Raw genomic sequence first — 72089 nt, forward strand, 5'->3', positions numbered from 1 at the left:
ATTTAAAAAAAAAACCCATTGCTTTGCATTAAAAAAACATATTATATATATATATAAAGAAAACATAACAAATGAAAACAAATATATAAAAATGAATAAATGTTTACATCAAAACAAATACAATGTATCCAGATACGTGTATTCAATAACATAGGAACAACTGCGATAAAATACAATACAAATTCCATTCAGAAGGTATAATGAGTATCAAAAAGTATTAACAAGTATTAAGAATGGAGTTTTGGCAGTGTGCTAATCACAAGTGTGACATGATGTATAAACATATTGCACATGAAAAAAATGAAAGTCCTTTATAGGTATTATTGGTCACAGTAAGAATAGCAGATAATTAAAGAATGCTGCACTGTAAAACATCATCAGAAGAGAAAGAGGTGAAGAGGAGGAGGGGGAGACAGAAAGTGAGAGAGAGAGAGAGAGAGAGAAACAGAGAGGAGGAAGGAGAGACGAAGGGAGAAAGAGGAAGAGGCAGAGAGAGAGAGAGACAAACAGATAGAGAGCTGAGGGAGAGGGGAGGGAGTGAAATAGAAATAGAAAGGAAAGACTTAAACTGAAGAAGAGAAAAGGAAATTGAAAAGTAGCAAGTTCAAATAGAGAAAAGGGATGGGAGAGTGAGAGGAAGGATAACAGTACATGCAATATCAAAATATCAATGAATGAAACCTGCTGTGCCTATCATCATGACAGTTAATATTGCACATAATTATATTGCTGAAATACATGACATATAACATACTGATAATTACCTGCAATGCACCAATTTTTCTGTGTGTTGTAAAAAACTTCATCCATATTAATTTTCCCCTGATCAGCTGGAAAAGTATGAACTATGTTAGAATCATCGGAAAACAGCCGCAAATCGAAATAATCAGTTACTGATGGTAGATCATTTATTTAGATAAAAACAGAGTTGGCCATAGTACTAATCCTTGTTGAACACCACATCTTATATTATTCCTTATATATAACGTTAGACCACATTGAACAATCTGGGTCTGTTACTAAGATAGTCCTTAAACCATGCAAAAGGTTAAACTCGAATGCCATGATGAGAGAGATTAGAGATAGTAGTATATTAAGATTAATGGTGTCAAAATTACTTTCTTAAAATCGATGAATATGCCTAGAGAGAATCTCACTTCGTTCCTGTAAAAGCAACCAATGTAATAATCCTATTTAAATGCAGCGAATATACAGTGCGTCCCAGAAAAAACGAAACCGAGAATTATCGATGTTTTATCATAACTTAATCACAGTTATAATTAATGTCCCACTTGAGATCGGATTTTAAGTGCACACCCAGTATCTTCTGGGATTCCGTTTTTTCAGAGGCCCATCATTGATATGGAACAGATTGAGCCTGTTCCCTACTAGTAATCACTACTGTCTGTGTCATCATCTTCCATTTGATCCTTCCGAGGACCAGCTGACTTTGTTCCCTCAAACGCATAGTTCTCGCAGAGCTCTTGGCAATCTCCACGATTCATGCGTTCGAACGCCTTGGCCAAGTCCCCAAGATTCTGAATCTTCTTTTGACTCTCAGCAAGTACGAGTAGTTCTTCAGTCGGATTCTTGCACTGCTCGAGTGATTGTATGTAGTCTTGAAGTCCAAGCTGATTGGCAAGACCCCTCCAGTCATCGTAAACTGGGCTTTCTCTGTTCAACCGACAACGCAGTTCATGCTGTAGCCTAGGAGGTACTATGGAAGCCATAGGAACAGGGGTAGGGGCAACAGTATTTCCTTGGGGATTATTTCCTTAAGGATTATGCCCTTGGGGATTGTTGATGACCATCTCTCGGACGTAGATATTGACGTTCCCAGAACGCTGGGGTATTTGGTCTGCTGAAAGTCCTGGAATGAATTCTTGGACAATGTTTGTCACAATTGGTGGTGGGGCTAAGTCTCCCATTGTCCCCTCTGCTGCAGACTCTAATGAACGGACGGGCACTGTCGATGATGTCGATGGAGCTTAAAACAAAATGAACAAAATTATTACATCGTTCATATTTACAAAGAGCATGTAAAGGAAATAAGCGTATATCACAATACATACGCTTCGACAGGACTTTAGATATTATTACCCCGGTTAAGTTCCAGCAACCGTTTAAGGTAGCCTGCCCACGTATTACACATGGATTGAGTGTAGCATAATATATATATATATATATTAATGTTTTGCCAAAGTATTTCGTTCTTTACTATCTGTAACATAAAATTAAATGTCAGTAACTACTCACCTTAAAGTTACGATTGATTGAGGAGATAAGATTATTTTGGGGGGAGATCAAATTGATTTTTTTTTAATGTTACAGAGCCCAGAACACGACTTTATCTCTCAGCTCCTTACCAATTGCTACTGTCTCCGTTACCAAATCATCTATGACTTGGTAGGCATGTTCACATGACGGTGACTCTGTCGATGGTGGAGTCAATGGCCTAGGTATTGTAAGGACATCAGTATGACTTCCGTCTGAAATAAAGCAACGTAAAAAAAAAAAGCTTTTAGAAAATGATTAAACCAAACTCCGACCTGTTCTGTAAAGAATTATGACTGATCCGTTATCTATTGCATGTCGACCGTCGAATTATATTGTATTACTTTGCTTTATTGACATGTTTGAGATAAAATCATGGAACATGTAGCGAAGAGTTGTTAAATATTATACGGTATAAAAAATACATTGATAATACATTACATGATATTTAGAACAAAGGCCAATTACAAGAACATAGTCCGCAGTAGCAGTTCTAGTTCCCCCCCCCCCCTCTCTCTCCTCCTCCCCCCAAAAGCACATTATGTAGAAAACGATTGCTAGAAGACCTCATCACTGCATCGCCCTGCGCCAACCAAAAAATAACACAATATTTATACATGTATTCCTCCAGAACCGCTCCTGATATAGTCTTACCCTTTGTGTCTGCAGGCTCAGGTGATGTTGGAACTATCGTTTCAAGATGATGCTCGCTTCTCGTCAGCTCTTCGGAGAACTGAGATGCTGAAAATGCAATAATCAATGAAAATCAAATCAGAATCAAGTCTCAATTGCACACATATAATGTAAATTTGTTCGACTTTCTTCAAATCGTCACTTTACAATAAGAAAATTGTTTCATATATCAAGCTCGTCGACATCCCATTGAATGCGTGTTAATTTGTACACACGTTTTACATTTGTACCAATGACGGTGATACGATGCCCTGCATACCGAAAGGAAAAATAGTATTAATATATATATTATTTTTAAATCTTACATTTGGATGTTCCTCGTCCAACATCAGTTGGTTCAGCTTTGCCTTTGGACGATGCAGATCCCATCGGCTTTGATTGGGCTATTGGATTCACATGGGGCACATCTTAATTGTGAATATATGATATCAACGTGATGAGAAGTGATTAGCCTAAAATGATAACTTTTCCAAATTTGAGTCACTTGCCATGGTGGTTTTGCTACACTAAATGATTGCACGTAAAAATAATGTGTAGGCCTATATAATATAATATACATGTATGTATATAGGGAACAAATAATTCGTGTTGATAATCCTCCCTCACGGCGATATAGAAATAATAATTAAAACGATTGAAATTAAAGTCTTTAGAGTTCTCTCCTTCACTATGACCGGTTTCATTTTTATCCCAATTGTCTAATTATTATTTATATGTTTATACATAAACAGGGTGGTCAAATGATGTTAGGTCAAATTCACTTGTACCAGCAGTAGTATAATATTTTCACATGAAAAATTATACCAAGATCGTCAACACTAGTAAAAAAAAAAAATTAATTTTGTTTTCGGGAGCATTATGTCCAGAATCATGAAAAAAAGGGGTTTAAAAAGTCGTATAATCTCATGTCTTTATCACACAAGACGTTAAAAACGCCCGAAAAGAAGGAAAGCATGTTTGTGGAAAGTAATTGTTAAATCTGATGTGTAACAGCTTGTCCGAAGCTCAGGCAAATAACCAATCCTGAAACTGCAAAAAATAAGATTTTCTCTGCCACCACTGATAGTGAAAGCCTTTAGGCCACTTTTAACACCCCGTCCCCCAAAGAAATCATGCCCTTGAACTAACCGTTGTATAGTACTTGGAAGGCGATATGCTTTGTGATTTTTTGCTTCAAGATGAGAGTGACAAGAACTCCGGGAACTGTTTTTTCACGTGGCTGAAGAATGAACGGCATCGTGTGGGTGTTCATGTCAAAGAAAGCACATTCTTCAAGTTCCTAGGGAAATCAGAAATACCATCAAATAACAACCTATGAAGTTATAGGAACTACTCCATGATTCATTCTGATCTAAAACTGACACCATGAATTATGGCCCATGCGGGCGCGTACGCAGGGGGTGGTTTGGGGGGGGGGGGGGGGGGGGGGTCGAACCTCCCTCAATTTTTGTTGGTGTGTTTTGAAGAACCCCCCTCCCCCTCATTACCCCCCAAAAGTGACCTTACCCCCCCCCCTCCCCCCCCCCCCCCCCCACCCAACGGAACGAAATATAGATCGGGCAAATTTTAAAATTACGTTATTTTCAGAGGCTCATCATTGAGACGCAAACATGGAGTTTTGATGGAACGTCCCATGAGGTTCACAGTCATGGCATTGCTGTACGCGGTATTGAATTTCATGTCATTGTCTTTACTCCAATTTTCTAATTCGTCACGATGGTCCTGTAGTTTCGGAGATGCCGATTTTGTGCGAATCTCGAGAAGGCTTAGGTCGTAAACATATTTCAAATGATGCTCGATATCATGTGCGGCATTATTCACCAGAGCTAGGAACATCAACGGGCCTAATTCTGTTCCCTGCGGAACACCGCATATTATTTATGCTAAGATTCTTACCAGTGTCGAAACTTCGTCTTTGTTTTCCAGATGTCTGACTAGTAGGGGTCCGTGTCCCCAATATACGCAGTACTGCCCACTTTGAAAGGCTACCTTGAAGTCTGGTATGATATCCTGCAAAAGGTTGAACATATATGAAAAATATTGGCAGAATGATAATAATAATTTCAATAATTGCACTAATGCTGTCTTTTGAGATGGCACTGTTATATACTCCAGCAATTACAAGGTACTCAGATACACATGGGTGGCAAATACGGATTAATGTCTTGCCAAAGAACGTTAGCACCGGGCAAGCATTCGAACCCTCAACCATTGGATTCAGAGTCAAGTGAATGAACGACTATACCACAACACCTCCACAAAAACGGGTGATGATTATTACTTCAAGATGTGAAACGGTTATCAGGGTAGAATTATTAAAGCTGTGATTTTGTTAACTGGTTATGACCCCTCCCCCACACCCCCACCCCCACACCCCTACCCCTCCGTGCACGGACCCCCTACTCATAAAACGGTACACAATCAAGTATTGACATCGTAACCAAATGAAGGCCGGGGACATACACAAGTTATCTCAATAACCATGGTATAACACTTTTCTCCCGATTCCAGTGTTTGCTGAACAAACAAAAATACAGTGTAAGTTGTATGGACTAACTATTATTTAGAATTCCTGTCCATTTTTATATTTATTTAATTCAAGTTCATCTTTGTTACACTTTAAGTTTACCCTTGGAGTCCGTGATCGTGCAAATGTCAAATTTAATTTAGTCATTATGTCATCCAAGTTAGCCAAAGGTCAATCCATATCAACGCTTGTCCATTCCTGAGTCGTCAGATTTCATGAGAATTCGTCTCAAAGTACGGTCTAAATCCACGACACCTCCATGAAAAAGGGTGATGAATATTTTGTGAGTCTCGAACTGATTAGTGCTTGAGTTCAAGATGCGAAACGGTTATCAGGTTTGAATTATTACAGCTGTGATTTCTATGAATTGGTTATGACCCCCCCCCCCTATCCCCTCCGTGCACGGACCCCTCTACTCAGAAAACGTTACACAATCAAGTATTGACATTGGAACCACTGGAAGACCGGGGACATACACAAGTTATCTCAATAACTATGGTATTAAACTTTTTGTCCCAATAACAGTGTTTGATAAACAAACACATATACAGTGTTATTTGTATGAACTTGCTATTATTTAGGATTTCTGTCCATTTTAATATTTATTTAATCCAAATTCGATCAATATCAACGCATGTCCATTTATTATTGTCAGACTTCATTCGAACTCGTCTCACAGTACGGTCTAAATTCGTCTTTGTGTAATCAATTACAAAATAATTTCATTCAAATGTGTCGCATAGACAAGACAAGACCTTATAACAGACGAGGTATGTATTTAAATGATGCTTTGACAAAATCGGTTACAATCAGACAAAATCGATTCATGCAATTGTCCGTTTGCAGCAAAGGATGACGTACGCGATCTGACTCTAGAGAAATGAGAAGGAAAAAAGGTCATTACCCATTACAGGCACCAGAAATTTAACCAACTAATAATTCATAATAAAACTACCTCTTTCACTCCGCAGTAGTCGTCTTTAATGATGAGCAAGATGCTGTTCATGATGTCTCTGGATGTTGACAGGGGAGCGTATGGCGTACAGATGAGCCGCTTACCGATGAACGGGCCGATGAAGTATCTCCTGATCAAGGAGATAATCCACCATTCCGAGAAATGGTCTAAGTACAAAGTGAGGTGATTCTTTCCAACTACACACCGAGCAGCTTTGTCAGGAGCAGGAACTATCCTTGAAAATTCATCAGACCCTTTCGACAAAACACAAACAAAACAGAGGGGACCGTGTTAATTTGTAACGAATTAAGCTGTCAATGCTCTGGGATTTACTTTCATAAAAACAAAAATAAGGTTAAATTTGTTTAATAAGGGGTCATTGTTTATTTGTGAGCAATTTCGTACAAATAAAATGTCAATTGCTTTTTGGTGATTGGCTAGTAACAAACATGTTTAAAGTATTAGACCATGCATAACACTTTTTTCATTCCCAAAATTGCCCACGATCTTTCCACAGGAATCTGGACAGTGGCGGCTGTATGAACTATGCGACTTAGGCCTATACGTTATTTAAACAAGGTTGATACTGACAATGTTTTTATTCTTCTCTCATTTTGTGGAAGAAATTTTAAGGAGATGATGGTTATGATTATGATGATGATCCTGAAATGGCCGGTGATGATGTAAGAACAAAATGTTCTGATCTATAACGTCAAAACTGTATGACTGCCGGTTCGAAAGTGATAATGCAGTCTTATGCAGAATTGAGTAATTGGTGTTAAACTTTGTGATGTTTGTCCGTTGGTAAAGGAAATCAGATTTGAAACTGTTTTTGTCAAAACAATTATTTTCTTATCAAAACAAGATCACAAAGGCCTTCGAGAAATCAACCCAAGGGCAATTTCAAAAATCTATAATATAAGACGGGTTCAAGAATGTAGCCTATGGCAAACCTGTAATCAAGTCACGTGTTTATGATTTAATTTTTTCCACCACGCCCAGCTGTGCTATTTTTGTGCGGCAGCTATATGCAAGTCGTGTGCAGCACTACGCAAGCTCTGTGCAGTATTCTCGATCTACGCATATCTCGTTGTGTTCAATGTTCAGACGCAATGTAATGCACGGAATTACATTTGACGTGATGGTTGGAACGTACCGTGTGGTACATACCTTTGCCGGGTACCCATATAACACGTTGGTGGAGAGTGCAAACTCAGATTTATGTCTTGCTTGAGATATTGGTGCCGCAAACCGTGAATTCTGTGATCCACAGTCCGGTGACGTATCCACAAGACCACCACATCTCAACAGTTTGTATACAAAGAATAAGGCAACTTATAGGATAAGCTTTTCTTGGGTCTTCAATTCAATATGAATCTTAAAGTGAATTACAGAAGATTCGACGAAGAGAGGGAAATAAAAAGGAACGGAAGGGAAAGGAATTTATATGGGAATATGGGATCTATGGTAAAAGGGAGATCTTACCAGTCTTTCGGGTGTATAGCACAATTTCTGCCTTGTCTGGGTTGCTGAAAATAGCGCTATGCAAGACCGTGACTTCCACCGGAGTTTTAAACTGAAGACCAGGAGGAGAAAGCTTAAGCCCAACTGAGATGACAACTTCGTCTTTTTCAAGGTTTAAGTCAGGTGGAATACTTGGCAATGCTTCTGCTGTGATATATGTGGCTTTGTCCAGATCGTCGGGTGACAGTAGAACCTTGATGCTGTACTCGTCGAGATTTATAATCATTGTCTCTTCTTTGATGCTCTTCCTCGAGGAGATAGAGCTGTCTCGTGGACTGGTAAGATATGGATCGTATGGTCGCGAGGATTGGGGCATATAGCTAGGGAAAGCGGCACCACCAAAAGAACTGCGAAGGTAGTCATAGTGGTCCTCGTCAAACCCAATGACTGGCTTAATGATCTGTTTTGCTTCTCTATTTAAAAGATAGTCATGTATACCCAGATGGCCACCATTAAGAGCAAGGTGTGATGGTGTCCAGTAATCATCAGCAAGTCTCAACAGGTCTGCCCCTTTACTAACGAGGTATTTGACAATATCGAGATGACCCTCCCATGATGCTCTGTGAAGAGCTGTAAACCCATCTTCATCACCAATTTCAATGTCCGCTCCTTTGTTCACGATACACTCGACGACTTCCAGATGGCCTTCTTGAGAAGCATAAGACAAGGGTGTCCTGTCGTTTTTGTCACATTTGTCAAGCTGTGCCCCTTTACTAACAAGTAATTTGACAATATCTAGACGATCCTTGAATGATGCTATGTGAAGAGCTGTCAACCCATCTTTATTACCAATATCAATGACTGCTCCTTCGTTCATGAGATACTCGACGACTTCAAGATGGCCTTCTTGAGAAGCATAAGATAAGGGTGTCCTGTCGTTTTTGTCACATTTGTCAAGCTGTGCCCCTTTACTAACAAGTAATTTGACAATATCTAGACGATCCTTGAATGATGCTATGTGAAGAGCTGTCAACCCATCTTTATTACCAATATCAATGCCTGCTCCTTCGTTCATGAGATACTCGACGACTTCAAGATGGCCTTTTTGAGAAGCACAAGATAAGGGTGTCCTGTCGTTTTTGTCACATTTGTCAAGCTTTGCCCCCTTACTAACAAGGTATTTGACAATGTCAAGATGATCCTTCAATGACGCTATGTGAAGAGCTGTCAACCCATCTTTATTACCAATATCAATGCCTGCTTTTTTGTTCACGATATACTTGACGACTTCAAGGTGGCCTTTTTGAGAAGCACAATACAAGGGTGTCCTGTCGGTTTTGTCCCATTTGTCAAGCTGTGCCCCTTTCCTTACAAGGTATTCGACAATGTCAAGATGACCCTTCAATGACGCTTTGTGAAGAGCCGTTAACCCATCTTTATCACCCTTTTCAATGCCTGCCCCTTTGTTCACGATATACTCGACGACTTCAAGATGGCCTCTTTGAGAAGCACAATACAAGGGTGTCCTGTTGGTTTTGTCACATTTGTCAAGCTGTGCTCCTTTCCTAACAAGGTATTTGACAATGTCAAGATGACCCTTCAATGATGCAATGTGAAGAGCTGTAACCCCATCTTTATCACCAATTTCAATGCCTGCTCCTTTGTCCACGATATACTCGACGACTTCAAGATGGCCTCTTTGAGAAGCACAATACAAGGGTGTCCTGTGGTTTTTGTCACATCTGTCAAGCTGTGCCCCTTTCCTAACAAGATAACGAACCATTTTAACGTGTCCATTGGACGATGCAAGGTGGAGTGCTGTTAACCCGTCTCGATTACAGTTATCAATACTTGCTCCTACGTTCAGTAAGACCTCGACAATACCCAGATGGCCTCCTCCTGTTGCAAGACACAAGGGTGTCATCCCGCTCATGGGTGCTTTGTCACCCTCTACCCCTTCGCCCACGAGAACTTTGACAATGTCAAGGTGTCCCCCAAATGAAGCCAAACTAAGTGCGGTCCAACCATCGTCAGTGCTCCTATCCAGCTCTGCTCCTTGACTGGTTAGAAATTTCACTCCATCAATATCACCAGTTTGTGATGCGGCATGTAGTGCTGTACATCCACCTTTACCACAAGTGTTAATGTTGGCTCCTTCTGTCAAAAGGTACTCTGCAATGTCAAGATGGCCACCATCTAAAGCAAGGTGTAGAGGTGTCCCGTACTCATTAGTAAGTCTCCCTAGGTCTGCCCCTTTACTACCAAGGTATTTGACAATATCTAGATGACCCTTCAATGACGCTATGTGAAGAGCTGTAAACCCATCTTTATCACCAATATCAATGCATGCTCCATTGTTCCCGATATACTTGACGACTTTAAGATGGTCTCTTTCTGAAGCACAAGACAAGGGTGTCCTGTAGGTTTTGTCACATTTGTCAAGCTGTGCCCCTTTACTAACTAGGTATTTGACAATATCAAGATGACCCTCCAATGATGCTATGTGAAGAGCCGTTAACCCATCTTTATTATCAATTTCGATGCCTGCTCCTTTGTTTACGATATACTCGACGACTTCAAGATGTCCTTCTTGAGAAGCACAAGACAAGGGTGTCCTGTCGGTATTGTCACATTTGTCAAGCTGTGCCCCTTTCCTAACAAGATATTCGACGATGTCAAGATGACCCGCCAATGATGCTATGTGAAGAGCCGTTAACCCATTTTTATCACCAATTTCAATGCCTGTTCCTTTGTTCACGATATACTCGACGACTTCAAGATGTCCTTCTTGAGAAGCACAAGACAAGGGTGTCCTGTCGGTATTGTCACATTTGTCAAGCTGTGCCCCTTCGTCAACGAGAAATTTGACAATGTCAAGGCGTCCCCCAAATGAAGCCAAACTAAGTGCGGTCCAACCATCGCCAGTGCTCCTATCCAGCTCTGCTCCTTGACTGGTTAGATATTTCACCCCATCAATATTACCAGTTTTTGAAGCAATATGTAGAGCTGTACCTTTACCACACGTGTTAATATTGGCTCCTTCTGTCAAAAGGTACTCTGCAATGTCAAGATGGCCAGCGTCTAAAGCAATGAGTAGAGGTGTCCAATAATCAATAGCAAGTCTTCCCAGGTCTGCCCCTTTACTAACGAGGTATTTGACAATATCAAGACGACCCTCCAATGATGCTATGTGCAGAGCTGTAAACCCATCTTTGTCACCAATATCAATATCTGCTCCTTCGTTCACTAACAGCTCTACCACATGAAGATGGCCTTTCTTTGAGCATAAATGAACCGATGTCTGTAGGTTAGCATCGACCACATTCACTTTTGCTCCATGATTGGTAAGGCATTTAACCGTTTGCAAATGTCCGTTTTCCGAAGCAATGTGGAGGGCCGTCTTGCCGGACGCATCCGAGCAGTTTACATCAACTCCTCCCGAATCCTCTGACTTGTCCTCCAAGTCGATTAATGATTTTATCTTCAGGAAGTCTCCTTTTGCTGCTGCTGAAAGCAGCGCCATGATAAACGCAATTAACACCCTAACGTTTTTCTATTTATGATATTTCCGTGCTCTCCAAACACAATGTTAGTTATTGTAATGTGGCACTGAACTACTGTGTAAATTAGCCCGTACGCTTTAGTAGCGATGATATTTGGTATATCCTGAAGGAGCAATCAAGCGTGATTATATGAAAGCATTCTATAAATTGGACTTTGCATTCATATTCATATTCGTCTTCAAAAGTCTGACTACGTTACTGTATAATGTATTGCAACAATACAGAACTACTTCCTTGTCATTTCTCTGTGGGATTTTTTGGCCTGAAATATACTTGGTTTCAGATTTGCCCGAAAGAAAAAGAACATGGCGGGAAAATATTTCATTAAGCCTCATTCATAACCAGTGTTGTAGCTTTAGGGTAACGTGACCCCCTATGAATGCAAAGTCCAATTTAGTTTCTTAGGAAGGTTGTGTAACTATGTTAATGAGACTGGGTTAAAACTTGTATATAATGCCGCAATAATGCCACATTTTGATTATGGTGACGTGTTATGGCATTCGGGCACTAAGTCTCAAGTAGACATTTTACAAAAATTACAGAACAGGGCAGGTAGAATTATTCTTAAATATAAATTATCTGAACATAAACCAATCAGTGAAATTCATAATATTTTAAATTGGGAAATGTTAGAAAAGAGACAAGTTAGGCACAGTTATACTTTGATGTATAAAATATTTCACGATTTGGCACCTGAAAGAGAAGTTCATTGTTAAGACTACTAACTATGCCCTTAGAAGTACCAATTTAGTTTTGCCTAAACCGAAAACACAGAATTGTAAGCGTATGTTTCTGTATCGCGGAAGTAAATTGTATAATGGATTGCCTACGCACATTCGACAATCAAGAAGTTTGGCTATATTTAATAAAGAAATACAAATTTTAGTTTGAAATGTTATGACAGAGATAATATACACTGGAGGACTTGGAAATGGGTAGCGGGAGGGGTTGGCAGTATCGAGAGGGTGGCGGGGTGGTGAGGTTAGGGAGAACGATAAGGGGGGGGGGGGGTAGTGTATTGGTAAATTACTTTGATTTTTATAAAAAAATTGATATTGTATGTAAATTAATATGATTTTTGCTTTTGGACCCCATGGAAGAACAGGACCATTTTGAAAATGGTTCTGAAATGGGCTATCCAACCGTTTGTCTATACTTTACACATTTACTTACTTTCTTATCGTTTGAAATGTGTTTTATATGTATGTTTTTTTTTAAAACTTGTATGTATATATGGATTTCGGAAATAAAAACAAACAAACAAACAAACAAACAGACAAGCACACGCACACACACACACACATTCACACACACACACACGCACACATGCACATATATCTATACAGTGCGTAAAAGAAAAAACGAAACCGATAATTATCGATATTTTATCATAACTTAGTCACATTTAAAATTAAAATGACACATATTTGGAAAGCTTGGATCCTCCTCTTTCATTTGATGTAGCTCATATGATGCATATTTCACGCATGAGTGAGTAAAAGCAATTTGAAGAGAGGAAACCAAAAAGTTATTTGGCGGGTGGTTTCTGAATTTCAAAGAATTTCAATTATAGGTGTGATTAAGTTATGATAAAAAATCGATAATTCTCGGTTTCGTTTTTTCTTGTACGCACTATACAGTGCGTCCCAGAAAAACGAAACCGAGAATTATCGATGTTTTATCATAACTTAATCACAATTATAATGAATAAATGACACATAATTGTAAAGCTTAGATCCTCTTCGTTCATTTGATGCAACTCATATGATGCATATTTCATGCATAAGTGATTAAAAACAATTTGAAAAGAGGGTACCAAAAATGCATTTGGCGAACGGTATCTGAATTTCGAAGAGAAAATTACATTTCTAGAAAGTTCATTTTCTGCCCTTTCATATCACACCTCAATTAGGAAAAATGAGCCAGGAAAAATTTATGTTTGTTAAAAGTAATGCTTGCATTTTCATACTTTGATTAAAAGAATTCCTTTTCACTGGCTGCCTGCCGTAGCAACAAACAGAGTTGACAAAAGCTAACTCCGTTTCTATGACGATCAAGATTGTATAGTCTTTCGTCTTCTTTTTTCCCTACTTTTGCGTATGTTACTCTTTGCTTTTATCCTTCTATCATTTCCTCTTTTTGTCTTCATTTTTTAATTCCTTGTTTTCCCTTCTAGCTTCTGTTTTTATTTTTTTCTATCGTTTCCTCTTTCTATCTACAGCAGAACTTAAAGAAAGATAGCTAGATTATTTGGCGGCCGCCAGATATTTCTATCTTTCCTTATGTTATTCTTTGTTTTCATTCTTCTATTATTTCATCTTTCTATCCTTATTTACTTATTCTTTATTTTTCCTTCTATCTTCTTCTCCTTCTATTATTCTTTATGTTAGATTATTCTTTGTTTTTATTCATCTTTTATTTGCTGTTTCTATCTACAACATAACATCAGGAATGAAAGAATTATCTTCTTATCATAATTATTTTATGTTCATTCTATCTTCTTTACTTTCTATAGAATTATCTTCTTATCATAATTATTTTATGTTCATTTTATCTTCTTTACTTTCTACCTTTCCTTATGGTAATATTTGTTATTATCCTTTCATCTTCTTCTCGTTCTACTTTTCCGTATGTTACTCTTTGCTTTTATCCAATCCAATCCAAAAGATATTTGATAAAGCGCCTTTTCCTTGCAGTTACAAAGCGTTGCACACACGCTCCACAATGTTTGGGCCACTTAAAAACAAAAGTTAGACACTTCTCAGAGATCAGTCAAGTATATGTAAGCTGGTAATAAAGTAATTTCTAACAGAATATATGTGACTTGAGTAGTTTCTTGAACTGGTCAACAGATGAGGCCGTCTGCACAGCAGTAGGTAGCTGGTTCCACAGTTTTACAGCAACCGATGGGAAAGACAATTTACCAGCACGTTTCTTAGAGAGACACTGAGTGAGTCAGATGGATGATGATGAGCGGGTATTTCGGACTCGAGGACGACGAACCAAGCAATCAGCTATGTACGGGGGATATCGGTGCATAGTTGAGAGACTTGTAGGCCAGTAGGATCTTAAAAGCTGTTGTCTGTCGTACAGGCAGCCAATGGAGTTCAACTTCGAAGAGGTTGTATGTGAGTCCGAAGAGGAGCAGAAATGACAAGCCTTGCCGCTGAGTTTTGGAGTCTCTGAAGGCGATCAAGGTCCCTCTGGCTGAGAACACTGAAGAGACTGTTGCAGTCTATTCTAGTCTGGAAAGGACAAGAGCCCTCACCGCAGCGTGGCATGTTGAATTATTGATAAACCGCCTCACCCTCCACAGGTAACGTAGGTGGTACTTGATGCCTGAGAAGGTTGACATCGACTCCGGAGCCCAGAATCTCAGTCCGCACTGACCTCCCCCAGCCCTCAAGGCCCGGCGCGGTATTCTCACCAACGCTGCTTACAAGCTGAGAAAAGGAAAGGGCCTATCTACACAAATCTTCCTGAAAAATACCACCATGCACCTTAAGTGGAAAGATAAAAAGTCTTCCAAATGGAATGAATACCAGGACTAGAATTCTAAGGCTTGTGATTTCATGATTATACTAGACATTTCACCTTGGTCATTTTATTTCAGTTTCTGATTGACATCACGAAAAGTCAGTTTACATAGAATTGAAGATATATCAGTCGTAATAACGATAAACGATTTATGTCAATGTTTTTTAAAATTTAGATATTTATTAATTTAGTATTTTGAACCTGTGCATTTGTTTCGTTAGATTTCTATACGCCAAATTATTGTCAGTTCGCCATGAGTAATTTTCCATTCCAAGCATTATCTAATGATGAGTTTTTTTTAACTCAGTACCCACTAGAAGTATAAATATGAACCATCAAAACACTTCCTATTTTTACCAGGAAATGACAACTCGCTTGAATTCACAAATGCCGGATTTTAACTTGGTTAATGTCTTAATGATGAGAACGATACTTCATCGCATAATAAATGTTCTGCCTATTTGTTACCTCAACATATATTTACAAACGATAACTTGTCAATAATAGCAAGTCCATACAACTTAAACTGTATATTTGTTTGTTTAGCAAACACTGGAATCGGGACAAAAGTGTTATACCATGGTTATAGAGATAACTTGTGTATATATGACCCCGGTCTGCCAGTGGTTCCGATGTCAATACTTGATTTTGTAACGTTTTCTGAGTAGAGGGGTCCGTGCACGGAGGGGGGAGGGGTGGGTCATAACCAATTAAACAAATCACAGCTATAATAATTCTAACCTGGTAACCGTTTCACATCTTGAAGTAATAATCAGTTCGGAACTCACAAATTATTCATTATCCGTTTTTATTGAGGTGTCGTGAATTTAGACCGTACTTTGAGACGAATTTTAATGAAATCTGACGAGAATAAATGGACAAGCGTTGATATGGATTGACCTTTGGCTAACTTGGATGACATGATGTGACTAAATTAAATTTAACATTTGATCACGGACTCCTAGGGTACAATGATGAATTTGAATTAAATAAATATCAAAATGGACAGGAATGCTAAATAAAAGTTAGTCCATACAACTTACACTGTATTTTTGTTTGTTTAGCAAACACTGGAATCAGGACAAAAGTGTTATACCATAGTTATTCAGATTTGTGTATGTTCCCGGTCTTCAATTGAAGAAATTAATAATCATTTATCTTTTTGCACTTTCAATGCTAACAGTTTAAATGACCAGAAACAGCTGCAGGGTAACGATGATGATCTTAACAATTCGGTCGTGATCATGGAAAATGATTGAAATATTTGAAGTCTTTTTTACCATCCATATATTTTTTGTTTTGCAGGATAATTTGACCGAACGTTACTTTTGGATTCAGCAGCAGTGATGGATCGCGACATGCTTCAAATCTGATGTAAACCAGATATATACTCCACGGCTATACGAAATAGATAACATTGGGAATGGTACATCTTTCAAGGAAAATCATTTGATTAAGAATATATAGGAATACAGCTAGCCTTCTCGATCGCCAGTCTTCTTGACCTATATACAGCTCTTTTGGTTTCATAGCCCTTTATATAACAGAGAGTTTTCAAGACCGATAACCCACGAGACCAAATGATTTGCTCTCGCAAGCCTACTTATTTTCTCAGCATGATTAGGACACTCTTTGGACAAGATCGAAATATTTGATGTACTGTCAGGGCCTACTCTATAAGTGTAATGGTCTGAAGGTTCGTCAGACCGAAATAGTCAGCTAGTTAGTAGTAAATGCTTATTCTGATCACCTTTCTGATTAACCTTTATCTTGCCATTCTGTTGTTTACACTCCTTTGCTACTATGTTGCAGTCCTCTTCCTTCACTGCGTGTCCATCATTTTGTATTCGCTCATTGTCAAAATGCGGCGAACATAGTCGTGATCATGCAGTGATTTCAAACTTGTCTTGCCTAATTCTGAGCAACTACGTGCCTCGCGCTGTGTAGGGTTTGTTGGAAATGTTACCCAAATGGGTTGATAAGAGGTGGTTTGCATGGTTACTAAAACCCTAGCACTAACCCAAACGGTTACCATGTGCGCATTTGCCGGTTCAGTTAGTTAGCTAGACTCTTCTGATTGGCTGTATGCAAATGAGTTCATACTGGGGTCCGGAACTCTCGTGGGAAAAGTAAGTTAGCATCCCGGAGTGCAATTGAAATCGGGACATAAATGTAACATCCGGGAATTCGGGGGTATTGGCGATAGCGAGAAGTATTTGCATTATTTCATTAGATCAAAATGTACGGAAAGGTTCTACTTTTGTTAATTTTTCTCATAATAAAAAGAAAAAGGGAATCCATCAAAAATAGAAAAAGTAGATTCATCCTACCGGACAATTTAAATCATAAATGTTATATCTTTCAAAGGTGATTGATGGCAAATGCATATCGACCTGAAGGTTGACTCAATTAAGTATTAATGTGCTATTGTTTCAGTTTTAAATATTAAATTTGTCTTGTCTATGCTGGCATACATCTCGTAACTCTGTTAGATGGTTGGTATTATACTATTACCATGTATTGAAAAGCGTCTAAAGTCTAATAAGGTCTTTCAATTCTTATTTGATTCGATCCCATTTTTTATCGCACAATTGGAATTTGCTTTCATAATTGAGTATTCCAGACAAATGTCTTTTTGAATTGTTATGTTTTGCTATAAAATTGTAATCTAATGACTGTACAATTCGATGTAATTTAGATTTACCTCGAGTATGAGATATTTCATTTGTTTTATGAAACATTTTTAGAAGAATAAATGTGAATCTACATAGTCATTTCATCGTTAAGTTAGGTAAGTTGTTCGCACGTTCGCATATACTGGATTATCTGGATATATATATACTGTATAGTGCTTAACTCATCGATGATGTCTATAAACGCTCTACATATAATTACCCCGGTCATTTGCTTCATATTCCTACTTCCTGTGGAGAGTTCCAGCCAAGTCCCATTTCACAAACGCTAACAATGCTGATCAAACTACAATGACTTTCGCATCCTACCGGGGTACCCATTTAACACCAGGGTGGAGAGTGTTAAAATTGGATTAATGTCTTTCACAAAGGACGTTAATGCCAGGATGTGATTCGAACCCTCAAGCTTTCGATTGAGAGTCAAGTGAATGAACCACTATAGCACGATACCTGCTATTAGACTTGCCCGCCGCGGCGAGGGTTAAGGGGAACACATCTCATAGCAAGATATTGCCTACCACGGAGTCAATCAAAATGCAACACTTTTACATTGTTCATATTTTACAAACTAGACTGTATGTATAGGTTAGGTCGAGTAACTTTTACTAATTATTTTTGTGGAACATTTTGTAATGGTTCAATAAACAGGGGATCGCACATTTTCCTTTCATTTACATTGTTTTACGGTAATGTAAGCATAATTGTTTTATTAAACAAAGTGAAATGCATTTACTCTGTGTCATTTGTGTGTAATTTGTTACAGTAGTTTGTTGTTTCACCAAGGAAAGCTTGGAAAGTTAAACGAACCTACTGAACATGATACCTATTCTGAGAGGGAACGGTTCGTTAGAACCTAGTACTATTTGGTGTGTATGTTTAATATTCCAGCATTATAAAACATTAATTTATTAAGAATAATTTGGGTTTATTCAGTACCTGATACGGAATACCTTCTCTAAGCACTGTTGTTATAGAATTATTAGTCCAGTCATCGAATCCATTCACGCACACAATGTGCACCATCTCCACTCCCTGAGAAGTATTCTATCATATTGTCACCCTGCGCGCATAATGGCAGGTTGCTGTCATAAAGGCTTTCATCATCGTACCAGCTCCCCATTCTTTTCTGGGTAAGGAGCAGCAATTTTTTTCAAAGGTAATTCCTTCTGGATACTTTCAAAGTTGAATTAATTTCATTTGACTGATTTGAGTTGATGTTAATTTATTTCCATATATATGCACATCAATTTTATAGCTACAATCCTGTTGATGTATAGATTTTGTATTAGAATTGTTTATTTGGTTCAGTTTCATTTATTTCTCCTCAAGAGATCAACAGATAAAAATACATATATAAACAGACAAATGGATGACAATACATGACAAAGGATTATAAAAAGTGAGGAAGGCAGTGGCCAAAAGGAAACAAACCTTGTAAGAGGACAACCCTTTAAGAAAACAAGATATACAATATGTAACATAAAAACACATCAACTTTATTTTATCAACAGAAAATAATAGCCATGCATTTCATACCACCATATTTACATGTTAAGAAGATAAAGTATTGGTTGGTAAAAGGGGCCAGATAATAGCATACAATGTATGTGCTAGTCGATCCTTACGCCTTACAGCTAAATAATGTATTTTGTACAAGTAACCTTCAGGAGAAAAAAAAATTTACCATTACAATCGATATTATAAAATAGACTACAGTTTATCAATGTCTTACAAGATACAAACTTATAATATGAAATATCGTACAAATACAGACTATTTGCATGGATTTTTAATTCATGATTCGTTTAACACATGTGTGGTTACAGACTCTGACATTAATAGGTAATCTATATTACAAAATTCAAAAGACAATCAAAATCGACCTCGTGTCGTTCTACATTATGGGAGACGTAACTGTCCACCTTCAGTTTGCCTTGTAGAGTAGCTATACTCTAGAATGGCACAATAATCTATCAAGGCAATGAGGCAAATGTTTATTAAACAGATCAGACATGAAGTTAGAGATTGATGAATCATCCTAATTATACAAAGTTAGGATTCGCAATCTTTTAAGTATTGGAGCTGTAGGAGTTCTCCCATCTCTAAATGCAAAATAAAAAACACAAACTGCAATTTTCTGTGAATACAATAATTATGCTTCCTTATTATTGCGTCCCCACACCTATATTCCGCAGGTTATGTGTGGTTTTATCCACGTTTTATATGATAATGTCGAGTATGCCTAGGAACAAAATGTCGCAATCTAAACAAAAAAACACTCTATCTTCCTTCCTAACACACTGATTTACATAACGAATATGACTATTACATGACAGATGTCTATCATAAGTGGCAACATCAACCTCTTTGACTTCCTCTCCAACTGTTTCCAGTTTACCATTTAATACTTTTTTGTTACTCCTATTTTTCAACATGAAATAGGTTTTCATTGAATTAGTTGTTAGCAATATTCAATTCAATTCAATTCAAATGAGGTTTTATTCAAGACTTGTCAAAAAGTCCAAAGACTAAAATTGCAAGTTTACATTAAACATACAATCATTTAAAAAAAAAACATTGCATTGCATTAAAAAAACATATATATATATATATAAAGAAAACATAACAAATGAAAACAAATATATAAAAATGAATAAATGTTTACATCAAAACAAATACAATGTATCCAGATACGTGTATTCAATTAACTGTAACATAGGAACAACTGCGATAAAATGCAATACAAATTCCATTCAGAAGGTATAATGAATATCAAAGAGTACTAACAAGTATTAAGAATGGAGGTTTGGCTGTGTGCTAATCACAAGTGGGACATGATGTATAAACATATTGCACATGAAAAAAATGAAAGTCCTTAGGTATTATTGGTCACAGTAAGAATAGCAGATAATTAAACAATGCTGCACTGTAAAACATCATCAGAAGAGAAAGAGGTGGAGAGGAGGAGGGAGAGACAGAAAGTGAGAGAGAGAGAGAAACAGAGAGGAGGAAGGAGAGACGAAGGGAGAAAGAGGAAGAGGCAGAGAGAGAGAGAGAAAAAAAAAACAGATAGAGAGCTGAGAGAGAGGGGAGGGAGTGAAATAGAAATAGAGAGGAAAGACTAAAACTGAAGAACAGAAAAGGAAATTTGAAAAGTAGCAAGTTCAAATAGAGAAAAGGGATTGGAGAGTGAGAGGAAGGATAACAGTACATGCAATATCAAAATATTAATGAATGAAAGAACCTGCTGTGCCAATCATCATGACAGTTAATATTGCACATAATTATATTGCTGAAATACATGACATATAACATACTGATAATTACCTGTAATGCACCAATTTTTCTGTGTGTTGTAAAAAACTTCATCCATATTAATTTTGCCCTGATCAGCTGGAAAAGTATGAACTATGTTAGAATCATCGGAAAACAGCCGCAAATCGAAACAATCAGTTACTGATGGTAGATCATTTATTTAGATAAAAACAGAGTTGGCCCTAGTACTAATCCTTGTTGAACACCACATCTTATATTATTCCTTATAGATAACGTTAGACCACATTGAACAATCTGGGTCTGTTACTAAGATAGTCCTTAAACCATGCAAAAGGTTAAACTCGAATGCCATGATGAGAGAGATTAGAGATAGTAGTATATTAAGATTAATGGTGTCAAAATTACTTTCTTAAAATCGATGAATATACCTAGAGAGAATCTCACTTCGTTCCTGTATGCAGCGAATATACAGTGCGTCCCAGAAAAAACGAAACTGAGAATTATCGATGTTTTATCATAACTTAATCACAGTTATAATTAATGTCCCACTTGAGATCGGATTTTAAGTGCACGCCCAGTATTTTCTGGGATTCCGTTTTTTTTCAGAGGCCCATCATTGATATGGAACAGATTGAGCCTGTTCCCTACTAGTAATCACTACTGTCTGTGTCATCATCTTCCATTTGATCCTTCCGAGGACCAGCTGACTTTGTTCCCTCAAACGCATAGTTCTCGCAGATCTCTTGGCAATCCCCACGATTCATGCGTTCGAACGCCTTGGCCAAGTCCCCAAGGTTCTGAATCTTCTTTTGACTCTCAGCAAGTACGAGTAGTTCTTCAGTCGGATTCTTGCACTGCTCGAGTGATTGTATGTAGTCTTGAAGTCCAAGCTGATTGGCAAGACCCCTCCAGTCATCGTAAACTGGGCTTTCTCTGTTCAACCGACAACGCAGTTCATGCTGTAGCATAGGAGGTACTATGGAAGCAATAGCAACAGGGGTAGGGGCAACAGTATTTCCTTGGGGATTATTTCCTTGAGGATTATTCCCTTGCGGATTGTGGATGACCATCTCTTGGACGTTGATATAGACGTTCCCAGAACGCTGGTTCATAATTCGATCTCCTAAAAGTCCTGGAATGAATTCTTGGACAATGTTTGTCACAATTGGTGGTGGGGCTAAGTCTCCCATTGTCCCCTCTGCTACAGACTCTAATGAACGGACGGGCACTGTCGATGATGTCGATGGAGCTTAAATCAAAATGAACAAAATTATTACATCGTTCATATTTACAAAGAGCATGTAAAGGAAATAAGCGTATATCACAATACATAATATGTGCTTCGACAGGACTTTAGATATTATTACCCCGGTTAAGTTCCAGCAACCGTTTAAGGTAGCCTGCCCACGTATTACACATGGATTGAGTGTAGCATAATATATATATATATATTAATGTTTTGCCAAAGTATTTCGTTCTTTACTATCTGTAACATAAAATTAAATGTCAGTAACTACTCACCTTAAAGTTACGATTGATTGAGGAGATAAGATTATTTTTGGGGGAGATCAAATTGATTTTTTTTTTAATGTTACAGAGCCCAGAACACGACTTTATCTCTCAGCTCCTTACCAATTGCTACTGTCTCCGTTACCAAATCATCTATGACTTGGTAGGCATGTTCACATGACGGTGACTCTGTCGATGGTGGAGTCAATGGCCTAGGTATTGTAAGGACATCAGTATGACTTCCGTCTGAAATAAAGCAACGTAAAAAAAAAAAAAAACTTTTAGAAAATGATTAAACCAAACTCCGACCTGTTCTGTAAAGAATTATGACTGATCCGTTATCTATTGCATGTCGACCGTCGAAGTATATTGTATTACTTTGCTTTATTGACATGTTTGAGATAAAATCATGGAACATGTAGCGAAGAGTTGTTAAATATTATACGGTATAAAAAATACATTGATAATACATTACATGATATTTAGAACGAAGGCCAATTACAAGAACATAGTCCGCAGTAGCAGTTCTAGTCCCCCCCCCCCCCCCTCTCTCTCCTCCTCCCCCCAAAAAGCACATTATGTAGAAAACGATTGCTAGAAGACCTCATCACTGCATCGCCCTGCGCCAACCAAAAAATAACACAATATTTATACATGTATTCCTCCAGAACCGCTCCTGATATAGTCTTACCCTTTGTGTCTGCAGGCTCAGGTGATGTTGGAACTATCGTTTCAAGATGATGCTCGCTTCTCGTCAGCTCTTCGGAGAACTGAGATGCTGAAAATGCAATAATCAATGAAAATCAAATCAGAATCAAGTCTCAATTGCACACATATAATGTAAATTTGTTCGACTTTCTTCAAATCGTCACTTTACAATAAGAAAATTGTTTCATATATCAAGCTCGTCGACATCCCATTGAATGCGTGTTAATTTGTACACACGTTTTACATTTGTACCCATGACGGTGATACGATGCCCTGCATACCGAAAGGAAAAATAGTATTAATATATATATTATTTTTAAATCTTACATTTGGATGTTCCTCGTCCAACATCAGTTGGTTCAGCTTTGCCTTTGGACGATGCAGATCCCATCGGCTTTGATTGGGCTATTGGATTCACATGGGGCACATCTAAATTGTGAATATATGATATCAACGTGATGAGAAGTGATTAGCCTAAAATGATAACTTTTCCAAATTTGAGTCACTTGCCATGGTGGTTTTGCTACACTAAATGATTGCACGTAAAAATAATGTGTAGGCCTATATAATATAATATAATATACATGTATGTATATAGGGAACAAATAATTCGTGTTGATAATCCTCCCTCACGGCGATATAGAAATAATAATTAAAACGATTGAAATTAAAGTCTTTAGAGTTCTCTCCTTCACTATGACCGGTTTCATTTTTATCCCAATTGTCTAATTATTATTTATATGTATATACATAAACAGGGTGGTCAAATGATGTTAGGTCAAATTCACTTGTACCAGCAGTAGTATAATATTTTCACATGAAAAATTATACCAAGATCGTCAACATTAGTAAAAAAAAAAAAAATTGTTTTCGGGAGCATTATGTCCAGAATCAATAAAAAAAAAGGGGTTTAAAAAATTCGTATAATCTCATGTCTTTATCACACAAGACGTTAAAAACGCCCGAAAAGAAGGAAAGCATGTTTGTGGAATGTAATTGTTAAATCTGATGTGTAACAGCTTGTCCGAAGCTCAGGCAACTAACCAATCCTGAAACTGCAAAAAATAAGATTTTCTCTGCCACCACTGATAGTGAAAGTCTTTAGGCCACTTTTAACACACCGTCCCCCAAAGAAATCATGCCCTTAAACTAACCGTTGTATAGTACTTGGAAGGCGATATGCTTCGTGATTTTTTGCTTCAAGATGAGAGTGACGAGAACTCCGGGAACTGTTTTTTCACGTGGCTGAAGAATGAACGGCATCATGTGGGTGTTCATGTCAAAGAAAGCACATTCTTCAAGTTCCTAGGGAAATCAGAAATACCATCAAATAACAACCTATGAAGTTATAAGAACTACTCCATGATTCATTCTGATCTAAAACTGACACCATGAATTATGGCCCATGCGGGCGCGTACGCAGGGGGTGGTTTTTTTGGGGGGGGGGTCGAACCACCCTCAATTTTTGTTGGTGTGTTTTGAAGAACCCTCCTCCCCCTCATTACCCCCAAAAAAGTGACCTTACCCCCCCCCCTCCCCCCTCCCCCTCCCCCCCCCTCCCCCTCCCCCCTCCCCCTCCCCCCCCCCCCCCCCTCCCCCCCCCCCCCCACCCAACGGAACGAAATATCGATCGGGCAAATTTTAAAATTACGTTATTTTCAGAGGCTCATCATTGAGACGCAAACATGGAGTTTTGATGAAACGTCCCATGAGGTTCACAGTCATGGCATTGCTGTACGCGGTATTGAATTTCATGTCATTGTCTTTACTCCAATTTTCTAATTCGTCACGATGGTCCTGTAGTTTCGGAGATGCCGATTTTGTGCGAATCTCGAGAAGGCTTAGGTCGTAAACATATTTCAAATGATGCTCGATATCATGTGCGGCATTATTCACCAGAGCTAGGAACATCAACGGGCCTAATTCTGTTCCCTGCGGAACACCACATATTATTTATGCTAAGATTCTTACCAGTGTCGAAACTTCGTCTTTGTTTTCCAGATGTCTGACTAGTAGGGGTCCGTGTCCCCAATATACGCAGTACTGCCCACTTTGAAAGGCTACCTTGAAGTCTGGTATGATATCCTGCAAAAGGTTGAACATTTATGAACAATATTGGCAGAATGATAATAATAATTTCAATAATTGCACTTATGCTGTCTTTTGAGATGGCACTGTAATATACTCCAGCAATTACAAGGTACTCAGATACACATGGGTGGCAAATACGGATTAATGTCTTGCCAAAGAACGTTAGCACCGGGCAAGCATTCGAACCCTCAACCCTTGGATTCAGAGTGAAGTGAATGAACGACTATACCACAACACCTCCACAAAAACGGGTGATGATTATTACTTCAAGATGTGAAACGGTTATCAGGGTAGAATTATTAAAGCTGTGATTTTGTTAATTGGTTATGACCCCTCCCTCACACCCCCACCCCCACACCCCCTACCCCTCCGTGCACGGACCCCCTACTCAGATAACGTTACACAATCAAGTATTGACATTGGAACCACTGGAAGACCGGGGACATACACAAGTTATATCAATAACTATGGTATTAAACTTTTTGTCCCAATACCAGTGTTTGATAAACAAACACATATACAGTGTTAGTTGTATGAACTTGCTATTATTTAGGATTCCTGTCCATTTTAATGTTTATTTAATCCAAATTCGATCAATATCAACGCTTGTCCATTTATTATTGTCAGACTTCATTCGAACTCGTCTCACAGTACGGTCTAAGTTCGTCTTTGTGTAATCAATTCCAAATAATTTCATTCAAATGTGTCGCATAGACAAGACCTTATAACAGACGAGGTATGCATTTAAATGATGCTTTGACAAAAATCGGTTGCAGACTGACAAAATCGATTCATGCAATTGTCCGTTTGCAGCAAAGGATGACGTACGCGATCTGACTCTAGAGAAATGAGAAGGAAAAAAGGTCATTACCCATAACAGGCACCAGAAATTTAACCAACTAATAATTCATAATAAAACTACCTCTTTCACTCCACAGAAGTCGTCTTTAATGATGAGCAAGATGCTGTTCATGATGTCTCTAGATGTTGACAGGGGAGCGTATGGCGTACAGATGAGCCGCTTACCGATGAAGTATCTCCTGATTAAGGAGATAATCCACCATTCTGAGAAATGGTCTATGTACAGAGTAAGGTGATTCTTTGCGACTACACACCGAGCAGCTTTGTCAGAAGCAGGAACTATCCTTGAAAATTCATCAGATCCTTTCGACAAGACACAAACAGAGGGGACCGTGTTAATTGTGTAACGCAGTAAGCTGTCAATGCTCTGGGATTTACTTTCACAAAAACAAAAATAAGGTAATTTTTTGGTAAGGTAGGTTTCTTTAATAAGGGGACATTGTTTATTCGTGAGCAATTTCGTACACAAAAATGTCAATTGCTGTTTGGTGATTGGCTATTAACAAATTGTTTAAAGTATTACATCATGCATAACACTTTTTTCATTCCCACAATTCCCCACGATCTTTCCACAAGAATCTGAAAAATGGCGGCTCTATGAACTATGCGATGTATGCGTTATTCAAACACAAAGACGAAACTTTTGCTTTTAAGTGAATTTTTATTCCAATATAAGTTTATCAAGTAAAACTCAGTGAAGTAGAAAATTCTCAGATGAACATTAATATCGAAGTGAGGCCATAATATGATACCAAGAATAGTAAGAAAAGATGTATTTTGTGTGAAGGATCTCTGTCATAATTGTGATGGGTTCGTCGTGGCAGTCAGGGGCTATCTGCACTCTGACATCAAATTTTCCCCTATCCCATCCTCATTTCTTTTGTTTAACCACAGAATATTAACCGATTGAATACACTCTACACCCAACTGTTCATGTTATAAACCTCTAACCTAATGCGCAATTATGAATTATGCCATGCTCATTGGATAGCATGGAAAATGTCTATACTTGGTTTTAATCCACTATTGCAGTAGTGGCATGAGGACTCTGACTGAGCGTTGAGTCACAGTGATCCAAGTCCATATTCAACATAGTTTCTCCTTAGCTTCCTAATCCTAGCCAGCCCCATTTGTTGATTTCATCATAATTTTATGTTCCATTTGAAAAGATGATTATCAAATCATGTTGATAATGAAGTTTAAGAAAGGTTAATCAAAAAAGGTTGATCCTGGCAATGTTTTTTTTTTCTTCTCTCATTTTGTGGAAGAAATGTTAAGGGGATGATAGTTATGATTATGATGATGATCCTGACATGGTCGGTGATGATGTAAGAACAAAATTTTGTGACCTGTAAAGTCAAAACTGTATGACTGCCGGTTCTAAAGTGATGATGAATTCTTATGCAGAATTGAGAAATTGGTGTTAAACTTTGTGATGTTTGTCCGTTATTCATAACGTCTTTAATTCAATATAAATATAAAAGCGAATTAAAGAAGATTCGACAAAGAGAGGGAAATAAAAGGAACGGAAGGGAAAGGAATTGATATGGGAATATGGGATCTATGGTAATAGGAAGATCTTACCAGTCCTTCGGGTGTATAGCACAATTTCTGCCTTGTCTGGGTTGGTGAAAATAGCGCTATGTGAGACCGTGACTTCCACCGGAGTTTTAAACTGAAGACCAGGAGGGGAAAGCTTAAGCCCAACTGAGATGACAACTTCATCTTTTTCCAGGTTTAAGTCAGGTGGAATACTTGGCAATGCTTCTGCTGTGATATATGTGGCTTTGTCCAGATCTTCGGGTGAAAGTAGAACCTTGATGCTGTACTCGTCGAGACTTATAATCATTGTCTTTTCTTTGATGCTCTTTCTCGAGGAGATAGAGCTGTCTCGTGGACGGGTAAGATATGGATCGTATGGTCGCGAGGATTGGGGCATATAGCTAGGGAAAGCAGCACCACCAAAAGTACTGCGAAGGTAGTCATAGTGGTCCTCTTCAAACCCAATGAATGGCTTAACGATCTTTGTTGCTTCTCTATTCAAATGATAGTCATGTATACCTAGATGGTTAAGAGCAAGGTGTGACAGTGTCCCGACGTCTTTGTCACATTTATCAAGCTGTGCCCCTTTACTAGTAAGGTATTTGACAATATCAAGATGACCCCTGAATGATGCAATGTGAAGAGCTGTAAACCCATCTTTATCACCCTTTTCAATGCCCGCTCCTTTGTCCACAATATACTCGACGACTTCAAGATGGCCTTTTTGAGAAGCACAATACAAGGGTGTCTTGTCGTTTTTGTCACGTTTGTCAAGCTGTGCCCCTTTACTCGTAAGGTATTTGACAATATCAAGATGACCCCTGAATGATGCAATGTGAAGAGCTGTAAACCCATCTTTATCACCCTTTTCAATGCCCGCTCCTTTGTCCACAATATACTCGACGACTTCAAGATGGCCTTTTTGAGAAGCACAATACAAGGGTGTCTTGTCGTTTTTGTCACGTTTGTCAAGCTGTGCCCCTTTACTCGTAAGGTATTTGACAATATCAAGATGACCCCTGAATGATGCAATGTGAAGAGCTGTAAACCCATCTTTATCACCCTTTTCAATGCCCGCTCCTTTGTCCACAATATACTCGACGACTTCAAGATGGCCTTTTTGAGAAGCACAATACAAGGGTGTCTTGTCGTTTTTGTCACGTTTGTCAAGCTGTGCCCCTTTACTCGTAAGGTATTTGACAATATCAAGATGACCCCTGAATGATGCAATGTGAAGAGCTGTAAACCCATCTTTATCACCCTTTTCAATGCCCGCTCCTTTGTCCACAATATACTCGACGACTTCAAGATGGCCTTTTTGAGAAGCACAATACAAGGGTGTCTTGTCGGTTTTGTCGCATTTGTCAAGCTGGGCCCCTTTCCTAACAAGATGATGAACTATTTCAACGTGCCCATTGGACGAGGCGATGTGGAGTGCTGTTAACCCGTCTTGATTACAGTTATCAACACTTGCTCCTACGTTTAGTAAGACCTCGACAATACCTAGATGGCCTCTTTTTGTTGCAAGACACAAGGGTGTCATCCCGCTCCTGAGTGCTTTGTCAACCTCTACCCCTTCGTTAACGAGAACTTTGACAATGTCAAGGTGTCCCCCAAAGGAAGCCAAACTAAGTGCGGTCCAACCATCGTCAGTGCTCCTATCCAGCTCTGCTCCTTGACTGGTTAGAAATTTCAGCGCATCAATATTACCAGTTTGTGATGCATTATGTAGTGCTGTACATCCAGCTTTACCACACGTGTTAATATTGGCTCCTTCCGTCAAAAGGTACTCTGCAATGTCAAGATGACCACCGTCTAAAGCCAGGAGTAGAGGTGTCCAGTAATCATTAGCTATTCTCTCCAGCGCTGCCCCTTTCCTAACAAGGGATTTGACAATATCAAGATGACCCTTCAATGATGCTCTGTGAAGAGCTGTAAACCCATCTTCACCACCAATATCAATGCCTGCTCCTTTGTTCACGATATACTCGACGACTTCAAGATGGCCTTCTTGAGAAGCCGAAAACAAGGGTGTCCTGTCGTGTTTGTCACATTTGTCAAGCTGTGCTCCTTTCCTAACAAGGTATTCGACAATGTCAAGATGACCCTCCAATGATGCCCTGTGAAGAGCTGTTAACCCATCTTTATCACCAATATCAATGCATGCTCCTTTGTCCACAATATACTCGACGACTTCAAAATGGCCTCTTTGAGAAGCACAATACAAGGGTGTCTTGTCGGTTTTGTCACGTTTGTCAAGCTGGGCCTCTTTCCTAACAAGATGATGAACTATTTCAACGTGTCCATTGGACGATGCAATGTGGAGTGCTGTTAACCCGTCTCGATTACAGTTATCAACACTTGCTCCTACGTTTAGTAAGACCTCGACAATACCCAGATGGCCTCTTTTTGTTGCAAGACACAAGGGTGTCATCCCGCTTCTGAGTGCTTTGTCAACCTCTACCCCTTCGTTAACGAGAACTTTGACAATGTCAAGGTGTCCCCCAAAGGAAGCCAAACTAAGTGCGGTCCAACCATCGTCAGTGCTCCTATCCAGCTCTGCTCCTTGACTGGTTAGAAATTTCAGCCCATCAATATTACCAGTTTGTGATGCATTATGTAGTGCTGTACATCCAGCTTTACCACACGTGTTAATATTGGCTCCTTCCGTCAAAAGGTACTCTGCAATGTCAAGATGACCACCGTCTAAAGCCAGGAGTAGAGGTGTCCAGTAATCATTAGCTATTCTCTCCAGCGCTGCCCCTTTACTAACGAGGTATTTGACAATATCGAGATGACCCTCCCATGATGCTCTGTGAAGAGGTGTAAACCCATCTTCATCACCAATTTCAATGTCTGCTCCTTTGTTCACGATATACTCGACGACTTCAAGATGGCCTCTTTGAGAAGCACAATACAAGGGTGTCCTGTAGGTTTTGTTACATTTGTCAAGCTGCGCCCCTTTCCTTACAAGGTATTCGACAATGTCAAGATGACCCTGGAATGATGCTCTGTGAAGATTTGTAAACCCATCTTTATCACCAATATCAAAGCATGCTCCACTGTTCACGACATACTCGACGACTTCAAGATGGCCTTCTTGAGAAGCATAAGACAAGGGTGTCCTGTCATTTTTGTCACATTTGTTAAGCTGTGCCCCTTTACTAGTAAGGTATTTGACAATATCAAGATGACCCTTCATTGATGCTCTATGGAGAGTTGTTAACCCATCTTCATCACCAAATTCAATGTCTGCTCCTTTGTTCACGATATACTCGACGACTTCAAGATGGCCTTCTTGAGAAGCATAAGACAAGGGTGTCCTGTCATGTTTGTCACATTTGTCAAGATGTGCTCCTTTCCTAACAAGATATTCGACGATGTCAAGATGACCCGCTAATGATGCTATGTGAAGAGCCGTTAGCCCATCTTTATCACCAATTTCAATGCCTGCTCCTTTGTTCACGATATACTCGACGACTTCAAGATGACCTTCTTGAGAAGCACAGGACAAGGGTGTCCTGTCGGTACCGTCACATTTGTCAAGCTGTGCCCCTTCGTTAACAAGAACTTTGACAATGTCAAGGCGTCCCCCAAATGAAGCCAAACTAAGTGCGGTCCAACCATCGCCAGTACTCCTATCCAGCTCTGCTCCTTGACTGGTTAGATATTTCACCCCATCAATATTACCAGTTTTTGAAGCAATATGTAGAGCTGTATATCCACCTTTAACACATGTGTTAATGCTTGCTCCTTCTGTCAACAGGTACTCTGCAATGTCAAGATGGCCACCGTCTAAAGCAATGAGTAGAGGTGTCCAGTAATCAATAGCAAGTCTCTCCAGGTCTGCCCCTTTACTAACAAGGTATTTGACAATATCAAGATGACCCTCCAATGATGCTATGTGAAGAGCTGTAAACCCATCTGTGTCACCAACATCAATATCTGCTCCTTCGTTCACTAACAGCTCTACCGCACGAATATGGCCCTTTTTTGAGCATAAATGAACCGATGTCTGTAGTTTAGCATCGACCGCATTCACCTTTGCTCCATGATTGGTAAGGCATTTAACCGTTTGCAAATGTCCGTTTTCCGAAGCAATGTGGAGGGCCGTCTTGCCAGATACATCCGAGCAGTTTACATCAACTCCTCCCGAACCCTCTGATCTGTCCTCCGAGTCAATTAATGATTGTATCTTCAGGAAGTCTCCTTTTGCTGCTGCTGAAAACAGCGCCATGTTAACCGCAATTCACACCCACAACGTTTTTCTGATAATGATATTTCCGTGCTCTCAAAACACAATGTTGCTTGTTGACACTGAACTACTGTGTATATAAGGCCGTACCCTTTAGTAGCGATGACATTTGGTCTATTCTGAAGAAGCAATCAAGCGTGATTATGTGAAAGCATTCTATAAATTGGACTTTGCATTCATATCCATATTCGGCTTCACAAGTCTGACTACGTTACTGTATAATGTATTGCAACAATACAGCACTATAATAGCCTTGCCATTTCTCTGTATTTTGGGGGCCTAAAATATACCTGGTTTCAGATTTGCGCGGAATAAAAAGTACATGGCGGGAAAATATCTCATTGAGGCCTCGTTCATAACCAGTGCTGTAGCTATAAGGTGACGTAACCCCCCCCCCCCCCCTCCCCACCTCCCTCCAAAGGAGCTTGCTTTGATATGTGATAAAGATGGGTTAACAGAAAATCATATTTCTAGAAAGTTAATTTTCTGCCCTTTTATATGACGCCTCAATTAGGAAAAATGAACCAGGAATAACAAAGTTCTGTTTGTTTAAAGTAATGATTGCATTTTCATAATTTGATTAAACGAATTCGTTTTCACTGGCTGCCTGCCGTACCAACGAACAGAGTTGACAAAAGTTAACTCCGTTTCGTTAAAGATCATAATGGTGTCTTTCGTCTTCTTTTTCTCTTTCTACTTTTCCGTATGTTACTCTTTGCTTGTATCCTTCTATCATTTCCTCTATCTATCTTCATTTTTTTAATTCTTTGTCTTCCCTTCTATCTTCTGTTCTTTCTATCTTTCCTTTTATTGTTTTATGTTTTTATCCTTCTATCTTATTTTCCTATCTCTCATTATGTTATTCTTTGTTTTTATATTTCTATCGTTTCCTCTTTCTATCTACAGCATTACATAAGGAAAGGTAGCTATATCATTTGGCGGCCTCCAGATAATTCTGTCTTCCATATGCTATGTTGCTTTACTTCTATCGTCTTATCTTTATAATGCATGAATGCAAAGTAGGTATTGCCTGGGAAATCAGGCTACACATGAAGAGAAAATATAAACAAATATTAATTTTCACCATTAAAGTTCTTGTAATATTTTAAAACAGGCTGAGGTATGATTCAAAGCACTAGCTGACATTAAAAGGCGGACGTGGTTTATTTTAAAACGCTCAAGAAATGCCTGAAATACAGGCGCGGGTCCAGGGGGCCGAGCGTGCATTGCCCCCCCCCCCCCCAACCACCCCCGCCAACAAATGAGAGAGAGATTTATTTATTTTTTTTATTTTTTATTATAGTTTTATTTTAACAGGGTGGTCTCATTCAAGTTCATTTCTGAGCCTGCTCTCCCAGAGAGCCCTGTATTCACATAAAAAAAAACATGTACAATAATAACATGAATTCAAAACATACATACTTGTACAATAATTAAACATGGGTAACGAAAAACACGCATTAACAATAAATTATAAAGAAAAAAATTACAACTATCAAATTGAAAAAACTAGATGAATGAAATGTAATAAATAAAGGTCAAATTAACGTGAAAATATGTTTACAAGGGAAACTGAAAGGTTTTGACATTCTTTTTAAAACTTTGCAGCGACTTACAATTTTTAATATGATAGGGTAATTTATTGTATATTTTAGCTCCTGAAACCGCTAAGGTTTTCGTTTTAAAATTTGTTTTACACTTTGGAATGAATAATGGACTGTTTAAAGCATAACGAGTAGAATATAATATCGGTCTTTTACTTATACATGGATTAAGATATAGTGGTGATAGGTCGTTTATGATTTTAAAAATCAAGATGCATTTCTGATATTTAATTCTTTCCTCTAATGACCGCCATTTCAATTTACTCATTAAAACATTTTGGGGTGTAAAATATTCGGCACGAAGAACTAATCGTGCATATCTATTTTGTAATTTTTGCAACTTTGTTAGATTTTGTTTCGAAGTATTTCCCCATACTGAATTACAGTAGTTTAAATGCGGTAGGATAAGAGAATAGTATCATGTAATAAGATTCTTACGGGAAATATAATTGCGTATACGTCTAATGCAGGCAATCGTACCCGATACTTTCTTAACAACTTCTTTTACATGTAACGACCATGTTAAGCTTTTGTCTAGTGTTACACCTAGATATTTCATACTTTCGATTATTTTGAATTTTTCTTTTGGAACCAAATAGTATTGTTTTGGTTTTATTTGTATTTAAAAACAGTCCATTGTATTTTAGCCATTTCAAGATACGGGTAAAATCTTTTTGGAGATTGTATTCACAAACTTTATAATCCTTTCCATGGTGAAATACTGCCGTGTCATCTGCATATAAGGAAATCTTTGTCTTAGAATGGAGTTGCAGGTTACAAATATCATTCACATAGAGGCAGAAAATTAATGGCCCCAGTATTGATCCTTGTGGAATACCTGATTTCACAGTTAGAAAATTACTCTTAGTCCCTTGCAAGAATACACATTGTTGCCTATTAGATAGATAGGATTCGAACCACTCAAGTTCAACTCCCCCAATACCATACAATAACATTTTCTTAATAATCAATGGATGTGGTATAACGTCGAACGCCTTTTTCAGGTCAAGAAAAATGGCTCCAGTGACCAGACCTTTGTCCATATTGTCAAGTATACCTTCGACTATTTCAGTCAAGCATGTTAGAGTTGAATGCCCTGGTCTAAAACCTGATTGCCGTTCACTTAACAAAGAATGTTTGTTTAAGTAAGAGTATATCTGATTGTGCACTGCTTTTTCAAATATCTTTGACATTGTGGGGAGAATGGAAATAGGTCGGTAGTTAGTTAATTCCATTTTGTTTCCACCTTTATGAATAGGGGTTATTTTAGCAACTTTAAAGTCATGAGGAACGTACCCTTTTGACAATGAACAATTGAACAATACTGTTAAGACTCTAACAATATGTGGGGCAGCTATTTTAAGTAGCTTTGGAGGAAGATCATCAATACCAACTGCTTTTGAAACATCAAGCTTGAGTAGTTCTTTTAATACAAAACATTCCTCGATCTCTGTAAATTTGAATTCATGTGCTGTTTGCGGTAATGTTTGCATTGCATTTATATTGAGATGAGAATCATTCGCTCCTGTTAGTTGGCTTTGAATATTGTTGAAACTTTCATTAAACAATTCTGCTACTTTTTCTTTGTCTACTACAATTTGGTCATTTACAAGAATTTTATGATCAGAATTGGCATCTTTCTTTGGGAGTAAGTCTTTGAGTACTTTCCAGGATTTTTTCATATCATTACCATTTTCAATGCAAAGATTCTTATAATATTGTTTCTTTAACTTCTTGTTCAGTACATTTGCCCTATTTCTGAATTCTTTAAACTTTTCCCAGTAGTCTGTAGTTCTGTGTTTATCAAATTTGCATTTAAAATAATTCCTATCTCTTGCGATACATAAATATTCGTTGGTAATCCAAGGTGACCCCCTAGAACGTTTTCTTACTGTGACATACGGTGCATGAAGATCACAAATGTCTTTGAATTTACATTTGAAAATATTCCACATATTCTCAACATTGTGATTGTTTAAGTACAAATTATCCCAGTTTATATCTTTAACATCATTTTTGAAAGAATTTTCATTAAAGTTTCTAAATGAACGGTAGGTACTCACAGAACATATAGAGGGCGGTGGTTTTTCTTTCAATACAAGGTATATCAATAAATGATCACTTAGACCGATAGACCGTGTGCCACTCTCCAGTGATTTCAAATTATTAATTTAATTTAATTATTATTATTAAACACAAGAATTAGATCAATAAGGGTTGTACTATTAACGGTTATACGTGTCGGGGTCCTTATCAGCTGAGACAAATGCATATTGTCACTCAGATCATGTATCTGCTTTGAAAGATTATTCTGAGTTACCATATTACAATTTAAATCACCTAATATTACAATATCATTTGATAACATACATATATTTTCTAAATTAATTTCTAGGTTATTGAAAAAAGCACTTCTACTGTTAGGTGGACGATATACAACTCCAAAATACTTTGGTTTGTGATTGTGTAGTCTTATCTCTAGCCACATAATTTCTAACTCACGGTCTTCAAGATCAGGTCGTCTAATATATGATATATTTTTTTGTATAAAACATCCAACTCCTCCTCCCTTTTCGTCTCTATCTAGTCTTTCAAAATGATACCCATCAATTTGTAACAATGAATTACAAATGTTTTCACTTAGCCATGTTTCTGACAAGGTCAGAATTTCGTACGGATTTTCTTTCAAATATAATTGCAGATCATCCACCTTATTTCTTAGACTACGAATATTTAAATGTGCAATTTTCAATCCTTTACCCTTTGGAAAGTCATTTATAGAGGTACAGGTATTCGTACTTAAGTCAATGTCTATATCAACAGAATTTGTATGGTTCAAGCTCACATTTCTATCTTTTACTATATCCTCAATATTCCAAAGCGGCATTTCTAGGAAAATACATTTGGTACATTGCCAATTGTGAAACTGTTCAGTTTTATCATCATATTGTTTGGAAGATACATCTCCACATGAAATATGTATCCATTGGTTACATTTAGTACAAAGTAGCGCTTTTTGATTACACTTTACGGGTTTCTCACATATATTACAAGGAAAGACATTGACCATGGTTAAAATGATGAAATAGGACCAAAAAAATAAAAAAACTTGAAATATAAATACAATTAATTTGAAATTTGAAATAACGTTCGTCTCCTTCTCAATTAAATTGAATATAACGCTTGAAATTCTCAACATGAGCCAAGCTGGCATTAATTTGGGATAATTTTGATCTCTAATAATACCTCCATTTTGTTACAAAGAGTAAATTGTTTCGAAATGGCAAACAGGTACATACAAGTTCATGAATAATTTCTCCAGCACCACCATCTGTGGGTGGAGGCTCAAACACTCAGTTCAAATTATATAGCAGAATTTCTCATATATACGCTCAGTTTGTCTAAGTCTCTCTCTCTTGTGACATTCACTCTTCCTTTTCCTTCTTTCAGTTTAATGCAGATACGTCCATCTTGTGTCCATGTCTTATCAATGATTTTCTTGAATTTGTTTCTAACCTTCCAGAGTAGTTCTTTCCGCTTCTTAGTGAGGCTTTCATTGATGTAGACATGGTGATTATTCTCATCGCTAAGATTCTTTAGCTTGAATCGTGCACTGTAGACTTGCTCTCGGGTGCGATAGCTATTGAATTTAACGATGATATTCCTGGGTGTGTGGCTATAGTTGGTCGTCCCGATGCGCGGTTTCGTCGATCCGTCGCTTTGGGGTTTCTGCTGCCCAAGTCGATGACTACGTTCGACGTCATCCATCTTGATATCGACACCGAGAGAGAGAGAGAGAGGGAGCGAGAGAGAGAGAGAAGGAAGGAAAAGCAGGGAAAGAAAGAAGACGAAGAAGAAAAGAAAAGTGGGAACACGGAGATCGGGGGAGGGCTTTGCATACAAGGCTGTTGCCCCCCACCCCCACCCCAACACCACACCCACCCCAGCAAAAAAAAAAGAGAAGGCAGGAAAGGGAAAGAAAAAGGGAATGAGGAGCTAAAGGGAAGGGAAAAACGAAGAAGAATTGGCGGGAATCATCAGAATCGATGGATAGCGCCGATAAACTCGACAAAAACAACAACAGGGGGAGGCCCTTTCATAGAGAGAGATTAGAATTTGTTAACAACAATAAACAGAAAGAGAAGGAGCTCCTCACATACACACAGTGGCGTAGCTAAAATCAGGAAATCGAGGGGGCACTGGCATCATGCGGGGAGGGGCACCGGTTTTACTCGGAAAATTAAATGCGAATTTACAAGGCCACTTGTTAGGAGGGGGGGGGGGGTCATGCGAAAACGAGTCCAATTGTGTTTTATCTTCCTTTTTTCCTTTTTCTCTTTTTCTTTCATTCAAATAGACGTGCCGTGCTCCACGTGCCCCCCCCCCCCTCCCCCGTTCTCCCACTGCATGCAAAGGGTAAATTCCGAAATGTACAATTTTTTCCAACAAAGATATTGAGTAGGGATGGTGTCACGACCACATCGAGCTTTTAAGGCGGTCACATTATTTTGTTCGATAACGATAACGATAACGAGATTTCAGTTAAAGGTACAACCTACTATACGTGTGAGCATGTGCATGTCTTTTAAAGGTAAAGACCAGTTATGGTCATGCGATTGCATTGTGAAAGAAAAGTTGTGGAATCGATCAAAAAAGGTTGATCATCTAGCATCTAGCATCTGCAAGGTTCTGGAATCATCAAAATGATAAGAAATTTGGCCCATTCTTCGTACAAGTTACAAGCACTATACACAGAAAGATGTATATGGGACTACCCTATATCTCTCACAGACCATGAGAGAAACAAATTTACCAAATATATGAATAAGTGGGCGGTTTGCGGCAAATTTTTTATCATGTATTAGTCAAAACATATTCTTTCACGTAATTGGTAATGAGAGCTTCGATTTCATTTTTTGAAATTGGGGCGTTTCCAATACTGGTCTCTACCTTTAATGGGTCAATGTCGCTAGTCATAAGGACAGCTATCCATAAGGTCCGCTATTCATAAGGTCCGTTATTTATAAGGACCGCTATTCATAAGGACGGCTTTTCATAATTTGAGAAAAGGGTCATTATTCATGAGGTTCATTATTCATAAGGACCGCTATTCATAATTAAAGGAGAGGGTCGGTATTCATAATATGAGAAGAGGGTCGCTATTCATACTACAAAATCTGGGTCGTTATTCATAAGGGTCGCTATTCATAATAAGAGCAGAGGATCGCTATTTATAATACGACGTGAGGGTCACTATTCATAATAGGATAAAAGGGTCGCTATTCATAACACGAAATGAGGGTCGCTATTCATAATAGAGAGTTAAGGGTTGCAATTCATGATACGAAATGAGGGTCGCTATTCATAATGCGAAATGAAGGTCGCTATTCATAATAGGAATAGAGGGTTGCTATTCATAATATACATTCCACCCAAAAATGAAGGTCGCTATTCATAAAAAGAGAAGAGAATCGCTATTCATAATGCGAAATGTGGGTCGCTATATAATACTGGGTAAGGAGTAGCAATTTTTGGCAAAGGTAACTCCTTCCGGATACTTTTAAATGTTAAATTCATTTTATTCGACTGATTTGAGTTGATGTTAATTTATTTCCATATACATGTACATCACTATTATAGTTGCAATCCTGTCGATGTGTAGATTTTGTGTTAGATTTGTTTATTTGGTTCAGTTTCATTTATTTCTCCTCAAGAGATCAACAGATAAAAATACATATATAAACAGACAAATGAATGACAATACATGTACTAGTCGATCCTTACGCCTTACAGCTAAATAATGCATTTTGTACAAGTAACCTTCAGGAGAGAAAAAAAGGAATTTACCATTACAATCGATACTAAAAAATAGACTACAGTTTAACAATGTCTTATAAGTTACAAACTTATAATATGAAAGAGAATTTTTGTACATATACAGACTATTTGCATGGATTTTTAATTTATGATTTGTTCAACACATGTATGGTTACATAGTCTGTGATGAATAGGTAATCTATTACAAAATTCAAAAGACAATTAAAATCGACCTTGTGTCGTTCTACATTTTGGAAGACGTAATTAATTGTCCACCTTCTGTTTGCCTCGTCAAGTAGCTTTACTCTAGAATGGCACAATAATCTATCAAAACTTGAGGCAAATGTTTATTAAACAGATCAGACATGAAGGTCGAGATCGATAAATCATCCTAATTATACAAAGTTAGGATTCGCAATCTTTTAAGTATTGGAGCTGTAGGAGTTCTCCAATCTCTAAATGTCAGAAAAAAACACGAACTGCAATTTTCTGTGAATATAATATGCTTCTTGATAGGCTAACCTTATTATCGCGTTCCCACACCTATATTCAGCAGGTTATGTGTGGTTTTTATCCACGTTTCATATGATAATGTCGAGTATGCCTAGGAACAAAATGTCGCAATCTGAACAAAAAAACACTCTATCTTCCTTCCTAACACACTGATTTACATAACAAATATGACTATTACATGAAAGATGTCTATCATAAGTGGCAATATCAACCTCTTTGACTTCCTCTCCAGCTGTTTCCAGTTTACCATTTAATACTTTTTTTGTTACTCCTATTTTTCAACATGAAATAGGTTTTCATTGAATTAGTTGTTAGCAATATTCAATTCAATTCAATTCAAATGAGGTTTTATTCAAGACTTGTCAAAAAATCCAAAGACTAAAAATGCAAGTTTACATTAAACATACAATCATTTAAAAAAAAAACCCATTGCTTTGCATTAAAAAAACATATTATATATATATATAAAGAAAACATAACAAATAAAAACAAATATATAAAAATGAATAAATGTTTACATCAAAACAAATACAATGTATCCAGATACGTGTATTCAATTAACTGTAACATAGGAACAACTGCGATAAAATACAATACAAATTCCATTCAGAAGGTATAATGAGTATCAAAAAGTATTAACAAGTATTAAGAATGGAGTTTTGGCAGTGTGCTAATCACAAGTGTGACATGATGTATAAACATATTGCACATGAAAAAAATGAAAGTCCTTTATAGGTATTATTGGTCACAGTAAGAATAGCAGATAATTAAAGAATGCTGCACTGTAAAACATCATCAGAAGAGAAAGAGGTGAAGAGGAGGAGGGGGAGACAGAAAGTGAGAGAGAGAGAGAAACAGAGAGGAGGAAGGAGAGACGAAGGGAGCAAGAAGAAGAGGCAGAGAGAGAGAGAGAGAGAGACAAACAGATAGAGAGCTGAGAGAGAGGGGAGGGAGTGAAATAGAAATAGAGAGGAAAGACTTAAACCGAAGAAGAGAAAAGGAAATTTGAAAAGTAGCAAGTTCAAAAAGAGAAAAGGGATGGGAGAGTGAGAGGAAGGATAACAGTACATGCAATATCAAAATATGAATGAATGAAAGAACCTGCTGTGCCAATCATCATGACAGTTAATATTGCACCTAATTATATTCCTGAAATACATGACATATAACATACTGATAATTACCTGCAATGCACCAATTTTTCTGTGTGTTGTAAAAAACTTCATCCATATTAATTTTGCCCTGATCAGCTGGAAAAGTATGAACTATGTTAGAATCATCGGAAAACAGCCGCAAATCGAAATAATCAGTTACTGATGGTAGATCATTTATTTAGATAAAAACAGAGTTGGACCTAGTACTAATCCTTGTTGAACACCACATCTTATATTATTCCTTATAGATAACGTTAGACCACATTGAACAATCTGGGTCTGTTACTAAGATTGTCTTTAAACCATGCAAAAGGTTAAACTCGAATGCCATGATGAGAGAGATTAGAGCCAGTAGTATATTAAGATTAATGGTGTCAAAATTACTTTCTTAAAATCGATGAATATGCCTAGAGAGAATCTCACTTCGTTCCTGTAAAAGCAACCAATGTAATAATCCTATTTAAATGCAGCGAATATACAGTGCGTCCCAGAAAAAAACGAAACCGAGAATTATCGATGTTTTATCATAACTTAATCACAGTTTTAATTAATGTCCCACTTGAGATCGGATTTTAAGTGCACACCCAGTATTTTCTGGGATTCCGTTTTTTTCAGAGGCCCATCATTGATATGGAACAGATTGAGCCTGTTCCCTACTAGTAATCACTACTGTCTGTGTCATCATCTTCCATTTGATCCTTCCGAGGACCAGCTGACTTTGTTCCCTCAAACGCATAGTTCTCGCAGAGCTCTTGGCAATCTCCACGATTCATGCGTTCGAACGCCTTGGCCAAGTCCCCAAGGTTCTGAATCTTCTTTTGACTCTCAGCAAGTACGAGTAGTTCTTCAGTCGGATTCTTGCACTGCTCGAGTGATTGTATGTAGTGATCAAGTCCAAGCTGATTGGCAAGACCCCTCCAGTCATCGTAAACTGGACTTTCTCTGTTCAACCGACAACGCAGTTCATGCTGTAGCATAGGAGGTACTATGGAAGCAATAGCAATAGGGGTAGGGGCAACAGTATTTCCTTGGGGATTATTTCCTTGAGGATTATGCCCTTGGGGATTGTTGATGACCATCTCTCGGACGTAGATATTGACGTTCCCAGAACGCTGGGATATTTGGTCTGCTGAAAGTCCTGGAACCAATTCTTGGACAATGTTTGCCCCAAACTCTGGTGGGGCTAAGTCTCCCATTGTCCCCTCTGCTACAGACTCTAATGAACGGACGGGCACTGTCGATGATGTCGATGAAGCTTTAAAAAAATGAACAAAAATATTACATCGTCATATTTACAAAGAGCATGTAAAGGAAATAAGCGTATATCACAATACATAATATGCGCTTCCACAGGACTTTAGATATTATTACCCCGGTTAAGTTCCAGCAATCGTTTCAGGTAGCCTGCCCACGTATTACACATGGGTTGAGTGTAGCACAGTATATAGATTAATGTTTTGCCAAAGGATTTCGTTCGTTACTATCTGTAACATAAAATTAAATTTCAGTAACTACTCACCTTAAAGTTACGATTGATTGAGGAGATAAGATTATTGGGGGGGGGAGGGAAGATACAATTGATTTTTTGTTAATGTTACAGAGCCCTGAACACGACTTTATCTTTCAGCTCCTTACCAATTGCTACTGTCTCCGTTACCAAATCATCTGTGACTTGGTAAGTGTGTTCACATGTCGGTGACTCTATCGATGGTGGGGTCAACGGCCTAGGTCTTGTAAGGACATCAGTATGACTACTTCCGTCTGAAATAAAGCAACGTAAACAAAAAAAATGCTTTTAGAAAATGATTAAAACAGATTCCGACCTGTTCTGTAAAGAACTCTGACTGATCCGTTATCTATTGCAAGTAGACCGTCGAAATATATTGTATTAGTTTGGTTTATTGACATGATTGAGATAAAATCATTGAACATGTAGCGAAGAGATGAAATTGTTCAAGTTAAAGAGTAAATATTATGCGGTATAAAAATACATTGATAATACATTACAGGATATTTAAAAACGAATTAGGCCACAGTAGCGGTTCTAGAGCCCCCCTCCCCCTCCCCCTCCCCCAAAATGCACATGTAGAAAACGATTGCTAGAAGACCCCATCCCTGCATCGCCCCGCGCCCAACAAAAGATAACGTCATTTGTATACATGTATTCCCCCAGAACCGCTGCTGATGGACCATAGTCCCGCCCCCATGTTCCCACCCTTTTCAGCACCCCCATAAGTCTGGTGTGTAAAGTCATCACGGGCAGATCTTTGTCTTTGTTTCGAGCCGGAGATTTTGGGAACATGAATGCGGTCCCTCCATTTCCGGACTGGGGGGCATAGTCTTACCCTTTGTGTCTGCAGGCTCAGTTGATGTTGAACATATCGTGTCAAGATGATGATCGCTTCTCGGCAGCTCTTCGTGGAGCTGAGATGCTGATAATGCAATAATCAATGAATATCAGAATCAAATATGAATAGCACAAATATAACCTTATTTTTTCGACTTAGTTCAAATCGTCTCTTTACAATAAAGACATTGTTCATATAACAAGCTCGTGGATATCTCATTGAATGCGTGTTAGTTTTTACACACGTTTTTCATTTATACCTATGACGGTTTCGTGATACGATGCCCCGCATACCAAAAGGAAAAATAGTATTAATATATATTTTTTAAATCTTACATTTGGATGTTCCCAGTCCAACATCAGTTGGTTCAGCTTTGCCTTTGGACGATGCAGATCCTATCAGCTTTGATTGGGCAATTGGATTCTCATGGGGCACATCTAAATTGTGAATATATGATATCAACGTGATGAGAATTGATTAGCTTAAAATGATAATTTTTCCAAATTCGAGTCACTTGCCATGGTGTGTTTGCTACACTAAATGACTGCACGTAAAAATAATGTTTATATATTATAATGTATGTATATAGAGAACAAATAATTCGTGTTGATAATCCTCCATCACGGCGATATAGAAATAATAATCAAAACGATTAAAATAAAAGTCCTTAGAGTTCTCTCCTTCACTATGACCGGTTTCATTTTTATTTCAATTGTCTTAATTATTATTTATATGTATATATATATATATATATATATATACATAAACAGGGTGGCACAATGTTGTTAGGTCAAATTCACTGGTATCAAAAGTAGTATAATCTTTTCACATGAAAATTTTTACCAAGATCGTCAAAACTAGTATAAAGTTTAATTTTGTTTTCGGGAGCATTATGTCCAGTATCAATACAAATGCGTTTTAAAAATTCGTGTAATATCATGTCTTTATCACACAAGTCATTAAAAAAGCCTGAAAAGAAAGAAAACATGTTGGTGGAATGTAATGGTTAAATCTGATGTGTCACAGCTTGTCTGAAGCTCAGGCAAATAACCAATCCTGAAACTGCAAAAAATAAGACTTTCTCTGCCATCACTGATAGTGGAAGTCTTTAGGCCACTTTCAACACCCCGTCCCCCAAAGATATCATGCCCTTGAACTAACCGTTGTATAGTACTTGGAAGGCGATATGCTTCGTGATTTTTTGCTTCAAGATGAGAGTGACGAGAATTCCGGGAACTCCTTTTTCATGTGGCTGAAGAATGAACGGGATCGTGTGGGTGTTCATGTCAAAGAAAGCACATTCTTCAAGTTCCTAGGAAAATCAGAGATTACCATCGATTAACACCCTATGAAGTTATAGGAACTACTCCATGGTTCAATCTAATCTAAAAATGACACCATGAATTATGGCCCATGTTTAAATCGAGTTTCCTAAAAAATAATGTTATAACGAGAACCAGGGAGAGAGTCATGGATGGAGATACCGTCCAAGAGGCCCCTTAGAAGTCATCCGTGGAACCGCGCGTCTTTTGTTCCCCCTACCATATTCTTTTTTACCCCCCCCCCCTCCGAGACCGCACAGCTCCCTTCTTCTTCTTCTTGATTTGATTTTGTTTGGCAATCAGTCACAGTTGACTATTTTTGCCACACACTATTTTATGAATTATTTATATATATATACATATGTACAATTTTATGTCATAAATGACTATTTTTAGGATCCTTTCTCTTTCCATCCCCTTTCCTTCTGCTTATTTTCTTTTATATTCTTTGTTTTTGTTTTTTTTTGGGAGAAATTTCAATAAATTAATCATTTTTGAAAGAGACGGCCTATCAAGTTGTACGTACTTGTGTTTACGCGCACGTGCGCGCTCAAATATCACCTCTGTATGAACATGTGTACTTTGCACTCACCCCCACCCTTTTCAAAATGCCATCTTACCAGTCTTTGAGGTACATTTCGCAGACTTTCGGTTTTAACCTAGGTCACTCCGGCATAGGTGAGGGGTGCCAGCTGGCATGTGATGCTTTCCACCAACAGCCTAGCCTTTAGACAAGGCTTCGTGTCTAATAACGATATTTACATCTGACGCCGAGCGACTAACACGAGACTAATCGCGGAAACCCGAGTGAACGCGAGAGCGAGTGGCGTCAGCCAAAAGGCCTTTGGTAATCTGGTCTGGATTTCTTATCTTAACCTTTCTTTCCGACTGGAGTTCTCTACCGAAATGGAAGCGCCGAATAGGCGAACGTATTCTCGCATGACGTTAGCATATATTGAACGAAAACGATTTGGACTTGTTCATTTTATATACAGGAATAGTCCAATTATCTCACTTACTATTTTTTTAGCTCAAATCATCAAACGCTTACTATTTTATTGTAATTTTGCATGTAAATAGACTCGACCGCCCGCGGGCACCGAGCGGATTTTCAAATCAGCCGGTGACCGGTGGGAGACCGCTCGGGAATCGGTGGGTCATCAATCGATTACTGTCGGGACGCCGCCCGGAGAAGCTCCACGATTTTGCCAAGTTTTGACCTAAAATCGACCGGCGATTGACGAGAAATCGACAGCTAGGGCACCGCCCAGGCATCACTGGGGCTCTACAGCCTGCTCGACTTCTCCAAAAATTGATGCCGAAATTGAGCAGCTAGTCGATCGGTCGCCGCTCTGAGTTGTGACCATAGCTTAAGAGAGGGAGAAGATCCCGGTGCCGGGGAGATTTCAACAAACTACGAGCAAAGGAATCCAGTAATTGTTCATGCCGCTCCGACATACGGCAGATGGAGAGGTGCTCTAGAGCATGGTTGAAAGAGACATACTGGTCCTTCATAATGATGCGGCAAACACTTTTTGTGTGTTTTCTGGATTTTCTCAATGTCATTGTACTGATTTGCAGTCATGCTTGGAGACCAACGGGGAGATGAATACTCCAAAATAGGACGTATGTCAGATGAATAGATGTCGGCTAGGTCACAATTTGGGACAGATGCCTTGCAAAGACGACTTATCATAAATACTCGATTACTCGCTCTTGTTACCATATCACTAACTTGTTTGTCCCACATGAGATCGGATTGTAAGTGCACGCCCAGTATTTTCTGGGATTCCGTTATTTTCAGAGGCTCATCATTGAGACGCAAACAAGGAGTGTTGATGGTACATTTCATGAAGTTGACAGACATGGCATTGCTCTTGGTGGTATTGAATTTCATGTCATTGTCTTTACTCCAATTTTCGAATTCGTCAAGGTGGTCCTGTAGTTTTGAAGATGCCGATGTCGTGCGAATCTCGAGAAGGCTTAGGTAGTAAACATATTTCCAATGATGCTCGATATCATGTGCGGCATCATTCCAGTCACCAGAGCTAGGAACATCAACGGGCCTAGTTTTGTTTCCTGCGGAACACCGCATATTATTTATGCTAAGATTCTTACCCGTGTCGAAACTTCGTCTTTGTTTTCCAGATGTCTGACAAGTAGTGGTCCGTGTCCCCAATATACGCAGTACTGCTCACTTTGAAAGGCTACCTTGAAGTTTGGTCTGGTATCCTGCGAAGATTGAACATACATGAACATTATTGACAGAATGATAATGACAATGAAAATAATAATTGCGCTAATACTGTCCTTTGAGACGGCACTGCATTATACTCCAGCAATTACAAGGTACTCAGATACACCTGGATGCCAAATATGGATTAATGTCTTGCCAAAGAACGTTAGCATCGGGCTAGCATTCGAACCCTCAATCATTGGATTCAGAGTCAAGTGAATGAACGACTATACCACGACACCACCACAAAAAACGGGTGATGATTATTACTTCAAGATGTGAAACGGTTATCAGGTTAGAATTATTATAGCTGTGATTTTGTTAATTGGTTAGTGAGAAACCCCTCCCCCACACCCTAGCACCCCCCCCCCCATCCCCCCTCCGTGCACGGACCCCTCTACTTAGAAAACGTTACACAATCAAATATTGACATCGTAACCAAATGAAAACCAGGGACATACACAAGTTATCTCAATAACCATGGTATAACACTTTTGTCCGGATTCCAGTGTTTGCTAAACACACAAAAATACAGTGTAAGTTGTATGGACTTACTATTATTTAGGATTCCTGTCCATTTTGATATTTATTTATTTCAAATTCATCTTTGTACACTTTAAGTTTACCCTAGGAGTCCGTGATCGTGCAAATGTCAAATTTGATTTAGTCATTATGTCATCCAAGTTAGCCAAAGGTCAATCAATATCTACGCTTGTCCATTCCTTCTCGTCAGATTTCATTAGAATTCGTCTCAAAGTACGGTCTAAATCCACGATACCTCCATGAAAACAGGTGATGAATATTTTGTGAGTCTCGTACTAATTAGTACTTAAAGATGCGAAACGGTTATCAGGTTTGAATTATTACAGCTGTGATTTCTATAAATTGGTTATGACCCTCCCCCTCCCTCCTCTGTGCACAGACCCCTCTTCGGACCCCTCTACTCAGAAAACGTTAGATAATCAAGTATTGACATTGGAACCACTGGAAGACCGGACATACAAAAGTTATCTCAATAACTATGGTATTAAACTTTTTGTCCCAATACTAGTGTTTGATAAACAATCAAAAATACAGTGTTAGTTGTATGAACTTGCTATTATCTAGGATTCCTGTCCATTTTAATGTTTATTTAATCCAAATTCAATCAATATCAACGCTTGTCCATTTATTATTGTCAGACTTCATTCGAACTCGTCTCACAGTACGGTCTAAATTCGTCTTTGTGTAATTAATTCCAACATAATTTCATTCAAATGTGTCGCATAGACAAGACCTTATAACAGACGAGGTATGTATTTAAATTATGCTTTGGCAAAATCGGTTGCAATCTGACAAAATCGATGGATGCAATTGTATGTTGGCAGCAAAGGATGACGAACGTGATTTGACTTTAGAGAAATGAGAAGGAAAAAAAAGATTACCCATAACAGACGCCAGAATTTTAACCAACTAATAATTCATAATAAAACTACCTCTTTCACTCCGCAGAAGTCGTCTTTGATGATGAGCAAGATGCTGTTCATGATGTCTCTAGATGTTGACAGGGGAGCGTATGGCGTACAGATGAGCCGCTTACCGATGAACGGGCCGATGAGGTATCTCCTGATCAAGGAGATAATCCACCATTCTGAGAAATGGTCTATGTACAGAGTAAGGTGATTCTTTCCGACTACACACCGAGCAGCTTTGTCGGGACCAGGAACTATCCTTGAAAATTCATCAGACCCTTTCGACAAGACACACACAAAACAGAGGGGACCGTGTTATTTTGTAACGCAGTAAGCTGTCAACGCTCTGGGATTTACTTTCATAAAAACAAAAATAAGGTAAATTTTTTGGTAAGGTAGGTTTTTTTAATAAGGGACATTGTTTATTTGTGAGCAATTTAGTACAAATTTAATGTCAATTGATGTTTGGTGATTGGCTAGTAACAAACTGTTTAAAGTATAAGATCATGCATACACTTTTTTTCATTCCCACAATTGCCGAAGATTTTTCCACAAGAATCTGGAAAATTTCGGCTGTATGAACTATGCGACTTACACGTTATTCAAACACAAAGACGAAACATTTTCTTTGAATTTTCATTCTAATATAAGTTTATCAAGGAAAACTCAGTAAAGTAGAAAATTCTCAGATGAACATTAACATCGAAGTGAGGCCATAATATCATACCAAGAATAGTAAGAAAAGATGTATTTTGTGTGAAGATCTCTGTCAGTCAGGGGCTATCTGCACTCTCACATCAAATTTTCCCCTATCCCATCCTCATTTCTTTTGTTTAACCAAAGAATAATAACCGATTGAATACACTCTAATATAATTAGTCGACGGTAATATTACTAAAAAACAGTGAAAAGTTTACCAGAGATCATTTCATTGCGATACCTCTTGCACTTTTAAAGCTCAGTTCATAGCTTTATTACCGCCAATAATCAGTGGAAGATATGGACCTGTTACAGAAACTGCGCTGTGCGCAAAGTTGTCATTGCTACTTAAAGCGGATTGCATCTTGCCAAGCGGATTATAAAGTTTATTTCGCAGATACTAGCGGACTGGATAACTACGAAGAAGTGACTGCATTTCGTGAGCCTAGCTAGTATAAATCAACATGTAAATCTGACACTAAACAGCAGCTACCCCGCAAATAATTGGTTTAAACAAGATCATCGTGGATTTACACTGAGAAAAATGACCAAGTGATTTTAAGGGGGCAGAACCCTTCTGCTCACTTTTTTCCCGGATCACACAATACCCCAATTTTTTATGTTATACACCTCTAACCTAATGGGCAATTATGAATTATGCCATGCTCATTGGATAGCATGGAATATGTCTATACTTGGTTTTAATCTACTATTGCTGTAGTGGCATTAGGACTCTGACTGAGTGTTAAGTCACAGTGATCCAGGTCCAGATTCAAAAGTTTGGATCTAGACTACAAAAAAGAAAATTATCTCTCTCCTTAGCTTCCTAATCCTAGCCAGCCCCAGCTGTTGATTTCGATGTTGATAATGAAGTTAATAAAGGTTTTTTTTAAAGGTTGATACTGACAATGTTTTTTTCTTCTCTCATTTGTAAAAGAAATTTTAAGGAGATGATGGTTATGATTATGAAGTTTGAAGTTTATTTATTCCACATTTTACAGTTGTTTTTTTTTTTTTTGGAGATTTGATAATGATATGATAAGATGATGATCCTGAAATGGCCGGTGATGATGTAAGAACAAAATGTTGTGATCTGTAACGTCAACACTGTATGACTGCCGGACGGTTCTAAAGTGATGATGAATTCTTATGCAGAATTGAGTAATTGGTGTTTAACTTTGTGATGTTTGTCCTTTATTCATAACGGACATCAGATTTGAAACTGTTACTGTCAAAACAATTATTGTCTTATCAAACAAGATCACAAAGGCCTTCGAGAAATCAACTCAAGGGCAATTTCAAGAATCTATGATATAAGACGGGTTCAAGAATGTAGCCTAGGGCAAACCTGTATTCAAGTCACGTGTTAATGATTTAATTTTTTCCACCACGCCCAGCTGTGCTATTTTTGTGCGGCAGCTATATGCAAGTCGTGTGCAGCACTACGCAAGCTCTGTGCAGTATTCTTGATCTACGCATATCTCGTTGCGTTCAAAGTTCAGACGCGATGTACGTAATGCACTAATTACATGTGACATGATGGTTGGAACGTACCATGTGGTACATACCTTTGCCGGGTACCCATATAACACCTTGGTGGACAGTGCAAATTTATGTCTTGCCAGAGATATTGGTGACGCAAACCGTGAATACTGTGATCCACAGTCCGGTGACGTATCCACGAGACCACCATCTCAACAGTTTGTATACAAAGAATAAAAGGCAACTTATAGGATAAGCTTTTCTTGGGTTCATCGGTACGTCTTTAATTCAATATAAATCGTGAAGATTTGACGAAGAGAGGGAAATAACAGGAACGGACGGGAAAGGAATTGTATTGGAAATATGGGTCTATGGTAAAAGGGAGATCTTACCAGTCCTTCGGGTGTATAGCACAATTTCTGCCTTGTCTGGGTTGGTGAAAATAGCGCTATGCGAGACCGTGACTTCCACCGGAGTTTTAAACTGAAGACCAGGAGGGGAAAGCTTAAGCCCAACTGAGATGACAACTTCGTCTTTTTCCAGGTTTAAGTCAGGTGGAATACTTGGCAATGCTTCTGCTGTGATATATGTGGCTTTGTCCAGATCTTCGGGTGAAAGTAGAACCTTGATGCTGTACTCGTCGAGACTTATAATCATTGTCTTTTCTTTGATGCTCTTTCTCGTGGAGATAGAGCTGTCTCGTGGATTGGTATGATATGGATCGTATGGTCGCGAGGATTGGGGCATATAGCTAGGGAAAGCATCACCACCAAAAGTACTGCGAAGGTAGTCAGAGTGCTCCTCTTCAAACCCAATGAATGGCTTAACGATCTTTGTTGCTTCTCTTTTCAAAAGATAGTCATGTATACCCGGATGGCCACCATCTAAAGCCAGGAGTAGAGGTGTCCAGTAATCAATAGCAAGTCTCCCCAGGTCTGCCCCTTTACTAACAAGATATTTGACAATATCGAAATGACCCTCCCATGATGCTCTGTGAAGAGCTGTAAACCCATCTTCATCACCAAATTCAATGTCTGCTCCTTTGTTCACGATATACTCGACGACTTCAAGATGGCCTTCTTGAGAAGCATAAGACAAGGGTGTCCTGTCGATTTTGTCACATTTGTCAAGCTGTGCCCCTTTACTAACAAGTACCTTGACAATATCTAGACGATCCCCGAATGATGCAATATGGAGAGCTGTATACCCATCTTTATCACCAATATCAATGCCTGCTCCTTTGTTCACGATATACTCGACGACTTCAAGATGGCCTTTTTGAGAAGCAAAAGACAAGGATGTCCTGTCGTTTTTGTCACATTTGTCAAACTGTGCCCCTTTACTAACAAGGTATTTGACAATATCAAGATGACCCCCGAATGATGCGATGTGGAGAACTGTCAACCCATCTTTATCCACAATTTCAATGCCTGCTCCTTTGTTCACGATATACTCGACGACTTCAAGATGGCCTTCTTGAGAAGCATAAGACAAGGGTGTCCTGTCGTTTTTGTCACATTTGTCAAGCTGTGCCCCTTTACTAACAAGGTATTTGACAATATCAAGATGACCCCCGAATGATGCAATGTGGAGTGCTGTTAAACCGTCTCGATTACAGTTATCAATATTTGCTCCTACGTTCAGTAAGACCTCGACAATACCAAGATGGCCTCCTCCTGTTGCAAGACACAAGGGTGTCATCCCGCTTCTGGGTGCTTTGTCAACCTCTACCCCTTCGTTTACGAGAACTTTGACAATGTCAAGGTGTCCCCCAAATGAAGCCAAACTAAGTGCGGTCCAACCATCGTCATTGGTCCTATCCAGCTCTACGCCTTGACTGATTAGAAATTCCACCCCATCAATATTACCAGTTTGTGATAAAGCATGTAGTGCTGTACATCCACCTTTACCACACGTGTTAATGTTGGCTCCTTCTTTCAAAAGGTACTCTGCAATGTCAAAATGGCCACCGTCTAAAGCAAGGTGTATAGGTGTCCCGTAATCATTAGTAAGTCTCTCTAGGTCTGCCCCTTTACTAACGAGGTATTTGACCATCTCTATATGACCCTTCAATGACGCTATGTGAAAAGATGTCAACCCATCTTTATCACCAATATCAATGCCTGCTCCTTTGTTCACGATATACTCGGCGACTTCAAGATGACCTTTTTGGGAAGCACAGTACAAGGGTGTCCTGTCATTTTTGTCACATTTGTCAAGCTCTGCCCCTTTACTAACGAGGTACTTGACAATATCAAGATGACCCCTGAATGATGCAATGTGCAGAGCTGCCAAGCCATCTTTATTACCACTATCAATGCCTGCTCCTTTGTTCACGATATACTCGACGACTTCAAGATGGCCTTTTTGAGAAGCACAGTACAAGGGTGTCCTGCCGTTTTTGTCACATCTGTCTAGCTGCGCCCCTTTACTAGCAAGGTATTTGACAATATCAAGATGACCCCCCAATGATGCAATGTGGAGAGCTGTCAACCCATCTTTATCACCAATTTCAATGCCTGCTCCTTTGTTCACGATATACTCGACGACTTTAAGATGGCCTTCTTGAGAAGCATAAGACAAGGGTGTCCTGTCGTCTTTGTCACATTTGTCAAGCTGTGCCCCTTTACTAGCAAGGTGTTTGACAATATCAAGATGACCCCCGAATGATGCAATGTGCAGAGCTGTCAACCCATCTTTATCACCAATTTCAATGTCTGCTCCTTTGTTCATGATATACTCGACGACTTCAAGATGGCCTTCTTGAGAAGCACAAGACAAGGGTGTCCGGTCGGTATCGTCACATTTGTCAAGCTGTGCCCCTTCGTTAACGAGAACTTTGACAATGTCTAGGCGTCCACCAAATGAAGCCAAACTAAGTGCGGACCAACCATCGTCATTGCTTCTATCCAGCTCTGCTCCTTGACTGGTTAGAAATTCCACCCCACCAATATTACCAGTTTGTGATGCATCATGTAGTGCTGTATATCCACCTTTGCCACATGTGTTGATGTTGGCTCCTTCTGTCAAAAGGTACTCTGCAATGTCAAGTTTGCCACCTTCTAAAGCAAGGTGTATAGGTGTCCAGTAATCATTAGTTAGTCTCTCCAGGTCTGCCCCTTTACTAACGAGGTATTTGGCAATATCAAGATGACCCCCGAATGATGCAATGTGCAGAGCTGTCAACCCATCTTTATTACAAATTTCAATGCCTGCTCCATTGTTCACGATATACTCGACGACTTCAAGATGGCCTTCTTGAGAAGCATAAGTCAAGGGTGTCCTGTTGTTTTTGTCACATCTGTCAAGGTGTGCCCCTGTCCTAACAAGATGATGAACTATTGCAACGTGTCCATTGGACGATGCAATGTGGAGTGCTGTTAAACCGTCTCGATTACAGTTATCAATATTTGCTCCTACGTTCAGTAAGACCTCGACAATACCAAGATGGCCTCCTCCTGTTGCAAGACACAAGGGTGTCATCCCGCTTCTGGGTGCTTTGTCAACCTCTACCCCTTCGTTAACGAGAACTTTGACAATGTCAAGGTGTCCCCCAAATGAAGCCAAACTAAGTGCGGTCCAACCATCGTCATTGGTCCTATCCAGCTCTACGCCTTGACTGATTAGAAATTCCACCCCATCAATATTACCAGTTTGTGATGAAGCATGTAGTGCTGTACATCCACCTTTACCACACGTGTTAATGTTGGCTCCTTCTTTCAAAAGGTACTCTGCAATGTCAAAATGGCCACCGTCTAAAGCAAGGTGTATAGGTGTCCCGTAATCATTAGTAAGTCTCTCTAGGTCTGCCCCTTTACTAACGAGGTATTTGACCATCTCTATATGACCCTTCAATGACGCTATGTGAAAAGATGTCAACCCATCTTTATCACCAATATCAATGCCTGCTCCTTTGTTCACGATATACTCGGCGACTTCAAGATGACCTTTTTGGGAAGCACAGTACAAGGGTGTCCTGTCATTTTTGTCACATTTGTCAAGCTCTGCCCCTTTACTAACGAGGTACTTGACAATATCAAGATGACCCCTGAATGGTGCAATGTGCAGAGCTGCCAAGCCATCTTTATTACCAATATCAATGCCTGCTCCTTTGTTCACGATATACTCGACGACTTCAAGATGGCCTTTTTGAGAAGCACAGTACAAGGGTGTCCTGCCGTTTTTGTCACATCTATCTAGCTGCGCCCCTTTACTAGCAAGGTATTTGACAATGTCAAGATGACCCCCGAATGATGCAATGTGGAGAGCTGTCAATCCATCTTTATCACCAATTTCAATGCCTGCTCCTTTGTTCACGATATACTCGACGACTTCAAGATGGCCTTCTTGAGAAGCATATGACAAGGGTGTCCTGTCGTCTTTGTCACATTTGTCAAGCTGTGCCCCTTTACTAACAAGGTGTTTGACAATATCAAGATGACCCCCGAATGATGCAATGTGCAGAGCTGCCAAACCATCTTTATCACCAATTTCAATGCCTGCTCCTTTGTTAACGATATACTCGACGACTTCAAGATGTCCTTCTTGAGAAGCATAAGACAAGGGTGTCCGGTCGGTATCGTTACATTTGTCAAGCTGTGCCCCTTCGTTAACGAGAACTTTGACAATGTCTAGGCGTCCCCCAAGTGAAGCCAAACTAAGTGCGGACCAACCATCGTCATTACTCCTATCTAGCTCTGCTCCTTGACTGGTTAGATATTTCACCCCATCAATATTACCAGTTTTTGCAGCAATATGTAGAGCTGTATATCCACCTTTACCACATGTGTTAATGTTGGCTCCTTCTGTCAAAAGGTACTCTGCAATGTCAAGATGTCCACCGTCTAAAGCAATGAGTAGAGGTGTCCAGTAATCAATAGCAAGTCTTCCCAGGTCTGCCCCTTTACTAACGAGGTATTTGACAATATCAAGACGACCCTCCAATGATGCTATGTGCAGAGCTGTAAACCCATCTTTGTCACCAATATCAATATCTGCTCCTTCGTTCACTAACAGCTCTACCACATGACGATGGCCTTTCTTTGAGCATAAATGAACCGATGTCTGTAGGTTAGCATCGACCACATTCACCTTTGCTCCATGATTGGTAAGGCATTTAACCGTTTGCAAATGTCCGTTTTCCGAAGCAATGTGGAGGGCCGTCTTGCCGGACGCATCCGAGCAGTTTACATCAACTCCTCCCGAATCCTCTGACTTGTCCTCCGAGTCGATTAATGATTGTATCTTCAGGTAGTCTCCTTTTGCTGCTGCTGAAAACAGCGCCATGTTAAACGTGATTCACACCCCCAACATTTTTTCTCATTATGATATTTCCGTGCTCTCAAAACACAATGTTGCTTGTTGACACTGAACTACTGTGTAAATTAGCCCGTACGCTTTAGTAGCGATGATATTTGGTATATCCTGAAGGAGCAATCAAGCGTGATCATATGAAAGCATTCTATAATTTATAGAATGCATTTGGCGAACGGTATCTGAATTTCAAAGAGAAAATCACATTTCTAGAAAGTTCATTTTCTGCCCTTTCATATCACACCTCAATAAGAAAAAATGAGCCAGGAATTTTTTTTGTTTGTTTAAAGTAATGCTTGCATTTTCATAATGTGATTAAACGAATTCGTTTTCACTGGCTGCCTACCGTAGCAACAAACAGAGTTGACAAAAGTTAACTTCGTTTCGTTGACGTTCAAGATTGTATGAAGTCTTTCGTCTCCTTTTTTTCTCTACTTTTCCGTATGGTACTATTTGCTTTTATCCTTCTATCATTTCCTCTTTTTCTCTTCACTTTTTAATTCTTTGTTTTCCCTTCTAGCTTCTGTTCCATCTATCTTTTCTTTTATTGTTCTTTGTGTTTATCCTTCTATCTTCTCTTTCTATCTCTCGTTGTGTTATTCTTTGTTTTTTATATTTTTTCCATCGTTTCCTCTTTCTATCTACAGCAGAACATAAAAAAAGATAGCTAGATTATTTGGCGGCCGCCAGATCTTTCTATCTTTCCTTATGTTATTCTTTCTCTTTATTCTTCTATTATTTCCTCTTTCTATCTTTATTTACTTATTCTGTGTTTTTCCTTGTATCTTCTTCTCCTTCTATTATTCCTTATGTTAGATTATTCTTTGTTTTTATTCTTCTTTCATTTGCTGTTTCTATCAACAACATAACATCAGGAATGAAAGAATTATCTTCTTATCATAATTATTTTATGTTCATTCTATCTTCTATACTTTTTACCTTTCCTTATGGTAATATTTGTTATTATCCTTTGATCTTCTTCTCGTTCTACTTTTCCGTATGTTACTCTTTGCTTTTATCCAATCCAATCCAAAAGATATTTTATATAGCGCATTTTCCTTGCAGTTACAAAGCGCTGCACACACGCTCCACAATGTTTGGGCCACTTAAAAACAAAAGTTAGACACTTCTCAGAGATCAGTCAAGTGTATGTAAGCTGGTAATAAAGTAATTTCTAGCAGAATATATGTGACTTGAGTAGTTTCTTGAATTGGTCAACAGATGAGGCCATCTGCACAGCAGTAGGGAGCTGGTTCCACAGTTTTACAGCAACCGATGGAAAAGACAATTCGCCAGCACGTTTCTTATATAGAGAGACACTGAGTGAGTCAGATGGATGATGGTGAGCGGGTATTTCGGACTCGAGGATGACGAACCAAGCAGTCAGCTATGTACGGGGGATTTCGGTGGTTGGGAGACTTGTAGACCAGTAGGATCTTGAAAGCTGTTCTCTGTCGTACAGGCAGCCAATGGAGTTCAAGTCGAATAGGTTGTATGTGAGTCCGAAGAGGAGCAGAAAAAACAAGCCTTGCCGCTGAGTTTTGGAGTCTCTGAAGGCGATAAAAGTCCCTCTGGCTGAGAACACTGAAGAGACTGTTGCAGTATAGTCTAGTCTGGAAAGGACAAGAGCCCTCGCCGCAGTGTTGCATGTTGAATTATTGATAACCGCCTCACCCTTCACAGGTAACGTATACTTGATGCCTGAGAAGGTTGACATCGATTCCGGAGCCCAGAAACTCAGTCCGCACTGACCTCCCCCCAGCCCTCAAGGCCGGACGCGGTCTTCTCGCCAACGCTGCTTACAAGCTGAGAAAAGAAAAGGGCCTATCTACAAAGATCTTCCTGAAAAATACCACCGTGCACCTTTAGTGGAAAGAAATGAAATCTTCCAAATGGACTCTAAGGCTTGTGATTTTATGATTATACTAGACATTTCACTTTTGTCATTTTATTTCATTTTCTGATTGACATCACGAAAAGTCAGTTACATAGAATTGAAGATATTTTAGTCTTAATTCGAAATTAGCGAACGATTTATATCAATGTTTTTTAATATTTAGATTTGCGTTTTCTGCGAGCCAATGGACAGACGGTGTCGCCCATTCTCATGAAATTCGTTGTTTTAAATGTGATTTCGCATTTTTATTTCAAATGTTCCACTTGTTTGTTACTGTATGAGCCATGCTTTGCTCTGAGTCACCCGAAAACTATTCCCCAGCATCCAATTGTTGTCTTTGTTTATATACAGCATCCATGCATGTCCAGTGTCACCTGGTTCGAATTCCATGCTTGCACATGCACCAAAGCGTAACCTTCTCTCAGCGCTGCAAAATACTTCAACGACTAACTAATTATTCATTTATATGCACAAGTCATCCGAGCGATTCAGTCTTTCAATATTGTTGATACATGTACCTGAATATTTCCCGTACGATCGTAATTACTATCGTAACACACACAGACCAGTACACACTGTTGTGCGCTGTATTGAAGAGTTGCCGGATTAGTTACCAAGTATTTTAAACCTGTGCATTTGATTTCTATATTTGTTTGTTTAGCAAACACTGAAATCGGCACGTGAAATTTATGTTCGTTATCGAACGCATACCTCCGCGAACAGCTGCATTACGTAATCTTTTGTTATATGCATTCTCGTTATTCGAGATTCGAGCTTACACGCTCATTCTCGGTTATGCAGTCAGAGCTCTGTTGCCCTCCCATCCCAAAATAACTTCCCTTTTAAAACTATCGCATATATCATATTGAAGAAGCAAATGCATAGCATTTATTTACACCGATCATTATTTGTGTCATGATCATGATCGTCAAAAGTTGTCGCCCTTTTATGCGACCACGCTATTTTTTGTCGGATTTGCTGTTTTGTTTCTTTTTTATATCTTCCATTTGGCAGAAGAATGGAGCAAGCTGTCCTCGCCACTCCAGGACCCATCATTACTAGCCTTGGCAGTCTATGATCTTCCTTCACTCCTGATGACTGCCAAGGCATCTTCAACAACCAAGCAATATCGTCATTCTTGGAAAAGAAGGGAGGGGCAACTGCAGCCTTAAACGCCTATGTCTCACCTTTTCTGATTTCAAGGCACGGACGATGGAAGTCGACAAAGGCCAGGAACGCTTATTTACAACCCGACGCCATGTCTGACCTCATACCTTCACAGAGCCTCGGAATTTGAATCACTATCGTTCATATTTGACTATCTAGCAATTATATTCGTAGTATACTGCCAACAATTTCACTATTTTACATGTATGTTTACATGACACCTACAAAACTCTTATCCAAAATACTTGTAGGTGCACGGTTTTTCATAAACAAGGAACAGGGAGTGCGCCCTCGTTCAGTTCCCTTGGTCGCAACCACGTTTCCTCCAAAAAATAACAAATACATTGGGGGTTGTTCGTGGCCTCCGTAAACTAGTGTCCAACACTAGCTAGGCACTGGACGCCTTGTTTTCCATTTTCGCTAGGTTTATCCTTAAAAATAAATAAATAAATGAATAAATATAGATAAATCGCACGATTAGCTTCCACCTAACAAACTTGATGTATATATTTCGTGCGCATGTAATGCTTTCCGTAGGCGCCTAAATACAGCCTACCTGTTTTTTTATATTTTTTATGAAAAGAATGTCACTTAAAAGTACATATTCAAACGTGTCTCATGTTTACTGTCTACATTACACGTCGTGTTATTATCCATCAAATTGAAAGAAGAATTTGTAAAAAGAAGAAGTGTAAACAATAATAAAGAAGAGTCAAGAGCCAGTACTGCTCCGTACCAATCTGTTCGCCAATATCCTGTTTCAAACTTGTCATTTATTTTGTATTAAGGTAGATATAGAATATAAATTAACTTTCTTACGGAACGTAAGTGGAGAAAGAAAATAAGTGTTATACCATAGTTATTGAGATAACTTGTGTATGCATGTCCCCGGTCTTCCATTGGTTACGATGTCATTACTTGATTATGTAACGTTTTCTGAGTGACCGGTTTTTACCATACTCGTTTTCCCCAAAAGACTATAGTGTTATGAAAATCGTTAGGAAAACGCAAAATTTGGTTTCGATTTTCAATCATAAATATTTTGATAATCAGACTGTCGATCGGCTCGTAAAAGTCATGGGGTTCCTGACTGACCTAAAGGTTGATATAGTTATATGTACAGCATGATAGTGCTGTATGGTATGTAATCCCGTAGTATTTTTGTGACAAAGTTGATTTGTTTGCTGTTTTGGCTTCAAAAGGGTCCCAATTGGCCAAAATTATGGGGTTTAAATTTTCAGACCCCTCCTTCACTTCCTGGGGGTCCATTTTGGGCGCCATAATGGCTTATATAAAGCACAATAGGGAAATTTGATGTCTTCCACCCTAATTCATATAATTTTTCGCCAATTACACTTTGAAGTTGTTTGAGATATATAAGGATTCATTTTCAATGATATTGCGTCATAAATTTTTTTCACTTAGTCCTTATGGGGGGGGGGGCGCAATTTGCGACAAATTGTGAAAAATGGGGAAATATTGCATAAAATTGTGCCCTTCTTCTTTCTTTTGGGCTGCAATTTTGAAATAATAAGTGGAAATGGCATTATTGTGTGTTATCATACATTAGAATAATTGCGAAACATATCACATGTCATTAACACTGTAATTTTTCGGATGTTAATATAAAAATCAACCCTATTTTAGTATTTTATCAAATGAATAACTTACTTAAACACCAGATGGCGCCAAACACCTTCAGATGATAATATAACAAAATTCTCAAATATCAACTAGGCACTGCAATTGCATCAGTCAATCAGAAAGTTGACGAATTATATATGTAATATTTTGTTCAAATGCAAAATAATACGTAAATGTGCATTTAGTTTTGTTGATATGGTTACCCCCCCCCCCCCCCCCCCCCCCACACCCCCGAAAAGAAAACAGAAACAAGTTGAGCTACTTTGTTCCAAAATACTTGTACATGACACAATCTTTATCTAAATCAAATAATTTTTTGGAAACATTTTGCCAGTTATAAACAACAAAACATAAAATAAAATCGGGAAAGGGGTAACCACCTACTTCGTGGTTACCATGACAACAGGAAAGGTTCATCAGACTTCCAGTAAAAGTCAATCGCTGTCACTATCTGGAGCATCCTCCCTTTTCCGGTTTTCACAGTCTCCACCATAGCATTTGCAGAGAGGAGTGCAGGGCAAATCGTTGTTGGAACAGCTACATCGTCCCTTGCATCCTGCTTTGCAGCCACATTTGATGAGTTCAAGTACTGCCCGTAGTGCAGGGAGCGCAAGACACTTGACTGGAAGACATCTTCTATTATCTGAATACCATCCATTCTCTTCGATAAGAGGAAGCACTGGGTAGTTAGTCGTGTATGATTTATCTCTCATCGTGATGTTATTGGCACGGAGGATGTGAGGTAGTAATGCGGCACGAGTTGGAGGTAACATCTCACCTTCCGGGTTCTTTGATCGGAGCAGTTCCCATCTGAGCGATGGTAGGGTTGTTGGACCTGATGAACAGTAAACACGACATATGAAATGCTCTAGTGCCTTCACCTGTGTTGGAAGCTCTCCATTGCTAAGCTCAGTTGGAATGGAACCCTCACCCAGTTCTTTGAAGCAGATAATGGCAGGATTGAAGACCCAGCTTCCTCCTTGTTGCTAGAAGGCTCAGTTTCCTCATCATTTTGGAGACTCTGCATTGACATCTCTTCACTGCGCTGGGCTTCTTCATCGTGCAGCTGACGTTCAGTTTGGATGATTTCACTGTTGTCATCTGCTGTAAGGTAGTTCACAAGAGCCCAGGTGTGAGTGAATTCTTGAGAAATGAGATTTTGTTTCCTCTTCTTAATTGTAGGCCTGAAATCTCAGTGGGCTAGCTCTGATGACTGGCTCTGGAAGCACATTCATCTCAAATGCTAGAAGGGCTTGCGAAGAAAGTTTCTCGGGTATGACAAGTGGTTGATTCACTGGCTGTCCATATACAGCCTGTTGGTTGATTACAACCACTGTCCCATGAAAGGTTCCTTGCCCTGTGGGTGTGTCTTCCAAGAGATCAATGTTGTCAATGGCAAACCAGATGTTCACACCCTTCTTGACAAAATCAGGAAGACAAAACCCCCAGCATCCTTCATTCGTTGAAGAACTGACTGCTCAACTCTCTTTTCTAGATCAAGTATCTTGTGATAGTCACTTCCAATGTAGACTTCTGAAAGGTTTTGAACAAGGTTCTTGTCACAAACTCGAGAGTGGATAGCAAGAGGCAGTCCAATCGACAAGGGTGTTAGGACATTTTGACGAAAACTATGATCTCTCTTTATTTGGTTGATATTTTACTTGACGATCAGTATGAGTGTGTGTGTGTGTGTGTGTGTGTGTGTGTGTGCGTGTGTGTGGGGGAGGTAGATGTGTATACATGTAGGTTGTCTGTACGTTTGTTTCTGTCTCTTTGTGTTTGGAAATGGGCTAGTTAATATATATGATAATGGTAATAAAAGTACTACACCTTAAAACCGCTGGCCGAACAATGACAAAGGTATGCAAATTGGGCTGACGGGGTGGGGTAGGGATGGGGATGGGTTGGTTGGAGGGTTTATCCAAGTGAAAGTCTTCAAATTACCTTCCTCGCTGTTGAGGGATAATCACAGTTATAGAAAACAACTCAAGTTTTGTGAAACCAGTCATTAGATGAATGACACACCCAATTGTAGGGGGTCTCATGATAGGAAACTACCCCCCCCCCCCCCCCCCCCCCCAGAGAGGGGTTGAGGGTCGGGAAAAATTTGAACCCCATCAATTTCGGATAGCTTGGACGCCAATGAATCCAAAAATGCAACTACAAAAAAAAAATCAACTTTGGCACAAAAGTCCTACGGGAGATGTTTCAGTGCCATACCGTACCACACTATGAGCTAAATCCAGGATTTTGTTTCAGGATCTGAGACAAAGTTACCGGATCCCTTTAAACAAAAGATGGCAGACTTTCGACACCCAATAAGAGGGGCGCTGGAATAAAAATCCTAGCATTCTTTGGTGGAGAGCGCCACGGCTGCCCGACGTGAAGGTCGGCCAGCCGTGGCGCAGTCGCGCCAATAGCAAATACCCAATCAAGCATCAATACTCGTTTGGTATGCTGATGTATAGAGATGACCAATGACTAAGGTGATGTGTAAAATAAAGAGATTTTCACTTAGACCCTTCTGTGAGCATATCAACACCCAAATGAAGCATCGTTACTTGTGTGGTATGCAAATGTTAGATTAAACAATCGGGGCCCTCCGCTCAAATATTTGAGTATAGTCATTTATCAAAAAAGTGAAAGTGTTAATTTCTACACGTTGCTTTGCTTAAACAAAGGGGAGTAAACTTTTGACACAGCACAATAAGAAAGGCGTGGAAATAATACTTCAAGCAATTTGTGTACCAGTTTAATTTGTATTATAAATGAGAAGTTTTTGACCGAATTAAAAAAAAACTTACAAAGAAAATTGTGTACCAATAGCCTCGCCATTTTAATGTTAATGTGGGGCATCATATATGATTTACTTGGTACGTATAGTTCAAAGTATAAACAAGTTGACACTCATAGTCATAGAGAGGGAAACGTGCAATTTCCACGTGTTTCTTTGCTTGAACACGCAAACATACATTCATTTAAACTAAACGCACTAATTAATACTTTGGATGCTTTATTTACTAATTACTTCACCTCTAAACGCATAAAATTTCATGGACTTTTTCTTATTTGAGAAAGCGGTAATTTTGCCATTCATGAGTCCACATAACAAAATGACACAGTGTACCCATACTTAAAATTTGTGTCAGAATCAGCGCTCAAAATACACGGGGGCGGTGGGCGATTCGCCCCGTGAGCTACATAATCGCCCCCGTCAGGTTGCTCACGGGGGCGATTGCAAAATTAAAAATCGCTCCCGTGGAATTATAAAATAAAGATTATCTTTTCTGTTATAACTTTAACACAATATTGAGTTTCAATTTTCAAACCTTAAACCAATGAAATGGAACTTAGATTAGCGTGCAAGATTTCTCGTTTTATGAGTAGGCCTATTATTACCGATTCAGCTCGCAGTGCAGTGCCGCCGTCAGCAGTGGTTATAGGCCTACTGCGCCGTTAGTAACGGTATGTGTGCACGCTGCCGCGCCATGTCTGCTGGAGCTGGAGGTGATCGCGCAAGGGCAGAAACATGGTCATGGAGAAGTTTTTCGTTGTGAAAGCGTTAAAGGTATTACAAAGTTTTGGTATGGGGTCATGAATTTGGTTCAAATTAACATATTGGAAGCGAATGCGTTCCTACAATATACATTGATCGATATCGCGGTTGAAATCGAGTCTAAAATTATGAAATTGTAAATAATAAACTTCTTTTGTCGTATAGCTCCCTCTCAAGGTCAAGATATTAATTAAGCTATAAAACAATGTTTTTTTAAAACTAAAATCGACCGATTAGCTATTCCCATTTGGAAATTATAAACCACAACTACATATTCTGAGATTTTCATGGTCGCAGCTACCATTGTAGGGCCATAGGCGCTATTTGAAATTTATCAAAATTTACCGGGAGCACCGGTAAATTTTTATATTCAATTTTTCTCGAAAACAGAAGTGTTTTAGGGGCTAATTTTTGTAGTGCTTATAATACATCCACAGGGGTATCCAAATATATCAAAATTGTAAAGATTCACTATCCACCCAATTTTCAAAATTTCCCAAAACTTTGTATTACCTTTAACCCGCTGAAATCTGGTGATTTCAAATGACCAGCAAATAATGAACCTCGACCAGTAAATCAATATTAGGGACTTTTAGATTTGCACGATGAGAACGTGGACTGCAACGTGTGACCTCCTTTTAAGGCAGTGCCAGTGCTTAAAAGGACGTCACATGTGACTGCCATAAAAGGACGTAACACGTCCACGCAAATCTAAAAGTCCCTATCGAGAAGAAGAGGAAGACCAAGATGTCGTGGAATGATATGGTAATATGGGCAGATCTACGGGGGGGGGGGGGGTTAGGGGTTTAACCCCCTCCTCCCACCCCGGCCCCCTTGGGCTGCCAAGTGAAAATGTGATATTAAAGCGGGGGGGGGATGCTGGAGAGGAGGACTACTAATCTATTTTATTTTTTTCAGGGGGGAGGAAGTGAAGCGCCGTTTTAGCATGACTTTCTTTTTAACTCTTACTTTCACCTATCTCAGCTAACCCTAAGTTTTTGGTTGCTGCTTTATATGTAGTTGATAATGCATGATTAAAATAAAGAGAGAGAGAAAGAGAGAGAGAACCACCATCATTTTGCAATGGTTCAGGGTTCGTGTAATGTACATTTGAAACAATTTCTTAGCGTCTCAACCCTAAAAAAATAGCAAAACTATTATTGAGGAAAAGCATTATACTGAATTAAATCGAGAATAATAGCTTTATATTGGATCATACTAATACTGATACGGGCTAAAGACAATGTGGTATTTGTATAGAGGTATTCCAAAATGACATTCTGATAATCAACATTTGTTCTGGTATCATATGTATATACGCATAATACAACTGATCTTTATGATTTCTTAACGTGACATAGCTTCTTCTCCCCCTGCAAACAAAAAAAAGAACAAGGTTATTTAATAAAAGGATCATGCGACAATTAATCATCGTGATTCAAACTGATGCAAGGATTTTTTTGAATAAGCAATGCTTTTCACCAGAATCTTCTTTGTAAAAACGACTTTTACAAATCTCAGCCGTGCAAATCTGCCACTGTGTTGTAAGATCACTTTCAGATTAGGAGAAGTGTATTCTTTAATGAGTATTTTACATTGAATGGAAAGTCTCAACTCAGTAAGCATGGCTGAGATTTGTAAAAGTTGTTTTTACAAAGAAGATTCGGGTGAATAGCAGTGCTTATTCAAACAAATATTCGCATCAATTTGAATCACAATCATTATTTGTCGCTTAATCCCTTTTAATGACCTTGTTTTCTTTCTCGTTTGCAAGGGGAGAAGAAGATATGTCACGTTAAAGACATCATAAATATCAGTGTTGTATGCGTATATATTATATACACAGGCCAGTAACAGCTATGTAGCTTGTAAATTTGTAAGAGGGAAAATGCTGATTGAAATGATAATGATGAAATAGCAAATAATTGAGGAGTATCATAGGTACCAATTCAATGGATATTTGTATAAAAAAAGAGCCCCCGTCAGTAGTAAAAGAGCCCCCGTGAGAAGGCTCACGGGGGCTCTTTTTTGGGTGGAAGAGCGACCTTTTTCTTTTATATACGACCCTTTTTCAGCACCCCCCCCCCCCCTTTTTCAGCAAAAGTCCGGTGTGTAAAGTCAATACGGGTCGACCTTTTTCTTTTGTTACGAAAAGGACATTTTGGCAACACGCATGGGGTCCGTCCGTTCTCGGAGTGGGGGGGGGGGGGGGCCGGGGTTGTCAGGTAATTTGAACCATATTTCAGAATATCCGAGACATTAATTGTTGTTCCTCTATGTGAAGATTCTTAAATGTCATCAGTATGCATCACGTAATTTCTATTTTTTACTTACTTCGTTTTAGGAATAGCACCATGATCCAATTTGTTATTTATTAATTCATTCATTGCAACCAAAAGGTTGGTTTGAAAACGTATGCTTTAAAATACCTGCATAACTGTACGGATGTATTAATAGACGTATGCCATTCTTATGATATCCTAATTCACAACACTTGCAATTTTGCAAATTTGTATTTTTGCGTAAATATATAATAAAGACCCATCTTTGAAACATGATAGTTTGAAGTTCAGTTAAAGAAGATATTTTAAGGAGCTGATGAAGAAAAAAGAGAAGGGGGAGAAAAACGGAATGGGGATGGGATCATGGGAGAGGAGAAAGAGAGGGAAAGAGAGAGTACGAGAGAAAAAAAAGATAAATTGAGAGAGTGGAGGGAGAGGTAGAGAGACAGGGAAAGAGAGAGAGAGAGATAGATTCAAAATAACGGGTATCCTTCGATGCTGCATTAAATAATAGTTTTTTTATTTTGATGTTTTCGGGCACATGGCGAACCATGGCTAATCGATTGAAGCTGATTATAATACCGATTTATATTGATTTTACTATATAGGCCTAGGTAGATCAGGGCTTCTCAAAGTCCGAAACGCAGGGCATGCCAATTCAGACCGCCTGGGACAGAGCCTCCAATTGCCTTATTTTAAGAAATATACAGAATTTTGATAGTGTCAAGGTATTTTGAAAGAAATTCAAAGAAAAATTTAAAAAATCTAAATGAGTGTATAAAAAAATCCTGAAAATTGAACATTTCCCCATGTTATAATTTTATTTCTTCAGCTTTAGGAACAATGGGGAATCCAGGTAAGTATCAAATCAGCTGCGGTCCCCTTTTTATTGCAACCTATTAAAAAAAGGAGAAGAAGAGAGGAAAAGGAATAAGAGAGAGAGGGGGAAAAGAAGAAATATACAAATAAAATAAAAATTGCTACTTAAAGTAACGGGTCGGCTACGTACTATCTTAGATAGGAAGGAAACCAAATTCCAGCGCAAGATATGCGTAACGCCTGTATCAACGTTTAATTCACTGGTTGATCGGGGGGACTCGTATTTTTAAAGAGAAGAATATAGGATGGAGGAAAGGGAGAGAGAGAGAGAGAGAGAGAGAGAGAAACCAAAAAGAAAGAACAAGAAACTTAAATTTACACTTACAGATTACATTGCCGGTGAGTTTGCTCAACATTTGTCTATGGAGTCTGCGGACGAAAGTACAACAATGCGGGAAAATAATCTTTAAAATTATGTTTAAGAGAAAGATAGAGAGATTATTTCTAAAATGAAATAAAAGTGGCTTTGTGATATTTAAGGAGGAAATTTCCATTTCTATCGCTCGTGACGACTATTTAGAATTGTCTAAATTTGTACAAATCAAGAACTTCCTGGGGTTCTTCCCCTAGACTCCAGGCAAAGGCTCTGCCCCTATATCCCATCCATAGAGATAGAAGTGGTTCACAAGACAAACTTTTGTTGTATTAAATTGGAAAGAGTGTGAGTTTTGTGTAGCTAAGCTTCTAAAGACCACTCCCGTGGATTTTTTATTGTTTACACAATTTCTTGTTGTCTGCTCCCTCGAGATCACTGGAGCGAAGAAAGGTAACAAGCCAGAGTCTTTATTCAGTGAAGGCTTATTCCTCTTTCTCCAGATGGATTCTTCTACCATTCTTGACCAGAAGTCCGTTTCGACCTCAAGAATGTGGGCATTATCGCAGTGAATATTGTGTCCTTTATTAAGGGCTTTAAAAAGAGCACACAATAGGGGCAGTGAAATTTAAATTTCAAGGATGGATAAGAGTTTTTCATTTCAAAGCGTTGCGTGCGATCATTATCCTGTTTTTTGTCTACATACGTCAATGCCCCCCCCCCCCCCCCATTTAAGCATACTTTAAATCTGGTCACGCTTTGAAAAGATTCGAATTGTATTGGGCGAGACATACATCACCTAATGTGTAAGCATCAAGGAGGTTTAGTACATTTTGATGCCTAGTTTAGTGTATTCTAGTAGAACGGGTAAAATAAGGCCCAATGGCGGAATGGTTAATTTCCATTCTCATCTGGCACCTGGGTTGCTAAAAGATACATTGGGGATTGATTTATTGCAATATTGGCAATTGAGTCATGTACTATATAAAACCAATAGATCTCAAGATTAATCAGTCTACATATCGTACCATCGATAATTGCTAAGCCTTACATTGCGGTGGTGTATGGGAGGGGACGGAGGAGGCAAATATCATTTGCAAAGATATAACATAGCGAATGAAAATCCTAACTTTCGGCTGCCTAACTGAATTGCTCAACAATATATTTTCCTAGGTTTAGTTAGTTTTGAGCCTCGATTGAGTGAATAATAGAAAACCGTTTAGAATGCAAAACTCGATTGAAGTTTTCCTTTGCAAATTTTCTTGGGTTAAATGCATAATAAAATATGCGTTTTCGAGGGTTAAAAATGAAAATGGAATAACAAGTAGAAACAAACTCTAAATAAAGAAATAAACCGATCGGTCACTTTGACCTGAAGTCTTTTGTTCTATGGCACAGATACCTTAATATTCAAAATCAATATGAATAACGTCTAAAATCATACTGAGATAGTAGAATGCCAATACAAAATGTTTTATGCAGCGTCTATAATAAGACAAACAGGTCGAATCTGTACTTTATTTTTTCTTATTCTTCTTTTTTCCATTTCGAAGCGTTGCATGCGATCATAATCCTGCTTTTTTCTACATACATCAATGCCCCCCCCCCCCATTTAAACATAGATCGTACATATATATTTAAACGTCTTTATGCTTTGCCACTGGTCCCCACCCAGAAGGGCTAGCGTTTACTCGCAATTTCAGTGTGCTTTGCTCACTCGTTGGCTTCGAACCCCCCCCCCCCCCCCTCCTTTGAAAAATCCTGGATTCGCCGCTGAGAAATGTTAACCTTTACCCCTTTCCTCTTAATGAAGGAAAATGGGTGTTCTTTTGCAGGAAACTCCATTTAAACGAGTGGAAGCACTGACAGCTCTGGGGTTTTAAACTGTAACAGCTAATTTTGGATCAGATATAGACCTAAAACAAGCCTCATTATCTTCAGTATACAAGTGTCATTACTATAAAATTTAGGCGGAGTAGATTGGCTAAGTCAGAAACAAAATTGAGCAACCTTTGAGTCGTGCCCGGCTGTCCCGCAATCATATTGTACATTGTCACATTGGCATCGCATGTTTCGGATCTGACAGCTTTCGTATGAATCTTATTTGGACCGTCAAAGCAAAAGTGTGAGAAACCCTGTAACATAACAGAATATCGAGTTATTTATTTCTTATTATGTTGCACACGAACCCCCCCCCCCCCCCCAGGAACAAACAGATATTTCGGTCGGATGTACTTTTTTTCAACTGGTAAATCAACTGGTAATCATTTACTGGTTTTCAACTGGTCCCAGTTGAAAGTGTGTCAATTTACATATTAAAAAGACAATTGAATATACTGGTTTCAACTGGTACCAGTTAACTACTGGTTTTAACTGGTACAAGTTGACCAGTTGGATACTGGTCCCAGTTAAACTGGAATTCTACTGATCCTAGTTCAAACTTGTATTTTCTATTGGTTCCAAACTGGTCACTAGATGAGACAAGTAATCTACAGGCCCCAGTAACAACTGGTATTCTATTTGTCCGACTTTAAACTGGTATTTCTATTGGTTTCCAAGTTGTATCAACTGGTTTTGACTGGTACCAGTTGATACCAGTTTAAACCAGTTTAAATCATACCAGCTGGAAATCCTAACTAGTTTCAATTGGAACCAACTGGAATTTAGACCTGCTCCCCCCCCCCCCCCGCCAACAAATGCTTGTTATGTAAATGCGTACCGGAGCTATCTACGAACTCGCTTATTACACACACACACACACACACATTCCTGCGACGTCAGATTGGAGCGTAACTGCGAGGCTCAGGAACTATTCTCTACCTGTAAAATCCAACAAGGTCCGGTGCAGTCTTCCGAATCCGCCGAATATTTCGGAGCCAATGCAACGGGCAGCTATACAGACTCGGAATCTGCTCAATTAATATCATTATCGCTGAGAGCTATCAACCACGTAACATCCTTTCTGGATACACTTTAGGCTTTTTTTTACCACCAAGCTAGAAGCTATCACTGTCCTTATTTTCGTCATCAAGAAAATAGTTGAGTTGTGAGTTTCGTTACATAATGGGACATCACGGGAGCAAAGACGAGACCGATGGTAAGACATATTTTGGATCCCTTTCTTGATGTGTGTAAACCGCAAGTTTAATTTCAACATGCAGGCTAAATCTGGCACTGTTGTCTGTTTCCTCAAGTACGAGGATCAATGGAAATTAATTTGATGTCATACCGGACATTAATTTGTTGATAATTATCTAACTATAACATTATAAGTCATATACATTGGAGGAAGCATTTTACCTCCGGGTAGACGTAATTATTACATTCTTGTATAGCGCATAATTTGATTTGGCATCGTTTTGTCGATTTAGAATATAGAATATGTTATGAATTTGTATTTCGGTTTAGTAAGCGTAAGAGGGATTGAAAGCATTCACCCTTTTCCTTGTTTGAACTTTTAATTCTAAAACAATAGCAGAATGGTGAGAGCTTACTCCCGGAACAATGTCAACCTTCAATACATAGTCCAGCTTGTAAGATCTCAGAAATAACCAAATATCTAAGCGGCTCTGAATTAAAGGTCGTAACGTTTTCATGTAATATTTTTAATTGTAGGATTTCTAATTCTCCAGATGTCCATGGTATCAAGTTCACTTTGCATCTCAGAGGCCTGAATTCACAAAGCAAGGTTTGAGCTCAGACCAAGGTTTGAGCTCAAACCTCCCTTTGTTTCGCCAAACCTCCTATTGTTCTTTACAAACCAGGTTTGTAAAAAATGCGTAAAACGCGTCATATGACGTACGAAAACCAAGGTTTGTCGACAAACCTCCTTTGTGAATTCGGGCCATTAAGTACATTGACAGCCTGTTGGGAAAACTGGGGGTGCCCAGCTTGTATGTCAAGATTTGTATTCATAAGTATATTAAAGTCACTTCTCATTATAATTGGAATTGTACATCAACTGAGTGTAGTCTCGTAACAAAATGTTCTAAAAAGAATATTATTTTAGATACGACACTGTATTCGACAGCCTTTGTTAAAAATCATGATCAAAACCCCTCTACTGTGTACAGAACCATGCGAAAAAACAATTCGCCATTCCACTCAGACGCCCAAGTACTTACAGTGTCTGGAGAACTACAAGTTTCTTGAAGCAAAATAAATTGTTTTTTTTTTTTTTTGGAGCCAATTGGAGCCAATTTTTTTTTATTCTTTTAAAGCTCGACCTCAGACCTCTTACATTCAATGGAACACACTTTATATGCGTATCTTGTTAAAGGTCATAAATAAAATTCACTTTGCGGCAGAGGATTCCCGAATTTATAGGTGTACAGAAAACAGCCACCAGTCTTGGCTTTTGCACTATACGCACAAAAATTCAGGCAATAATAATGAGAGACCATACAAAACTGACTGCTCGGACTCACACTATGAATATGACTGACAAAGAAAGCGGACAAAATA

The 72089-nt window shown here is 38.8% G+C and overlaps 3 protein-coding genes across 3 annotated transcripts in view; 1 reads left to right on the forward strand and 2 right to left on the reverse strand.

The window, feature by feature from the left end:
- Positions 1-1622: 1622 nt before the first annotated feature.
- On the reverse strand, positions 1623-11436 carry LOC105443211 (ankyrin-1-like). The gene is made up of 10 exons (XM_030991174.1): positions 10926-11436; positions 9629-10487; positions 7935-9412; positions 6450-6703; positions 4864-4977; positions 4096-4246; positions 3273-3374; positions 2929-3015; positions 2367-2489; positions 1623-1987 (listed from the first exon to the last, which is right to left on the reverse strand). Exons 1-10 carry the CDS (start codon positions 11434-11436, stop codon positions 1776-1778), a joined length of 3891 nt encoding a protein of 1296 aa, XP_030847034.1. The 3' UTR covers positions 1623-1775.
- A 10036-nt stretch (positions 11437-21472) lies between these two features.
- On the reverse strand, positions 21473-31930 carry LOC105437943 (serine/threonine-protein phosphatase 6 regulatory ankyrin repeat subunit B-like). Its single transcript, XM_030991184.1, has 9 exons — positions 31318-31930; positions 27736-30789; positions 26213-26454; positions 25171-25284; positions 24354-24504; positions 23527-23628; positions 23183-23269; positions 22615-22737; positions 21473-22231 (listed from the first exon to the last, which is right to left on the reverse strand). Exons 1-9 carry the CDS (start codon positions 31928-31930, stop codon positions 21630-21632), a joined length of 5088 nt encoding a protein of 1695 aa, XP_030847044.1. The 3' UTR covers positions 21473-21629.
- A 38470-nt stretch (positions 31931-70400) lies between these two features.
- The window catches only part of LOC115926599, a 7917-nt gene continuing 6228 nt past the window's right edge, over positions 70401-72089 (forward strand). Inside the window, exon 1 of the mRNA XM_030991441.1 lies at positions 70401-70722. Coding sequence (XP_030847301.1) covers positions 70689-70722 — 34 coding nt within the window. The 5' untranslated portion in view covers positions 70401-70688. The remainder of the gene's footprint in view (positions 70723-72089) is intronic.

Source organism: Strongylocentrotus purpuratus, unplaced genomic scaffold, assembly GCF_000002235.5.
Source record: "Strongylocentrotus purpuratus isolate Spur 01 unplaced genomic scaffold, Spur_5.0 spur5_contig_845, whole genome shotgun sequence".
In the NCBI taxonomy this organism is placed as follows: Eukaryota; Metazoa; Echinodermata; class Echinoidea; order Camarodonta; family Strongylocentrotidae; genus Strongylocentrotus; species Strongylocentrotus purpuratus.

Excerpts from the sequence above, each read along its gene's own strand:
- LOC105443211 (XM_030991174.1), bottom strand. The coding sequence starts at position 11,436 with ATGGCGCTGCTTTCAGCAGCAGCAAAAGGAGACTTCCTGAAGATAAAA. Across the intron at positions 4,978-6,449 it reads ACTACTGCGGAGTGAAAGAG|GATATCATACCAGACTTCAA; the intron begins GTAGTTTTATTA and ends AACCTTTTGCAG. Across the intron at positions 2,490-2,928 it reads TGAGCCTGCAGACACAAAGG|ACGGAAGTCATACTGATGTC; the intron begins GTAAGACTATAT and ends GCTTTATTTCAG.
- LOC105437943 (XM_030991184.1), bottom strand. The coding sequence starts at position 31,930 with ATGGCGCTGTTTTCAGCAGCAGCAAAAGGAGACTTCCTGAAGATACAA. Across the intron at positions 26,455-27,735 it reads GCTATACACCCGAAGGACTG|GATCTGATGAATTTTCAAGG; the intron begins GTAAGATCTTCC and ends TCTTGTCGAAAG. Across the intron at positions 25,285-26,212 it reads ACTTCTGTGGAGTGAAAGAG|GATATCATACCAGACTTCAA; the intron begins GTAGTTTTATTA and ends AACCTTTTGCAG.